Source organism: Gossypium arboreum, chromosome 5, assembly GCF_025698485.1.
Source record: "Gossypium arboreum isolate Shixiya-1 chromosome 5, ASM2569848v2, whole genome shotgun sequence".
In the NCBI taxonomy this organism is placed as follows: domain Eukaryota; kingdom Viridiplantae; phylum Streptophyta; class Magnoliopsida; order Malvales; family Malvaceae; genus Gossypium; species Gossypium arboreum.
The window spans coordinates 12375670-12436617 of record NC_069074.1 but is presented as its reverse complement, the minus strand read 5'-3'; the positions used below and the strand labels follow the sequence as shown (position 1 = coordinate 12436617).

Below are 60948 nucleotides of genomic sequence, written 5' to 3'. Positions count from 1 at the left end.
AAAATAATATATTTTTAATTAAATTAGTACTGTTTAATTCACGCATGATATCAATTTAATTAAAATTTTTAAATAATTGTGTAAGTTCTAAAAGATTAAAATGTAATAATGTTTATGATGATATATGTAGTTAATAAATTTAAAGTTAGAATTCTGATAAGTCGTGAATATATGATTGCAAAGCCAGGAGCTGCTTCTGAATATCAGAATTTGATAATGATATAAAGGAAATGGTGATAAAAATCAAAATATGTTATGACAGAGACTACGCACATACTTTGGTTTTGCCAGTTATAAGAGCACCCACTGCCCACTACCACTACTTTCACATCACCATTTCTAATCGCAACATGAATTCAAGGATTCACCTTCCCCCCCGTGCAGAGAAAGTAAATGAAACTTAAAAACTCCTCTTTGCTATTTCTGGAGACTTGTGTTGTTTTCCCCTTTGCTATCTGAAGAAAGGCCTACAAATAGGGCAATGGACGTGTTTTAAAGAGCGATATATATAGATGATGTGACCAGTTAATTTGATGATAAGCTGAAATATATATATATATATATATATATATATATATATGAGATAATGTTGAAAGGAGAGCACTATGGAAGGTTGTGCCGTGCTCTCATTTCTTGTTTGCATTTGAGATATGAAAATCTTTACATTTCTTCTTGTGCATCCATTATGCATATATATATAGCTCGTAACTCTCAACATATATAGTTCTACCCATTGCCATATTATTATATATATATATATATATATATATATATTAAAATCAGCTCGTTTTTAAGTTAACAAGAATAATTAAAATATTTAAAAAGTTAAATAGGGATAATTGAAGTATTTTAAAAAATAATTAAATTTGTACAATTTTTAAAAGATGTAATTATACAGTTTAAATTTATGTCAAATGGTGTTTAACAGAAACTTCAATCACTACTCTATTCAAACTAAGGTAACATATTATAAATTAAAACCAAAACAAAAGCATATCACAATAAAGAGGTAAGGTATAAATAGATTAATTGAATTCAAACATTATATACATAAAATAATTGAAGTATTAAGGATTTTATGTCAATTAAAGTATTAAGTACGGGATGTATCCTTAAACATATCATTTTTATTGACATATATTGGTTTTTCAGTAAACTATTTTGAATTTATCACAAAAATATTTACAAATATTAAAGCTTGAGATTCAATAAATCTCAAATATAAATTAATTGCCATCAACTAAATTATATAAAATATTCTTTAATAAATTTCACAAATGTAGTCTATAATTAAATAAATTCAAATAAAAAATAATTTTATGCGTTGAAAACAACAAAATCATCTCATACTAATACTAACCATAAAACAACCTATCATTCAAAAAAGAAAAAAGAAAAAAGAAAAATAAATTTTTTTATAGCGGTGAATACAATACAGGGCGGAAAAAACCAGGGTGAGGCAATTGGCCTCAGTGGTTGAGAATAGAAAAAGAAAAAGAATGATGGCGGCATTGTAGGATCTCATTTCAGAATTTTTCATCAAGTGTTTTGTTGAAGGGGACCAACTTACAAATTCTCCTTAATTTGTCTTATATAAAGAAGGGAATGTGTGTGGCAACCATGATCGCCACATTTACTCATTTATTGTCGTAGAATTAATTTAATGTGTAATGTTATATATAAATTTTGATTTTTGTACGATTTTACATATAAAATTTTGATTTGATTCAATTAATTTTCACAAATCATTAACAACATTTTGAATTAGTACCATTTTATGTTAATATATTACATACACAAATAATTATATTGATTCAATACGAAGAAAATGTACGTATTCATTTATTTAAATATATACAATTGAATCAAAATCAAAGTTTCATATATGCATATGAATCACAATTCAAATTTCATGTCTATAATTACATAAAATCAAAATTCATGTATCAAATTATACATTAAACCAAAATTCACGTATAAATTTAATTATTATTTTCTTCATTCAATAAAATTATTAAATGTAACTAAAAAATAAATTACTCAATTAATAGTTTTAAGATCAAAATTTACGTTAACTTGATGAAATATCTTGTGGGTTAGTTTTTAAATGATGTGAAATCAACTAATTTCTAATTAGAAAAGAGATTTTTTTTAGGTTTCGTATTCCATTTTCAATTGCAAAAACACATTTCTGGTAATGTACATATAGATTTGATTGATTTGAATTACTACTACAATCAACAATGAATAATCGAACAAAGAAGAAAAAACATGTTACAACACCTAACTTCAGTTATTACTTTCATTTCCTTGATGTCCCAATTTAATGTACATATGAAGGTAATAACCATATATTTTTCAAAATTAGTTAATAACCACATATAGTTATATAGGTTTAATTAAAAAAATACTCCTAAATATTCTCCTAAAAAATTATTATAATTAAAGTGGAAGAAGGAAGGACTAAATGGCTAAAGTTTGTAAATCCTAAGGATGGCAAGGGTAAATATCCCAGAATTGGTCGAATTTAAAAGGAAATGGAAAAGGGAATGAACAGCTTGAACTTAGGTCACTTGAGGGGTATATTTGCACTTTAACCATTAGGTTTGAGGCTTATTTCTTACTTAATTTATACCCCTAACCGTATATATTAGTGACACTTAACTATCAAACCTATTTAATATATTGTCTATCCATTACAATTAACCTCCCTATATTATGGGGCGTGACATGTATTTTCTTGGATATTTTGAAAAAATGCATGCTGGTGTCGCCTGATACAGTAGTAGCACCAAAATAATTTCTTTTAAAGAAAAAACTAAATATGATGCATGATTAGGGGGGAAAGTAGAGTGGTGTCATCAGTGTGTCAGGCGGCATCAACGATAATTGTTCAATTTATCTATTTTGTAATTAATTTTTACTTGTCTCATTTTCGTAATTATTTATTTTTATATTACTTGTGTTAAAAAATCGGGGAGAGTTTAGGGAATATGGGCAAAGTCGAATTTTGAATTAAATTGTATATTTTAATGATAGTAAAATATAATTTTATCATTTTAATATTCTATATCTTTATACTTTTTAAATTTTTATTATTTTATAGAATTAAAGTATAATTTTATAATTACTAATATGTAATTTTATAATTATTAATTTAAAATTTTATAAACTATAAAGAGGTGGGAATGGAGGCGAGAGTGGTGATGTTGGTGGAAGGGAGCCGGAAGGGAACGGTGAGGGAAATTTCGTCTTTTTTATTTTATTTTTTTATTATTAACATTTAACATGTTTTCCCTTTCAAATTTCAGAAAAAAAGGTAAAGTCAAATACTATTGATGTGGCAGTTTCTGATTAAGTAATTTTTTTTCCTAACTGTCGTAACTTTTGAGGCAAAGTGAATAACAAAAAATAAATTTGAATATCATATTTGATCAAGGAGAATTTTAAGAACAAGGATATAATTTAGGGGTAGTTTTTAAACAAGCCTGTTACATAATTTAGGGATATAATTGGTGTATGTTCAAAGGGTGAAATCCTATTTAGAACTTAACTAGAGCAAGCTTTAGTTATTCATTTCATTATAAAAAGGAAACAAAACTTGGGGCATAGGGTGTGTTGGAGGAGTCGGGGTGGGAATTGGCCTACTAAATTTCGAATGGTACGGCGGATAATTTTGGTTAACTGAAATCACTGAAGTTGGAAAGAGGAAAAAGTAAAATAGGTGAATCAACTTTCCCTACCCCACAACGAATTCATTACTCTCCAATCTCCACCCATTCCCTAGATTTTCCTTTACACAAATCTTTCCGACCTCCCAAACTGTTTTCATTTTTGTCAAAATTTCCATATAAATAATAGTATCTAAATTTAATGTATAGGCTAAACAAAGTGCGAGGAGTTATTCTTGAAAAAATGGTTTCACATGTTATTATAAATTGACAAAAAGATATCAATAAAAATACTGGAAAATATTTTCCCACCTATATAAGCATCACTTTTCCATCTAACATACATATATAGGCTACTTTATTTATTTCTCAATACAAACATCAAAGTGAAATTTTAAGTACGACAGACTTATACTATACATTTATCACCTGGAAACCACATGAATTTCCAATTTTAATTATTTGTTCTTTCTTCTGTCCAATCTACAAGATGCTACTAAACTTTTCCTAAAATCCTGCCAAGCAACCATAATAATTTGACCAAGGGGACAAAGGAAATGAAGTGTTCTATGAATGCGGCAACCATACTTGTCCAGTGAGATGATCTCTTTTTAGGTCATGAGTTGATCCAACTCCTCGTAATAAATTTAGTTGGCTTGAATGGCACAATATCATATAGTATATACAATATTGGGAAAAATTAGTAAGGAAAAAATTATTCAATACAAATATCTTAAAATGTTTAGACATAAAATAAAAAATAATTAAGCTAACCACGATATTAGATTGGGTTCCTTCGTTCTTCGTTTTGCACTCCGAATTTCTTTTATAATCAAAACAAATATATCTCAATCGGTAACCACATCTTTCGTGAAATAGTATAACAAATCCTTATATTAATTTTCTTACGAAGAATGAAGGACCATTGGCCAAGTTGTTAGAAGGTTTTGGAAATTTATTACTTGTACCATTATTTTCAAGGACCACTGCTTTCCCGACTTGATATATTTTCATGTGGCCTTCCTTTAATCACAAGAGTTTTCCTTCTTTGAACCCCCCTTTTCTGTTTCAAATTAATTTCAAAACTAAATTTGATTATAAAATAAATAATAATTTCGGGTCATAATATATATTGTTATAATTCTAAAGTTATATAAGGTATTTGATAGTACAATGGGAGCAATTCATATAATGGGAGCAATTCATATAATGTTTAGAATGAAAAGTGGCTTATATGATGATGAAATGGAGAGTTATTAAAGTTGGGGGTTCGAGTTTGAGGTTGAATCTTGGTAATGTGTTAGCTGAATATTCGACTTCTTAGTGTTGAGGGGTATTTATAAATGGAGGATGATTGAGCGTGGATCTCAACCACTAAGTTCTCTACTCCTTGAGCTAGGAACAAAGTCAAAATTATTTTTAGAGAAAAGGTAGAAATGAATTGTAAATTTTGAGACGTTAAAATATAATTTTATCATATATTAATATTTCAAAATTTTTAATGAAGATAAGTAGAATATAATAAAATGAAATAATAATGTTTAAATTAGTTAAGACATGTTATTCTCTTAATGAGGGTGAAGCTTCGCGGAGAACAAATTTTTATAGTAATGAAATAATTTGGGTAAGAAATTTAAGACTAGAATATACAATGTATATACGTATAGAAATGGAGCTACGTATGAGAAAAGTTGTGATAAGCAGCTGAAAGGGTAATTTAGAGGTGACATGAAGTTTGGCTTTAGTATTTGTCAACAAAAATAGAAAAAACAAGTTTGGTGTTATGTTTATGGAAGGACATTTTCTTTATGATTATAATATTGAAAAATGAAAAAAAGTTAAAACTCATATCTTTTAACTTTAATCATGCCTCAAACACAAATTTCGAATAAATAAATGATTCTCAACCATTTGGCTGTTATTCACTCAAGAATTCATTATATATTTGTTGAAAAATAGACTTGATTGAAGGAAGATCAATACAAGTGAAGATATTGAAGAGGCGACAAAGCAGGGCACCAGCTAAAATAATATAATTCATATTTGAATTTGATGATTAGAAACCATTTTTTTCTACTAAGTGGCTAAAAGTAACCCAAATTAATAGGATGAGGGCTGATCATGGGGTTGACCTTGAATCTGCCCAACTTGATTAAGTATTTCGAGCAGCGCAGACGCAAATACCCCCAAACAACGCAAAATCAATGGCTGACCACAGCTCCACCTAAACATCCTTTAAAGCGAAAGAAACTGTTTAACTAATACCAAGGACGTTGGGTGTCTTTAATTTTGACCCAGAATTGTAATTAACATATATATATATATATATATATATATCAATCATAATAAATATATTTTTATTTAAATATGCATTAGTGTCACAAATTAATTTGAAATTAATTTAGTAAAAAATATTAAATTACTTTTACATATTTTACATAAGTCATATTATTATAAGAGTACTTTTGTCTTTTTCTTTTTCAAAAATAATAAGAAATTTATAAATATTGATATTTGAATTCATGCGCTAACATCTACAAAAATAAATTTTTGGTTTAACCATAGATGTCCTTGTTTGTTTTATGGTCTGTAAATAGTTCTGTTTGAATAAGAGGTGGTATTCAAGTAAAACCCTTCCAACAATGTTGATTTTCAAATTTAGTCTAAATGCTTGAGGGATAAGTCCACTTCTACTTCTTCCAACTATTTGTTGGTTGTAAAATCTTTTCTTTACTACTTCAATCGAAGATTTATTAACATTTTCATACATTTCACTTTTTATTATACAAATTGTTTCACCACATTGTATATCTATACTTACTATATTTAAAAATTTTGATTGAGATGGTGTCACTTATAACCGAGTCCAACTCAATTGTTAAATTATCAAAACTCCTTATTTTAACAAAAAATATATATTAATTTAAAGATATTTTTGTTTTATTATATAAAATGCAAGAAAAAATAAGCTAGACATCACAAACATTGCTCGTCTTATTTGTATAATTTTACACATATATTGATATATTAGCAATTTATATTATAAAATTCTACTATATTTATTTCTATAAATATAAAAGATGGTGAGAGAATAAAAAATATTTTTATATGATTTTCGTGTGGACAAATGAAATTTAGTTCTTATTTATAAGAGTTCTAATGTCTCTCTAGAGGAACACAACTATCTAAATAAATAATCACATCTTTTAATAATAAACATATAATAGATATATTCTTAAATAATCATATTCAAACGCAAATTCTACTTACCTATACACTCATTATTTGTTAGCATGTTAAATGTGTATCACATTTCCCTTGAGAAGTTTGCAGGACATGCATGGTGGGCATTGGTGGCCTTATATATAAATTGTGGAAGGTGGGATGAGTAACCATCGTTAGAAGCATTTAAAAGAATATTTCTATTTTCTCTTAGAGTGTAACCATATCAACGTGGTATGGCGTATTTTAAAGCGCATGCTCAAAATGAGCCCTTCTTAAGCAAAGTTGTCTCAAGTAACCAACGTTTAGATAGGCGGAACCTTGTGTTCGTATGGCTAAAGGTTGGAGAGTTTGAATTTCCTATTTAGTGGGTCTTGCCAGCTACTAAGTTGTGCTAAAGAGTTCCCATCTTAGAGAGCAATGCTGCAAAGAAGCAATATAGGAGGCATCCGTGGGGTTGTCTCTTAACTATTGAAGGAATAATGATGATGAGAAATGTTTTTCTTTACTACTTAGAAGGAAGAAGCCTAAATAGCATAAGAGTGATGGAGATGGTGTGGATTTTTTTGGTGATAGACAATGGTTGACAGATCCTATTGCCTAGCCATTCTCATGGGTTAACAAGATATACACACTAGTACATGTGTTAGCAACATTGCATGAAGCATCTCATGGACTTTACACGGTGTGAACCTATGCCATTCTCCAAGCATTCTCCTTCGTAGTTTCCCTCCTTTACTTCCTCAACTAACATCAGCAATAAATATTTTTCTCACGTGCCTAAGAAAATGTCAATTTCTGATAAACATCTCAAAAACACAAATAAAGTTTTAGGTGTCAATCCACCTTTTAGGTATTAAAATAAACGGCTTAAAAAAAATCTGAAGGCACTGATTGAACAAAAACCCATCAAACACTATTTGCCCAATTCATGCTTCACACATTTCTTATTTCTGCAAATGTTGAAAGATTGAAGAAAGAGAGAGGGTCAACATCACTGCACTACCCTACATCTGGAAACCCCAAAAGAAGAGGAAGGGCACAACTGAGGTGGGCTCAGGTTCCTCTCAAAAGTCAGTGGCAAGTGGCCAGTGCGTTTTTAATTGGATGGTTGGATCTGCCAAATTCATTTACTATACATATCAGACACAATGAGGGGGGGGCCTCTTTGGGTCCCAAACCTCCTTAACATCTTCAATCTTACATAAATGTCAACTTTTTTCCAGCTTTATACTATCCATGTTCAATCATTCGACCCCTCTACAATGCTTAGTTTTCCACTAGTATTATAAAAAATTTTAGGGTCTTTTTCCATGCATACTCAGTGATAGTCTTAAATAACTGGTCCTCTGCTGGTCTTTCTCCCCCCCCCCCCCCACAATTTTGACACTAGATACGCATTAACGTGAAGAACAAGAATGGAAGTGACGTCGAATGCAATCATTTAAGGGCGAGCCATGGGTATATACATATAACTATGGCTCTTAGTAGGCCAAAAGGTTCTTTTTAATCTGATGAATATATATGTCAGATTTAGAAGGGAATAAGCAAAGATGCAAATTATAATCAAAATGATCAAAGACACAGACCAAATATAAAAATAAAAAGAAAAAAAAGTGGTAAGGCAACGTAATAATAATGCGTACGCTGAACATGAAAGAGAAGGGTCAAAACTCAAAAGCATTGAGACTGAGAGACAACCGGTGGAGGGTGAGGAGCCAGTTGAATTATATGCATTTTTAAAGCTTAAGGTCCTCACTGATTGCGTGGCTAAATCAAACAACTTCAGCTATTACTAGGAAGGAGATGAGGATGGAATGGTATTGAAATAGAATTTTCTTTGGAGGAAAAGGTGGCATACCTATAACAAATGATCTGATTGGACTACGTGGCATCCATAAATAAGGACATCCTTCCCATTCTACTACGACTGTCTGCGTCTGGACCATCTCTGGATTCTGGAGTGTAAACACCAAATTTTTTTCACTCAAATCCGTCCTATATATCATACACGCCTGCACATGGTTTGATGGTGGAAATCCCACAATCACTAGCCGCACCATTTCAACCCCCCAATCACCATTCCTTTCAAACATCCAATTCAAGCCTCTCTTTATCTTGTCTCGTTTCCATTCCCTCTGAAAATATCTTTGCTGCAACCCCCATGTCTGCCACTTTCACTGCTTTCCATTTACCTTCACTTTCTCCTTCATCTTGTCATGCTTTTCTTGTTTACCCTTCATCATTCTTGTACCAAAAATATGCAATATTTGCCCTTGTTTTTTTTCTGCTTTTTCTTCCTTTCTTAGTGACCTATTAGCTGCTTAAGCTCGCACGTCCACTTTAATCATGTCCGGGGCAAATTGAGATAACCTACAAGGTTATAAAAAGGGAAATCAGTCCAGCGTCCTCCGTCACAAGTTTGCTATATATATAACCATTCCTTTCAGAGTTAACCCTGTCCGGAGGCTTATTAGAGAAACTTCATTGTAGGTGTAGCTTTGAGAAATTCAAACAAATAAACATGTCATTTTCTTGTACGAAAAACTTCTTCCAACGGTTCTGCATGGATGAATTTCGTATGGACAGTGATATTCATGGCAGTTGCTTCTCAAGTGACCTCATTCCCTCACTTGGGGCTAGAATTAACCATGCGACCAAGCTACGTACATACATAATATCCCCTTTCAACCCTCATTATAGGTGATTACCATTTACACATGGCTTTCTCAAAATATTTCTTTGAATATATTTAAAAGCTGCTCCTTATGGTCCTATTCCTTATTACAGGGCTTGGGAGATATGGCTGGTTGTTCTAGTTATTTACTCTGCCTGGATCTGTCCATTCGAGTTTGCATTCCTAACTGACAAGAATGATGCACTTTTCATTTTTGATAACATTGTCAATGGCTTCTTTGCTGCTGACATTATTCTCACCTTCTTTGTTGCATATCTAGATGGCCAATCTTATCTCCTTGTTGATGATCCCAAGAAAATTGCCATCAGGTAAATAAGATTTTTGCGGCATTCAATCACATACAAAGGCTTCTTTTATATGTGTATATCAACTAAGAATAACAAAATGCTCATCAACTATTTGAACAAGTAATGAGCTTTTAAATGATCCATCCAACATCTAGGTACATATCTACCTGGCTTGCTTTCGATGTCTGTTCCACTGCCCCATTTCAGTCTCTCAGCCTCATGTTCACAGATCATGACAGTGAACTTGGGCTCAGGCTACTCAACATGCTCAGACTCTGGCGTCTGAGACGTGTCAGCTCCCTGTTTGCAAGGTCTATAACCAGTTTCATTCAACCCATGCCTTTCCCTTTCTTCAAATGCTTAAATATTTACTCACTGATTTCCTTTCCCTTTCCTTCAGACTTGAGAAAGACATTCGGTTCAACTACTTCTGGACTCGGTGCACCAAGCTCATTTCTGTAAGCCATTGAAACTTCCTCTAGTCTCCCCTCTATCACAAATATTGCCTTCAGTCATTTGAAAAAAAGGGTTATTTTCCTTGGGTTGATTTCAGGTGACCATGTTTGCGGTACATTGTGCTGGATGCTTTAACTATCTGATTGCAGATAGATATCCTGATCCTTCCAGGACCTGGATTGGTACAGTGTACCCAAATTTCAAACAGCACAGTCTCTGGGATAGATATGTGACTTCGATTTACTGGTCAATTACAACTCTCACCACCACTGGTTATGGAGACTTGCATGCTGAGAATCCAAGAGAGATGCTGTTTTATATCTTTTACATGTTCTTTAATTTGGGATTAACAGCTTACCTCATCGGGAACATGACTAACCTGGTAGTTCACTGGACAAGCCGGACCCGTAATTTTGTAAGTTGCCCCTTTCAACTTTCAGGCTGTTAGAAATCCATTATTAACCTGCCAGGGGAACTGAACATATAAAATAAGTTCTACAAGGACCAAATGAAATTAAGCGTCACAATCAACAAAACTACCATACCTACAGAAAATGTTGGTTATTTGTAAGACAATGTATCTACTATCTATAGTTCTATACCCCACAATTTGACAATTTTGTATGAAAAAAATTCAAGGTTAAAAACTAGCTTAAAGGTGATGTCAAGATTCTTAGGCACTAAATGACAAGCTTCCATCCCTTTATATTCAGATTCAACAGTGTTTTCTTTTTGACAAGGATGCCATGTCTAGCCTTGGAAGTGCTAATAATAAGAAACCCTTCCTTTTACATTTTTGGGTGCTACAGAGGGATACAGTTAGAGCTGCTTCGGAATTTGTGACACGAAATCAATTGTCCCCTCGCATACAAGATCAAATAATGTCACACATATGCTTAAGGTTCAAAGCAGAAGGATTGAAGCAACAAGAGACCCTAAATAGTTTACCCAAAGCCATCCGCTCAAGCATTGCACAGCATCTCTTCCTTCACATCCTGCAAAAAGCCTATCTCTTCCAAGGGGTTTCTGATGACTTCCTATTTCAGTTGGTAATAATACTTCTCATGTTATATATCTGTCCATATCTTTCTTATACACATGCATCACTTTGAATTTTATTTCACAAGATGCTAATGCAAATTTATTACCCTGTCAAAGGTTTCAGAAATGGATGCTGAGTATTTTCCACCCAAAGAAGATGTTATTCTGCAGAATGAAGCCCCAACGGATCTGTATATACTTGTCTCAGGAGCAGTTGTAAGTAGGCTTATTCTTATGGGTGTAGAATAATAATATATAAACTAAAAAATGCCGATTTCTGACATTAGTTTGGTGGCTGTTTGATTCCTGATTTGCAGAACTTAATCTCCCATGCTGATGGGCATGATCAGGTATGTGATTTACAGGTTACGGAAAAGGTTGCAGCAGGAGATATGTTTGGAGAGGTTGGAGTTCTATGTTGTAGGCCACAACCATACACAGCTAGGACCACTGAGCTTTGTCAAATACTACGACTGAACGGAACCTCACTGATGAGCATCTTACAAATAAATACAGAAGAAGGACGTGTTATGATGCGTAATCTTTACATGGTAAATATCATACTAGACAATTTTTAGAGTAATGGAAGACAATGTTATCATGAACAAGAACTGATGGTTTGTTCTCGCAGAAAATAAATGGGCTTCACAGCAGCAGCTTTGACCAGTCCAATATAGATCCGGGGTTGATCCAGAATTCAAGGCTTGGGCAAGGAGCAATGGGAGGAAGTTGTTTGAGTGCTGGATATGAAGAGCAATCACAGAGAGAAGCAATAGGCATAAATTTCTCAGGATCAGAGGCTATAGAGACGATTCAAAGAGGTAGATTCCCTATGAAAGGAATTTCAACAGCAGAGGATGGCCAAACAGCTCTCCATGATGCTGTTCCTAAGGGGCATAATGAAATGGTTAAGATTCTGGTGGAGGGAGGAGCAGGCGTTAATAAACCAGATGCAAGAGCAAGGACGCCAAAAGCATCGGCAGAGCAGCAGGGAAGCAAGAGCATATATGAGCTCTTACAGACCTACGAAAAGAACAAAAATTTAGATGATGAACATAGGATAGAGATTATCGGGCCAGAAACAACTAGTCCAAATGGAAATAGAAATTGGGCCCAAAATTTCTTCAATTCACCCATTTACAGAGAGGAAATTATACCGACCAAGAAGAGAGTTACTATTCACATGCACTTGCTGAGCAGCAGTACATCAAGTAGGCAACTTGGAAAGTTGATACTCCTACCTGATTCAATACAAGAGCTTCTCAGAGTGGCTGGTAAGTCTGACTAAAAATAATTAAAAGGGCTTAAAATAAATCTGAAACGTAAGGGGAAAACAATTACAAATCAACTGGAATCCGAATTTATTAAACAAAAGAAGAAGAAAAAAAGTAACAAATAATTGCTCATTTTGTAACATTGTGAAACTGCAGGTGAAAATTTTGGAGGCTACACATTTACGAAAGTCGTTAATGCCGAGAATGCAGAAATAGATGATGTACACGTCGTTCGAGACGGTGATAATCTGTTTCTCCATCAAAATGAATGTGAGAATGTACATTTCAATGTGACCTGATGACAATAAAAAGAGAATCATGGATCATTACAGATGGTATGTAACCTTGAGGCAATGATAATGATTGTGAAATATTAACAAAAATATGACGGGATCAGTTGATTTGGGACCACAAATTAATCAGAGAAGTCAATTACATATGGCCATATTTCACTCGAATTCTGGTGGGCAAAACCCCATCCTTACATAACCTGAAAAAAGTTGTCTATCGTAACAAATATTACAAGCCCGTGATGATTAGGTGGACCAAGTAAATGGCAACGTAACTTTTGTTTTTGTAGGCGTCTAATTGCAGATCAATTTCGTCGATGTGTTGAAGGCATGTAAAGTCAAGCCACCGCTTAGATAAAGTGGGGATCCCGGCCAACTAGGGATAGGCAGCCTTCATAACAATATAAATAACTAAACCATGTCAAAAACCAGTAGAAACTGTGCCCACGCCAACAGGTGTTAAGCGTTCACACGCTACCCTTCACAATATTGCCTTTCTCTTAAGAGCTTTTGATTGGTAAAGGATGAGCCTCCGTGTTAAAAACAAATTTATCAAGTGGCATAACAGAGCTATCTCCGAAGAGCAAGTACAAATATTTCAATGTTTCACCCAGGAAAAATGTCTCCATCTTGTCTCTTTTTGGAGGAGGAACTGTGGTGACATCATCTAAAGAAGAGTATCCGCCGGATTCTACCTTTGTGTATTTCTCAAATGACTCAAAGATCTGCCAACCCCATTCTCGATATCTGCAATGCATGATATTAGAGGGGGAAAAAACAAGTTGCACCCATGCAAGATCTATAGGTATAGAAATTAAATAAAAGGAAAGAGAGTAGAAACTAAAGAACTAAAAGAGCATACTTTGGATCCTGAGTGATTCGATATAACACGAACAAGGATTCAACAGTTTCTGGACGCAATAGATTGTGACGGTCTGCATGTTTGATTATTATGTCATTTACATATTCTGAACTCTTATTTCCGCCATCAAGACCACTCTCAAAATAATCCTGTTTAAATCAGATCAAGTCAGCAGATCATTACTATAAGCAAAAAGAAGTGTGTCCATACATAGATGAATAAGCAAACATGAACCTTTTTGGTGCATATGAAAACTAAGTCAGTGCTTTCGAGAAACAAGTTAAACTGAAACCAACCTTAGTATGGAAGTATGCAATTTCAGGAGCCAGACCGGTGGAAGTTACTGAATACATCTCAAAACATGTCTTGGTTAAATCTTCTGCAAGTTTCAGGTTATCCAGGTCTTCAAATGTAAGAAGGTTGTCTTTCATTGCTTTCTCTTTTGTGAGGCCTTTCGTGGCACCAAGCGCAAGAGTACCAGGCAAAAAACATACCTGGTATATACAGTAAAAATACTCACACATTAATAAATTATACTCTGTTGAATCCACGAATAGAGAAAATTATTTCATGACAGCCGAGGATTAATACAGAAATATAGCTTCTGCATTCGTCTAAATGAGATCTAAAGCTATAATAGATTAGAGACACTGGTGAAACTCTTCTGCTATCTAACTGCTTCCTTGCACTATTCAGCGTGATAGTTTTGAAAAGAAAAACTGGATGTGCAGAATACTGCTTTGAAGGTGCTAGGTAATAGCCTCATTCTGCTGAACAACTGCAGCTCTAATATATTGGAAACACTGGTGGAACTCCTAACCTCGGTAGCTGATTCCTTGCATTATTCAGCATCATAGTTTTGAAATGAAACAACCAATGCTCTAAAGAGTACTACTTCTTTAAGGTGTCAACTAATAGCCTACTTTTTCTGGTAAAGCCAACACGTTTTGGTGCCAAGAAAAACAGAATTAAAATCTGAGGTTATTTCCTCCGATATATGTTAAAGGACAGTGGACTGTTCTCGTAAGTGATAGTAGTGGTTGGGGGGGCAGGGAAGGAGGGGTACATTCAGTATGAATTTCAAATTGTGGATATGTAGGAGACTAGAATCCTGATTTGCTTAATACAAAATACCCACTCCTTTCTTTTTATATTTTGGATAATCATATACTCTTTTTATTAAAAGCAGGAACAGAAGAAAAAAAAAAGTGTCCTCATATTCTCAAGTGTAGGAACCTAGACATTATGATCTCCTATAAACATATTATGTGGCTACTTATCCTCAAAAAGAATCTAACGTTTTAGATAGGATGGAAGGATGAGCGGAAAGTTAACATCTACAGTCTAAACAGAGGAGTACTAAAAGTCTCCACTTGTCCAGGTATTGCTTAAAATTCAAGGATTGAGAAAGCACTACATACCAGGTGATCCATTTTTGGACTCAAGTAACCCTTCGGTCCAACAGGTAATTCCCCCACAAAAAACAATTCACTTGGTGTTGATTTTTGAACAAGCATGTGTTTAACTCCCCTCATTGCTTCCTCATACATGTCATGAAGATAAGTGAAGTTACCATCCTGAGTATCCCGTAGCTGAAGCCACACTTTGATTAGGTACTCATAATAACTATCACCTCGAGATCCAAGTCTAATATTTTCTCCACTAAATTCACCAGAATGAGGGCTGCATTCCGCAGCAAGATGATCAAGATGATGATAATAATAATAATAATAAATAATTTCATACTAACATGATCAATGATTTCAGAACCTGATAACCATAAACAAATAATTATGACCATGACCATGACCATGACAATGATAATAAGTTTAATAAACGAAATATATGACAAATAAAGAATATTGACATCAGCCAATCATTTTGTCCAAAGAAATTGACAATCTGTACATAAAAAGAATATGTAAGATTTATGATTGAACAATCTTAAAAGGTTCTTGTTCGAATTTATGGAAGTCATAAAAGAGATAAGCAAACCAATTTGAGCACAAACTCAAGTATTCCCCCCAAAAATCCTGATGGTGTGTATTATCTTTAAGTAATTGTCTTCTACTTGACATTTTTTTCCCAGTCTATTAAATCACATCTCATTTCATAAACTAAGGAATTTTGTTAGGGCATAGTAACTGGTGGGTATATTAAAGAAAGAAAGAAAGAAAGAAAGAAAGGTGTGTGACAGCCAACAGTCAAAAACAATCCAGTATGTTTTAACCATCCAAAGAAAGATAATAAATGAAATAAAACTCCAATGATATAGATGAAACACCTAGTTATGACATTATTTTCTACTCTCTTTGATGGCTGACATCACTTTACCCAAGCAAACGGAAAATTTCATTGACCTAAATCGACAGGCTAGAAAACCTTAGAAAGACATAACAAAGGATATAGCTGTTTAAAGTAGCCGTAACTTAGGAGTGATGGCATGATTGGAGAGAATAAAAATACCTGATGTAGATAGGAACTAGTCCTTCTGTCTTGGGAAGAGTTTTCAAATGCGCCAAAACCTTCATCCCTTCTGTGCTATACTTTGGATCACCAGAAATTGCACTGAGGTAATTGAATTCAAGCTGTAAAGTGGAAACTTCAGAAGTACTACTCAGTCCATCAGGAGCTGAATGAGCTGAGGAATCACGTAGCACAACATCACTGAAAGGGATGGTGGTTGGACTGGAAGTAAAAGCAGATAGCAGACGATCAGCCAAGTTTTTTGCAATGTCTAGATAAATAGTAGGTTTTGGCCCCTTCTGTGCTAAGGTCATGCCTTGATCCCCCCCACTCAAATGATATGCACTCAATAGACCACCCAAAACCCGTATTGTGGTTTCAAATAAATTAACTTGCCCTTTCTGTCTAATCCTATCTAAAAGGTGCGACTCAATCCATGAGCTCGCTTCAGAAACAACATCATCTAGACCCATGATCATGGCAGTATCAAGAGCATCTACAACTGTAGCACCTAGACCTCCAAGCCCATCAACTCCAAGCCGGCTCACTGGCATCAGCTCATCATAACCCATTGCAAACTTCTTATAGCCAGACCATGCATGGGTGAAAGCATCCTTTACATTTTGTTGTCTAGCTTTCCATTGTTCTTCAACATTAGGCTCATTTAATTTACCGGTAAAATTATGATGAATGATTTTTTCATCTGGCGATAATCGAGGAGGAAGGCGGGGTGCTCTTCGGAAAAGTTTTTTAAACCTGATGCCAATATCAGTAACTTCCTTATGTTCTTCATTTGTCGCAATACCTTTTGCTAGTCCATCAGAAACAGAATGTGCTTTATTTGTATGAGTCAACATAAGACATGCTAAGCCAAAGATCATTAATAAACCTAAAAACTTCCCTGTACTACAACTTCCGCATTCACGCCTCATATTACTAGTAAGTAAGGTTTGAGTGATCACCTGGAATAGAACATAGAAGAATAGAGAATATATTCAAATCAAACATTTACTATACCATAAAATGTTTAGTCTTGGAAATAAGAGTTCTAAATAAAGGAGAATACTTAAAAAATGAAAGAAATAAGCCACGACTGCCAAATCTTTTGCAATCTTGTAGGAAATTTAGCCAATTTTTTCCATCAGGCACTTCAGCAAATGGACTCTCGGTAGTCAAAGCATACTAAGAGTAACAATTAGTACGGTCCAGACACCAAACTAAAATCAAATATCATACATCAAGCAACTAATTAGTGATGTAAAAAAACGAATTTGTAGAACTTAATACATGGCATGCTCCATAGACAAAAGTTCAAAATCACATTACTCAAACCAAAAGGCTAGTTTTTAAAGGCCGACAAGTTATGTGTATTTATCGATACTAATAGGACTTCAAATTAGATTCCATAAGATTTAACAAATTATTTGGATTTCTTTGATCTTCTGTACTCTAATTGCGTTATTAATCTTTTCCATTTCTCACCTTTCACATTGATTGCTTACCACGTATATTTGTGTTCATGTTAAAATTACACCAACATACAGATCCGCGAAGAAAACCTAATACTTTGTCATAAACTTCAGCTAGAGCAACTTCAACTTAAAAGGAGAAAATTCCAATCCATCTCCGTAAGAAAAAAAGAAAGAAATCGAAAATTACAATTCGAGAAAATCAAAAGCTAAAGAAACAAATGCGATAAAGAGTAGAAATGAATTAAGAGTCAAAATGCAGGGAAATATAAAGCGAGGGAGATCCAATACCTTGAAAAGAGATCGGTGACGAAACTTGGCGTTATCGTAGTGAACATCTTTCATAGAATAAGGAAGCGATTTCGACATGCTGGAAGATTTAGATCTAAATATTTCTTTTCCAAAATTCACCGGTTCAGGCAGTTATTCTTCTTTTTCCTGACAAAGTAGATCGGGAACTTAGCGGGCAAAATAAGAAGGAAGAGCAAGTGCGAGAAAGCGAGGCAAAATTACTTTGGGCGGCGAAACCATGCGAGCTCCTGAGGTAGGAGATTCAAATTAGTGGCTTTAGTTTGTTTTCGTTGCTTTAAAAGTCAATGGAAGATCGTCGTCAACAGCGGAGGAGACGGGGAGCGAGTAAGGGACAGAGAGAGGATTTTGTTACTCCACCTCTCGGCACGTTTCAATTGTCTGTTTAGTAAAGGGTGTCCGCAGTTTCAAAGTCTTCTAAAAAGAATTGTCGTAAATTAAATTAGATTTTGTAATGCGCCGTCTATACTATATTTTTTTATTTCCATTTCTTAGAAATAATTTTATTTTCTATTTTGAAAATTGAAGATCACATTTAATAAAAATAGATATTTTTCAATAATAAAAACATGTTTTGTGAATATAAAATATGATACATAAAAATTCTCATGTTTTGTGAATATAAAATATGATACATAAAAATTCTTACTAATTTGCACCAACATAACATATTTGATATTTAAAATTGTTGAAAAATAAATATTTTATGTTCATATTAGTTTGAATCAGAGATAATTTGAATTTTGAAATATTTGTTTAATTTTTTAATTTTAAATAATTATTTTAATGAAAATATTTTTTATTATTTTCTATTTTTACATATTTTCATTTTATTTTTTAAATTTATTTTAGACTATTTCTATTTTAAGAAGTCAAACCTCTCATAGCCTCAACTTTATTATTTATACTATAGCTTCATTAGTGTCCTACATAATGTAAAATGTAATTTTACCAAAAATATTACATTTTGAATCCGCATTAGACGAAAGCTTTAATCTTTACTCCTAGTAAAGAATAAATTATTTTAACATATAAATAACAAAATTATATTAAAAATAAAATTTTACTTTTTAAATTTATTAATTCAGTGTCATTTAATTTATAATACAAGTTACAATAAATGTTTTATTAAAAAATATATTAAAAATAAATTAGTTTTAATAGTTAATCAATTTTCATTGTGTAACTTCCTTGGCCAAATCAAAATGGAAATTATCTATAAAAATTAAAAATAAATTGTTTAAAAGTTAAGTGTTACATTTCTATAATTAATTTCATAAGACTTGATTTTAAGTTGATTGCATCGACATTTCAAATTATAACTCTTATTTTAAATTATCTCTAAACTTCAAAATGTTTTAACTATATCCTTAAATTACATTGATATAATAACCATATTCTTACATTATTGGAACCGTTAATTTAGCCTTAAATGACATGTAAAATTTTATGTAACATAATTTAAAATAAAAAAATCTAAAAGAAAGTAAAATATTATCACATAGCTTTTAAAATTAAAAGCTAAAAATGAAGTAAAACCGAAAAAAAAGTGTGAGTGATAGTTTTTGTAAAAGTTTTGAAAACCTCAAAATTAATATTTTTACAATATACATTTTACAATATTCATTTTGTTTAAAACTTTCATTTTAAATTATGTTACATAAGATCTATCATATCATTTAATGGTTAAATTAACAATTTTAATAATACAAAGACCTTATTGACCTAACATTGATAGTTTGAGGATGTAATTAAAATGTTTTAAAGTTTAAAGATCAATTTAGAATGAAGATTATAGTTTGGGGATATTTGATGCAATTAATTCACTAAATTTACATTATAAAATTGTTTGGTTTAGTAAAAAATTAATATAATTAACATAATATTTTATATTATTTTAGATAGTTTAGAATTTTTTCAAAAATTTTGGATAAAAATTAAAATATAATAATTTAAATATCTTATTTTTAACTAAAAAATTTATTTCAAATATATTTATAAAAATAATTTAATCTTATGGATATAAATATTAAGTAATTATCTATCTATTTATCGTATTCAAATTTTTATTAAAAATTCTGTATTAAGTAAAGACTTAATAATATTATAAACCCATTTTTTTTCTAAATGTAAAAAAAGAAATCCTAATTTTGTTTAAACCGTGTATGTGTTTTTCAGCATATTCGGTTTTAACTATTGTTAAGCCAATGTTGACCAAAGAAAAAACAATTGTTTACCAAATAATCAAATGTTTAATGATTTATTTAGTCCTCTAATTTTATAAAAATTAATTTAATTATTTATTTAATTATTTGTCTTTTTAATATTTGAATTTATATTTTTCTATCAAATCTCTCAAAATATATGAAAAAATTAATATTTTTAACTTTGTTGAGGTAGTAGCATACACATAGATTACCATGTGGATGACACATGAACATTTAATTAATTTTTAAAATTTTAAAATTTTAAAATTCAAAAATTATAAGAACTATTTTTTAAAATTAAAATCATTAAAACTATAAAATTAAAGTACTAATTAATATCGCTATAATGTAGTTATAATGTACCAATGTCTGAGCTTTAGCCTTTAATCAAAGTGAGATAACTAGATGTAATGAATTGTATTTATATAAATTTTGCTATATTATTATTATTAGTTTTACATATTTCCTACCATTATTCAAAAATTGGAAAATAATACTTGTTGAACTGGAATTAAGTTATATTTTTATATAAAATTTTATATTAATAATTTAACTATTATTCACATATAAAATTAAATATTTATGTAAATTTTCTCTAAAAATAATAAATTTTTCTCATTAAATTTATACTTTAAACAATTTTCGTAAAATTACCCAAGTAGCCAGCATTGGCCCTAATTAAAACACAAATATAAAGAGTTGAAAAAGAACACGCATATATAAAGACTTTAGTTACACCTCTATGCCTAATTAAACCACGGCTGGTTTCACGCCTGAACCTTCCTCAAACTCTCTTAAAAAGGCTGCAACAAACCCCTTGGGATTAACGGTTTCCAAATCTCAGAGATTAAACCATTCTCTCTTTTTTATTTTTTAGTCCCGTTTTCCTCATATACAAATGCATCACAACCTAAACTCTCTACTCCGTCATGGGTTTCTTTAATCAAACCTTGAAGCATTTCTTTGCTTTTCTTGTCATCTCCTTGGCCTTCCTCCTCCTCTCCTATTATTCTTCCCCTGCCTCATGCAATGAAACCCTTCCCAAGATCAGCAGCACCGATCCTTCCAACCGCCGACCAGCCGCCGCTTACCAAGTGTTGCGCATCAAGAACGCCACGCCCTTCTTCTTGAAGAGGCCGGGCAGGGGATTGGAGAAGAAGAGGAAGAGGAAGATGATGAAACGGAGGAAGATCAACATGGACAGAAACTTCAAAACCGGGCCTTTCACTGTCATGCTCCCCAAGGGCTTTGTCCCTCCTTCCGGTTCATCTCCATGCCACAATGACAAGCCCGACTCGGCGGTCGCACCGGACCTCATCTGTGGCCTCTCCGGTACTACTGCAAAACCCTAGAGCTCTACGTTTTCATCTGAAAACTAAACAGATAAAAGAAAGACGAATGGTTGGTATCAGTGGATTTTGTTGTGCTTAGCTTTCCACTTTGTTATTCAATCTTTCTTCATCTTCGTCTTCTTTGTTTCCTTTTTCTTGAACTCCTTGATCGATGGAAAAGCAATATTATACCAATCTTGTAATGTGGGATAAATATAATAAAAGCGGAAAGTAAATAGATATTAGAGGATCTGCCAAACTTTTCCTTAGTTTTTGCCTCTCTAGGTATTTCCAGTTTTCCATGCATTCCCATTACACGTGCGATATATAAAAGCCCCTTGTTTTTTTCTTTCAATTTCAGAGAACAGTAGTACTGCAGTAGCCTGCTAGGGTTTTGTTCTTTTATTTGCATTACTTGATTAACAATTTTCTTGATATATTAATATCAGAATATATGCTTATTTTCCTTTTTAATCTTTGCTTTAATATATTCTCATTCTGAGAAAAAAGTATTCGTGAAATGCAAAGATATAAAGCTGCAATAGTTTCTACACGTAAAAAAAGAAAAGCATCATAAATAGTTCAATCTCGATAGCAAGATCGCCAAATCTACTACTTAATTATGTGTCCCATTTTTGGAAGTGATTTAATTGGGTAAGCAATATAGATTTCACCTTAACGACTAAACTCCATATGGCTTGGGAAAAGACTTGCATACTTAACAGTAGTTTTAGAAGAAAAAAAAGCCATATCCTTTTCTCTTTTATTGGTAAATAAAAGCCATAACCTTTTGAAGATTAGAAAATCTTTATAATATCCAACAGTAATGGGTACCAGTTGAGATACCTCAATTCTACGACTAAAATGTTTGTTGCTTTGACATACTCTGCTGGTAAATTATATATGTAAAAATAAGCCGAGAAAATTGGAAGCATGCATGTGAATTGGCATCGGTTGCAGGGCTCTTGTCTCGTGTAATAGGAGCTTTTCCGTAGCGTGTACTCTATGCATGAAATGGGGGGAAAATGTCTCGTTTTCTTTGCTAGAAAACTATTTCTGTGATTTTTTGTTTGATGGTAACAAGCCACATAATTTGATTAGGATGCTAGAATGTTTATATTAGTGATGATTTTAGTGATATATATAGTGAGAGAAATGAGCCTTTTGTTTATTATGGAAATGACCTCATCAAAGAGAGGTTGATAATACGTCTAAAATATAATAGATTTTGTCGGCTTCATTCTTTATTTGTGCATATGTCAACAAAAAGGTACGTTGTCTTGCTAAAACGTTGCCTAACACCGGCAATAAAGCATAGAAATCATCGTTTCCAGGGGGTTTTGTGATCTTCGCCTAATTCGATCTCCACTTCTTGGAAATTTAAACGCACCAATTTTATATACTTCCACCTCTTAAATCTTTAGGAGTGCAAGGGTGGGACTTGGCTAAACATTTTTAATTAAATATTAATATAAAAACATATTTTCTATAATATTCTATTAATATGTGAAGAATGATCAGTCCAATCTTGACATTTTCCGGGCAGTGGTCCGATTCCATCCATGAACAAGTTTAGAAAAGATCTGGTAATATTATTAGTAATTTACATTTATTTTATCAATGTCATTATCATTAAATTGTTTTTAAGTTTTAAATTTCTATCTGAATTATTATGCGTTAATATTTAACTGTTTTATTATGTTATTTAATATATATTTTTATCTAACTATACATAATATTTTCAAATAATAATGCAGCACTCGAAAACAAGAAATTAAGTATCAAGTGTCGAAGAAATTTTAATTAATTTCAAACATACAATAAAATCCACAAACATTCGTTATCTTTGATTATTATTTTCATAACATATAATTAAAAGCATTATGACATTTTAATTTAATTTTTTTTAAATAGAAAAAAAACATTGATTTTCAACATTTTAGTCGTCGAAAAAGAAAACTCATTTCAGTTTCCCCTCTTCTGGTTCGTAATCAGAAAACTTTTTGACAATCCCATGAGATGGGAGTAGTAAAAATGATATTGGTGGCATCACTTGAAATATCGGAAAGAATATGATTTCCTTGTTTCGCATTCCACGATCTTCAAGGAACGCCTTTATCTCATATCCATATGAAGAGACCTTGAGGAAGTACTTGAAGGTCTTCTGCTGTTTGAGCCAAACAAAACCCGACCTCAATGACATTGTTCAAAGGCATCTGAGTTTTCGGTTAACTAAACTCGTCGAGGAGCTCCTTTGCTTTTTGCTTGCAAAGGGCTGTGCAATGGTGGATCTCGGCCCCATCACTGTGAGCTGCTATTTGCTTTGATGTCATCTAATTTCGATCCTTTGAATTTGCAGCTTGAGAGGATGCAAATTCCATCTATCCATATACGCGTGTATATATATATATATATATATATATGATTTGGCAGTTTCCCAATAGGTTAAATCCTTACAAGTTATCTGTTAGTTATATTTACTAACTTCATAATAATAACTAGCTAAAGTTTTTATTTGAACTGAAGTTCCAGTAATACAACTTGTTAGAATAAATGAAAGTGATGCATAAAGCATAGAAATCTCTTGGTTCCAATAATGAAAACTATTATAAAAGAAAAAATAAATCTAGATGATCTTATAGTGAAAGAAGTGTTATAGAAGAGAACCAAGACATAATTAATTATTAAAACTCCGAAGAGATTCAAGTACTTAAAAATAAAAACAATGAAAAATAAAGAAATCTCAATAAGTTATATAAATATAAGAAAATATGGAACCATGAAATATTAAAAGTTGTCAACAATGATTTTGGCATGCAATGATATTATTGAGAGAATAAAAGAAAATGAGAATTTTGAATAAATCTATTGAGAAATATAGACATGAAAAAGCTTGGCCAAAATAAAAACAAGCAATTTAAGTAGTATTAAATCCATGAAGTTTGTGGACCAGTAGTCCAAACATCTAAGGTATAACGCCAGTGAGGTACTAATGATGAAAATATATAATATTCTTTTGTGGGAATGCAATAATCTTTAGATATATTATTAAGTCGACCATTTATGAAATATTTAACATGCGTCTTATAATTGTTGTTATAATGTTTTATATAAATCATTATATAATGAAGTTTATATTAAAATCCTTGAATGATTTAAAATGCTAGAAACATATAGAATTTTTGAGAAATTGTTCAATATGTTTGTGTAAATATTTATATGAATTGAAATTATTTAAACTTATGTGGTAAATTTGACTTAGTGAATAATAGTTTAAGGAAGATTTTAAAATGATCCAACATAAAAAGATCATGATCAAAGTTTGTTATGATTATTGTTGGAACTCTTAAAGAGACCAAAATATATTTTCCTAAAGTCGTTCTCATTCATAACTTCCAGAATAATAATAATATAAATGTTTAACAAATTTGTTCAAATACTCATTTGTAAAGTTGATATTCAAGATGAAATACATAAAATATGAGATATTATGTGATGTAGTCATGAGTGGAGTAAATACGTATTGTACTCTTTTTTTTTAAATTGAGGTTTTGTCCCATTAAAATTTTTTTTATAAGGTTTTTAATGAAGCAGCATATATTATGCATATTATAGATAAGTGTACTCTTTTTCCTTCATTAAGAAATTTTTTTCCCATAAAATTTTTGTCTTATTAAGGTTTCAGGAGGCACGTTATCTATCTACCAATAAACATACAAGGGTAGTGTTATAAATTTTTCATTATTAAGTGGATGTATATTAAGATCAAGATAAATTTAATGTCCTTTAAGTATATAATGTTTATAAATATAGATTTTGGAGAAGCATCTTAAACAAACTATTTTTTTGTTCTTTCTCTCTTCATTATTTTTATTTAATATATGGGATTTCATTGAAAGTGAAGGTTTTTTTCATATAAAGAAATGGAAATGAAGACCGCGTGACGGCATTGATTAATAAAACAAATCAATAAAAATAATAAATGAATCGATTAAAATCCCTCGGTTGCCATATAATGGTTCTTCAACGCCTAAGCATGATCTCCCAAGACAATACTGCTATCCATGGTTTGCCTAACGGCTATTCTAGCTGATGGCCTAGCTACACTTGCGTTAAATCGACCCTTAGACTACAGTTTTTGCATTTCCTCCTGATGAAGTATTCAGATTTCCCATGATGGTTGGCACGGAGACAAAGAAGTTCAGTGGAAGAGGGCGGGCCGGCAGCACTAACACTGACCGGCCAGAGCCACGGCTGAAGTTAAGGGGTCAAGCTGCACTAGGGTTTGATGAAGCAAAAACGAGAGTACCTTGATATTTGAGCCAACATTATGATTTGAGTTAAAAAGAACAAATAGAAAAAGAATGCATAACTTTCTGTCGCATAAAAATTTCCTCCAAATAAAAAACCTATACTTTATATTTTCTTATTTCCTTACTGACTGCATGTTTTAGTACGCTTAAAATTTGTTATATTAATATAATGAAGAACTGGAAAAGTAGTTTTTAGTTTGCAGAGTTTCCCAAGGTTGGGACACTGAAGGAACTGCTTTGTATAACGCAGGACCATCAGATTATCTTCATGCTCATCGCTACGAGGAGTTCAATGCAGACTACGGCACTCAAACTACTCCAATGACTGCACACTGCTGCCAAAATGGTTAGATGCAACTTCTCCAGATTTCCCATCTTCCGATTCTCATAAAATTTTACTGACAGTGAGTTCATTATTTACGGGAAACTCACATGCAAGTGTTATCAGCATGTCCATTAACAATGTCAATAAGTCCTATGACCATGAAACATTGGATGACATATTTGCAACGACACTTCATAGCACGAACAAAATGTCCGGACAGAACCCTCCTACAACATGAAAACAGAGAAACACAAGCTCTAAAAAAAAGGCCATTGCACTAAAATATCCGTAAAGATTCAATATTGGATTCATCGATAACTCTTCAGAGCATCTTCTGCTTTGCCTGATCTGGCATCAGTCCACGCTTTCGCAATCGTTCTCTTCATTTCATCATCCCCTTCCTCATACATATTCTGTAATTTTCATATTCCAACATCAAGGTAAATAGTGGAAATTATTAAACTAATTCCGCCTCTATATATAATCCTTCAAGTAAACTTACCTTCATTAAGTCCATGATTCCAGCCATGGGATCTTGCTCTTTATCCAAATTAGGTTTCAGCTGTGCAAAAGAAACAAAAAACCATTTTAATTCAATTACATAGCAAGAAAGTTATTAACCTTTGTTCATCTAATAAGGATTGCAGTCAAATACCTTATCTTCCTTGGAGTACAGATCGGGCCAATCCCCTTTAGAAGCTTTAAACAGTGTGATGATGACTCTTGTAGGCTTAACTACCACTTTGCACTTCTCTGGTACAATTTCCTTATTCAATTTTGGAACAGCACATCGATAGTTCTTTCCTTTGACATCATGGAATTTAACATCAAATGACAAAGGCTTGACGTCTGTCTGAATTTTTTCCTGCTCAACTCCTTCTAGGAAGACATATATCTGTCCAACAAACACATACATTAGGCATAACTTTTAGATAACACTAATTTTCTGATGTAATGTCGGGAACTTATATGATAATAGTAATGGGGAATTCTTAAATCTTTACCAATACCAATTTTATTACCTTGACTTTATCCATATCCTGATCCCAGCTGAACGATGAGACTGAAACATAATTCAATGCTGGGTTAATTGGAGCTTTAACTGAGGTTGATATCGGAGTAGGAATTTGTGAAGCAGTGGGAGGAGGAGCCGCCGCATTGCCATCTTCTTTCAATGCCCGCAACTGAAGAATCATTGAATGACTCGGTTCAGAATCAAGTCAATCTGAACTTGGAAAATACTAAACATGGCAGGGAAATAATATTTTTCAACAATAAAACAAGAATCAAAACAACGGCACGGCATTTCATTTAAGACAGGAAAAATCTAGCAACACCCAAAAAAGACTAATGGTAATTAGGAAATGAAAAATAAGAGGGGGCAAAAACACAGAAAACCTTTTCCAAGCTGCGAATCTCAGAGGAAATAAGAGATAGAATGCGTGGCCTTTTTGCAATGCTATGAAGTTTCCTTAGCTCCTCCAAATCCAGCGCCAATTCTTCTGCCATTGTGCATCTGAACTATTTTACTTTGCCTCTCCTATAATATTTGCTTTTTTGTTTTTAATTAGAGAGTAAGGATAACTAAACGATTCTGCTATTCAGTGGAAATTGCTAGAAACTTGTAAAGGGTGCTTACCACTTCAGGATATTTCAAGAGAATAATACAATTTTTTTCCAACGGAATAGATGGAAAATATATATATGATGATTTGGATTTCTGGAAAATGAAAAAGAAAATTCTAGACTCTTTTTGATTGCTTGATTTAAACTAGACATAGATTAGAAAATGACAAGTGTCGATGGGTGTTAATCCTTTGGACTGAGTCGAATGAGTTATGCTTTGAAACTTTAGGCTTCAAGCACCACTTATTGCAACTGAATCAGGTCTCATTTTCTATCTTAAGCCCATTGGATTACACCTCACCTCAACACTACGAGACTGAACACGAAAACTTACTTGAAGCTCAAATTTAAATACTATTTAAATATTACCATCTTTTGATCAAGAAACAAGCATCTTCCTAATATGGAAAACTGAGATCCTTGTTTCTTGGCATCTTCATAATAGTTTTGTGGATGGACGAGAGAAGACACAAGACAATGACTTTCTGGCTTTTACTTTCTCGGGAAACAAACCGACACTTTTACTATGGGTTCCTACATAAAAAGCCGGTTAAAAAAAGTTTTTTTTGAAGGTTTAGTTTTAAAAATTTTGGTAAAATATTAAATATTTCGGTAAATTGTTATATATATTGATAAAAATGTTAGATATTTTGATAAATTTATATAAATATTTCTGTAAATTATTAGATATTGGTAAATCAATAAAAATATTGATAAAGTCTTAAATATTTTGATAAGTCCAAAATGTTAATCTTTTAGTAAAATGTTAGATATTTTAGTAAGTTCATATAAATACGGGTAAATTAATAAAAATATTGGTAAAATCTTAGATATTTTGGCAAATCTAAAAAGTGTTGATAAATCCATAAAAATAGGTAAATTGTAAATCAATATAAATATTGGTAAATGGTTTGAAATTTTGGTAAAATATTTGGTAAAGTTTTGGTAAATTCTTATAAATAAATGTAAATGTCATTAGAAATATTGAGGAAGTATTAGAAATATTGGCAAATCATCAAAAGTTTTGATAAATCAGTAGGTATTTTAGTAATTTATTAAAAATTCAAGTAAAATCTTACACCATGTCTGGTTAAGGGAATAGAATAGCACTCCTCCATTATTTATTGAATAGTGGAATATTCAATATTTCCTAATTTATTGTCTTTCCATAATAGTAATTTTTTTATCACTATAGAAGGACTATTCCATGCAATTTTGAATAACAAAACAAAATTAATTTTCAGCTTAGTCTTTTAGAACTTAGACTCGAAAATATAAAAATAAAATATTTTAATATAATTTAATATAAAATAATTATATTAAAAATATCATTAAATTATTTATTAAATTATATTTAATAATAGTCTTATTAAAATAACAATACAAAAATTTTGCTAAGGGTACTCTGGTCATTTGGCTTTTTTCTTTATGCTATTACAACCTCTACTCCTTTCAACCAAACACAAGAATACTATTACACTTCTATTTCATTTCATTCGACTAAACAATCAAATTATTGATCACAACTCTATTCTATGACAACATTATTCTATTCCAGTGAACCAAAAGTGTCGTTAGAGATTTAGTTAAAAGGATAGAAATTTTAGTAAATCATTACATATGGTAAAGTCATGTAAATTTTAATTATTGTGAAGACTTGGTAGAAATTTTGGAAATATCGGTAAAATCTTATAAATTTTGGTGAATCATTAGAAATATTGACAAAATGTTAAAAATTTTGGTAAATCATTAGAAATATAGGTGAAGTGACTAAACTTTTGGAAAATTCATTGAATTTTTGTTAAAGTCTTATAAATATTAATAAATCATTAAATTTTTTGTAAAATCTCATAAGTTTTGATAAATCAATAGAAATTTTGGTAAATTGTTAGATATATTGGTAAATCATTAGATATTTTGACAAATTCATAGAAATTTTGGTAATTGTTAAGAGTTAGTATAAGGTTAGAAATTTTGGAAATATTGATAAAATCATAGAAAATTTGATAAAGTCTCATAAATATTGGTAAATCATTAGATATTTTGATAAATTATTAGAAATTTTGGTAAATCGTACAATATATTGGTAAATCTTTAGAAATTTTGGTAAATCGTTAGATATTTTGGTAAATCTTTAAAATTATTGGTCAATCGTTAGATATTTTGGTAAATTGTTAAAATTATTGATAAATCGTTAAATTTTTTTGCAAATTGTTAGATATATTGATATATCCTTAGAAATATTGATAAATCGTTAAATATATTGATAAATCCTTAGAATTATTGGTAACCATTAAAAATTTTGATAAAGTCATAGAAATTTTGATAATTACTAAGATTTAGTATAAGGTTAAATAACATTCAAGTTTCAAAATGATAGATAAAAGATAAATGTTACTACATCAAGATGTTTGGTTTTTGAAAATTATGATAGGTATTATTTGTGTTTGCTATGAGTTAAAACATAAGTGTTATTTGTTTATTTATTGTTTTAACCCTAACATCTTAATTTTTATATAATTTTAAAAATGGTAAAAAAATTTATAATATTCAATTTTATATTAATATTAATATTTACAAATAATATATTAATATTATTAATTTTAAATATATATAAAATTCTATTAAAATAATAAAAATATTTTTATATTTATAAAAATCATAGATATATAGTTTTATATTAATGTTTAAATATTTTATAATTAAATTTGAATAAAATTATTTTAAAATCATTTAATTTAAATTTGAGTCGGATCAACTTGAAAATAAAAAACCATTGATCAAGTCCAACCCAAGACCAGTTGAGCAGACTTGGTCAAGCGGACTACTTGGCCCATGAATATCTTGTAAAATATGATTGTTGAGTGAGGATAAAATTAAAACAAAAATAATTGAAATTGAATATAAAATGAATGATATTTAAAACATACATTGACATAGGTGAAAGCTATCACCCACTTAAATAAAAAGTCCCTTGATCTTATTATTTATCAAAGCTACCAAATGCGTTGTTATTTGAAACTCATGTGATTGTGATGTAATAAATGAGCTATTATGTCGAATTCAAGCAAACCAAACATACTATTGATGGGTTAGGTTTGAATCTCATTTTATATATATTATGTGTGAGTTTTGCTTTAGTTTAAATTTCTATCATTATACTATGTGATATTTATTTTTGTTATAATTATTCAAATTGATATTGTATGTATTTGTAGAATTCTACTTGTAGCCTAAAATAATATTATTTCTTTTTAATTTAAAGATTATTTTAATTACTCGCTAATAAGGGATTGACTTTGTTGCAAGGTTAAGGGTTTTGGACTTTTATGGCTTAAGTTTGAGTCTATATTGTAGGAACTATGTTTGAGCTATCTATAGATTTATTTTAATTTAAATCTTATTATTTGTATTTTGAAATACTTTATTTCAATTATAGTTATTTAAACATGTAACTTTTAAAGGTAAATTTATTATTTCATTCAATAAAGGGAACTGTACAATTCAGGAGAAAAAATAACAAACATTCGTCATAAATGAGAAAGGATAAACTCCATCAACGTAGCAAATGTTTTAGCCTTAGCATCAATAAAACATTATGACATGTTGACAATTGACTTTGTCAGAACTGAAGTACGACATATCTGAAGTGATTGCAAACACTTAATGTAACGGCCTAATTTTCAGTGGTGTCGGAAATGGTGATTTGAGATCACTAAATTCGACAAATAAGATTGAACAAGATAGTAATTTAATATTTATGAGTCAAGTAAGAATTTAGAAGAATTTGTGAAATGGTGAAATTAATGAATTAAAAGAATTTATTAGGTCAAACGGGTCAAAAATGAGGTATCGAGACCTCAAAGTTGAAAATCATGCTATAAATATTTTTATAAATATTTATGGAGTGTCATTGAGTTAGTATTAAAGTTTAGTTAGAAAATTTTAACGTTTGGATGGCTAATTAATTAAAAGGACTAAATTGAAAATAGCGCAAAATTTGTTAAATTGTGAGTAAATAGCTTAAGTATTTAAAAGATGGATTTAAAGAGCAATTAGACCCAAAGGTTAATGGCTGGACGGTTTGGGTATGAAATAAGCAAGAAAACAATGTGAACAAGGGGCAAAATTGGAAATAGCATAAAAGTTAATAGTTAAATAATGATGTAATTGAAAAATCTAGACATTTCTTCATATTTTCTCAGCTAAAACGCCATAGAAGGTCTGGAGAAAGCTGGTTTTCATATTTTACATCATGTGAGTTTAATTCTTACTTTTCTTGATAATTTTATGTTTTTATGACTTTTACAATTAGGTCCACTTGTAGAATTCATTAGTTTTGATTTTATGGGTGAAATTGGAAGTTACCCTGGATGGATAAGGGAATTTTATGATGAATTATTATGAAATTTAAGTTCTAATTTTATATTAAGGTGGTTTTATTAAGTGATTTTGATAGGAAATGATATTTAGGACCTAATTGTGAAAAAGTTGTGAATTGAAGGTTTCTGTTGAAATTAAGAATATAAAAGGTTTTGAAATAGTTTATAATGATAAAATAAAGTGTTAATTGAGAAAAATTAGTTCAATTGATGGGTGAATTGAGAAGGACTAAATTGTGAAAATTGTAAATTTTGGGGTAAAAGTGCAATTTCGAAATTTGAACAGCATAAATTGTGAAGTGAAATAGAATTGAAATGGATGCTAATGAAGGAATGATTTTATAATTATAGATCAAGAAAACGAACTGAATCGTGGAAAGGAGAAAATTCAAGAATAGTCCCTGAATTTCTATGACTTTTACAAATTAGTCCAGGTAAGTTCATATGGCAAAGTTCAATGTTTTGATATGAAAATATTATGATTGTTAAAGTATTTTATTGTTGATGAATACTATCAATTTGCATTAACTAATGAATAATGTGTAACTAAAAGTACAAATTAGTAGGAACAATGGATTTGAGTGCTTCTATTCGTGACCACGATGAGTTGATGAAACATATGTGACAAGTGTGCCCGTTTAAGACCATAGCTGGGCTATGGCATCGGTGCAATGTGATAATGTGACTCAGATAAGACCATAGTGGGCTATGGCAGCAGTATAATGTGATAATGTGATTCCGTATAAGACCATGTCTGGGATATGGCTTCGGTATGATATGTGAACCGTGTAAGACCATGGCAAGGCTATGGCTTCGGTGTGTGATGCGTATCAATGTGAAAGTCCATGGTTTACTATGGCAATGTGATAATGAAGCACTCAATTCCTTATTGTTCCCTAATTTGACAATGAAGTAAATGAGAAATGGGCCTAAGGGAGTTAAATTGTGAGTTGCCTTATGGAAATTATTCCAATGAGTTATTAATGAAATTGTGATTTGGAGGATGAAATAGTTAAACTAATAGATATATGATTGTGTACGATATTTGATATGATTTGTGTTTATATGCCTATGAGCTTACTAAGCTTCAATAAGCTTACTTGTGTGTGTTTAATATTTTTATGTAGATTGACTTGAAGTGAAGTGGGTAGATCGGATCAACACAACAGGGCACACTATTCAGATCAATTCCGGTAGTTTTTGTTTTATGTTTAAAGATTTATATGGCATGTATAGAGTTTGAATGAATTGAAGTAAAGATGTTATAAACTAGTTAACAATATTTGTACTAAAACAGTTTTCGGTAAGTAGCAGTAGTTTGACTTTGAAAAATCACTAAAAATAGTAGAAATGGAATTAAATAATGAATAAATTATGAAATCGAATCTTGATGAGTCTATTTTCATATGGAAGAAGCAAAACAGGTATATGAGCTATATTTTATGAGATGTTTAAATTTTTGTGAAACAAGGCCAGAGCGATTTCTGGATCCCCTGTTCTGACTTTGGAAATTCACCATAAATTTTACAAAGATAATTAGAAGTCATACTTTATATGTACAGATTCCTTATTGAGTCTAGTTTTATTAGAGACAAACGGCATAGTCATTGAAGCTCTGTACAGAGAGATATCTAATTCATAATACACAAAGGTCAGAGTAGTCAAACCCTGAAACAGGGGAGATTTTAAATAATAAAATGTACTAATTGGCTTGACCAAAAATTCTAGAAAAAAATTGGTAAGTAGATATATGAGTATAAATTCAGAGAAAATTTACGGATTTGGATTTCGAGTTTTATAACTCGAGATATGAATTATTTAGCAACTATGACACAGTTGGACAGCTTGTCTGAAAAGTATTATATAAATTATCTAAATTTGGTTAAGTGCTCAAATAAGTTTAGTAGTGCCTTGTGCTCGACTCCGGCAACGGTCTCGGGTAAGGGGCGTTACACTTAACACGATACGAAAATCAACCTTGGATGGTCCAAATCGGCGAGAAAAAATCAACAAAAGAATTGAGCATTCACCAAATTATAGAGGACGACAATAAAACCATCCCTAAAATCACTTGTAAAAATAAGATTACATGCACAAGCAATACTAAAAACCATACTACAAGAGTAGACAAAAACTTCTAAAACTAGAGACTTATTAAACAATGGTAAAAAAAAAACAAAAAAAAATATAAAACTTAAGCCAACACGGGTCCAAATCAACTCGTGAAATCATTTATTATTCTGAAATATTCTCAAAATAGAAACATATTAAGAAGCTGATGAAGAACCACCCACTTTACAAGAAAAACTACTGGTGGTCGGTGGAGTTTTAGCGAACAATAGACATCGTCATCTATCCATCATGACTGTGGAGTGAAAAAAAGAGAAAAAAATAGATCTGCAAACTGAAAAAGAGAGAAGACATGTGGAGTGAATGAGAAAAAGAAAGAAAAAAATAGTTGGTGGAAGGGGAAAAAAAAAGGGCGATAACCAACCCAGAAGCTAACACTGCTGCTAAACAAAACAAAAGATAAAAATAGTTCAAATGTTATTTTTGTTATTGCTATAATATATTATTTTGATGAGATGATAGGTGGCGTAGGAGATTGGAGGTAATTTACACGGGTGTCTAGAGTTGTTAATGGTGATTTAAGAGTATTTAGGGAGTAGTGGTGAGTAGACCTGCTCATGGGCCAATCACCTGACCCGAAAAGTGATAGGGTTTGGGCAAAAATATAAGCTTGAAAAATGAGCTTGGGCAAAAAAATAGGGCCCATTTTAAAAACAGGTCGAGCCTCGGTTAAAACATTTTGGCCCTAGCCCGACCCGAATTCATTAAATGAAAAAAAAAACTGCTATTTTTTTGTTATTTCAATGATATTTTCTTATTGTTTTCTCTCTATTTTGCTACCATTTCACTATTTTGTTTCTACTATTTTGTTATTATTGTTTGGATATTGTATAACACTTGTTTTATTGTTAATTTTGTTATTATTTTAAAGATATTTTCTTGTTAAGTTGCATCTATTTTAGTATTATTTAAGTATACATATTTTTTTAAAATTTATTTTCAATTTGTTTGGAAATATTTATTTTAATGTTTTTAGTTTTTTGATGTATAATATATATTTAAAAATTATGTAACGAATAATATAATATAAAAAATTAATATGGGTGAGCTAGGTCGGGCCCGGATTTTAATATTTTTATCCGAGCCGAGCTTGAATAAATTTTTAAGCCCATTTTTCGAGTCCCTAACAAACGAGTCTAAATTTTTGCTTCAGCCTTACCCATAATCACCTTTGGTGGTGAAATTTGGCTAGAGCATTGATATCAGGGTATAAGCTTGGAGTCTTTTTAATGATACAGACATGAAAAATACGATGTAACTTAGAATATATCTTAGAGACTATATATGGGAGATTTTATAATATATATATATATATATATATATATATATATATATATATATATTAGATAGTTAGTAGTTGACTAGTTGAGTTATGAGATGCCAATAAGCGTCAAGTCACATGGCAAGCACACAAGTAGGGATGAAGTAAGAAATTAAAAGTTTCTGTTAAAATAACTTAAATTTAATTTTAAAATTTTTGAAATGAAATTTATCGTTTAACAAAAGCATTAAAAGGATTTAATTGAAAATTTAAATTAAAAAAATAAAAGTATAATTAAATCATTTAATTTAGGAAAGTTCGAGCAATTGAAGTCTTCTATCAACTTGCGACTCTTTCATTAAAGTGATTAACTTGACAAAATAGTGCAAGCCAACATATTCAATCTCAAAAGAGATAAAAGCATGTTGTTGATCCCTCTATAAAAATAGTGGATATGATGATGTTCAAAACAAGTGTAATGATGATGGAATCGATTCCCATCTTTTATATCCATATATATTGTTAATGCAATGTTAATCACTGTTAATAAATATTACTTTCATAAATTGTTTTTGATGATAATAAAATGATAAACATAATAAAAGTAAATACGAAACTAAATCCATTTAGAAGTTCTCCTTAGCATGTGAAGTCGAAGCAATTGAAGAGGAAAATTAATTCATCACTTTGGTTCGACTTATAGATACCAACTACCAAATACCGATGTGGCAAACCATGATGAATTCAATGGTTTCCATACCAATAGTTTTAGGATAATATAAATGTAAAGCAATGGGAAGAAGGGGCTATTGATTCCTTTTGTAAAATGTAAACTTCGTCAGTGCGCCGACACAAGCATAAAATAAGCACAAGTGATCTACAAATGGATTTTTGCTTTTGCCCTTTTTGACTTTGGCTGCCCTAATGCTACATATTAACTTATGGTTCCCAAATACTGCTGTCAACATCACAAAGTTTAGCCACTGATTTAGAATAACTATGATTTCTAAGCATGGCAAATTGATAACTAAGATATCTTAAATACATTTCAAACATAATTTATCTTGAAGATAGGAGACATAGACAAATGGACCTATAATTTGAAGGGTTCATGAAAGCTCGATGGAATTGTGTGGAAAAGAATAATTAGATAATGATAATACCCCAATGATAGGGGATACAAATATAGAAGACCAGCTATTTTGCCAACATGCCCTCATATCATAGAAGCAAAGGCACATGCTAAATTCCATGAATATGGGGCCTCAAACAAAAATGATGCGTCACTCCCACTAGAGTCTAGAAAACATGTCATCAGCTAAAACCCCAAAAACAAACAAAAACATAAAATAGACTTGTTTTTGTTTACGAAGCTTTCAAAGATCACATAATTCCACCCACAAAATCTCCTACTTCTTGACGGGGATCCGTTGAACTTTCTTTTGCACATCTGAAACAGAATATTATTTTAAAATAAAAGAAGAAGAAAAGGGGAAATTTTGATAGTGGGAGGCCTTTAAAACTTGTTGTGGGGTGCATGTGCAACAAGTTGGGTGATGTAGGAGATGAGAAGACCATCTCCATCGAGGATTTTTAACTAAGGCTGAGCTTAGATTGTCTCCTTATCTCTATAGAAAAAGAAAAGATAGCCAATATTGAAAAGCTTCTTTGCGAAAGAAAAGGGATGGCATATGACCGATGCTGACGGTCATTTGGTCACAGGGAATAAAGCACGGCCGCCCAAATTTCAGGTTCGGGATAGATAAAGATCCAAACAGCAGCTTAAACTATTCATTATCCCATACATTCTTTTACAAACTTTTGATATTTTATAGTCTTTTTTATTATTAATTTATGGTATATGCATGAGAAACGAGGGCAGGGAAAAGCAAACTCTTCAACAGTCTTTGTGATTACTTATTTTTGACTATTTGAGAAGAACAGTTATGGATTCCACGTCCAAAAGTGAAAGTAAAAGCTTTTTCTTCGCAGACCAAATAGAATTATATTTATTGATTTCTCTCTAACAATGATAATATATAATTTTTTACATGAATGGAGAAAATAATTCTTCTAAAACATATTTGAACTGCTGCTAGAATATTGAAAAGAAATACAATGGCTTTCTTGCTTTTTACTTCATTAAGCTTCAACATGATCAACAAAAGAAAATCAACACAATTCACAAAAGGGTATGTTTTGAAATTATACCCATTTGATCATAATGGTTAATTTGATCCTTTTTTGTTGAACATGTATGCTGAAAGGATACTCATGAAATCCATCATCAGCTGTGGAGAAAGTTCAATTTTGATGGGTTAACTTGGTGTTAAAAATTGGGGTACCTTTAGCGTTAAGTGGTCCTCTTTTTTCTTTTCTTTTTTCCTTCAGAAATGATCAAATGACCTAAAAAAGGAAAGCCCCAATTTTTTTTTCCTTACCAAAATGTAATATTTACATGCAGCTGAAGTCACCATTTTTGCCTAATGTTGTCTTCTCATCAAAACTTGGAAAGTCAGCAAATACAAAAACATGCAGTACACCAAGCTTTGATATTCCACCTTTGACGCCTGTTTCACAATATATACCATTTAAAAAGAGAGAGAGAGAGAGGGCGAAACTAAAGAAAAAAAAGAAAGAAAGAAAAGATTAATCCTTTTTATTAAGAAAACGATAATATAATTTGCTCCTATAAATATTTTACCACAATTTGCAGTTTGCTTACTCTTTTTTTTCTTTCGTGGCTACCGGTATACAATTTGTTGATATATTTCCGCTTTTTCTTATTAGTATTGATAAAATTTGCTTAAAGTAGGTCAATGGGATTAGAAGAAAACAAAACTTATGGTATGATTACCTTGGTGGCAGAGGAAGTAAGAGAAATGGAAGCCGATGAAGTTGATGAAGAAGTGGCCAAGGCAGAGAGGCCCACATTGTAAGCCATGGTTCCATCAGGCTGAAAGAGACCGTAGTTCCTTTCAGAGGTCGGTCCGGGCTTCATATCTTCATTGAACAAAGCAAACAAATACACTTCCAACCTCATGTTTGGTCGCAGAGGTGTCCCCTCATTACTCATCTGCCTTCTCAACAAATTCCTGTTGTAAACAGCTGCATTCTGGACGGTAGCTCCGACTTCATTAGAGTCCCCTTTAGACGGCCACCCCGTCTCGGAAACCCTCACCTCGATCCCACCGTAACCCAACCTAGACATGGCATAAACAACAGCGTCAACCTGCGCGTATAACATGTTGTCGTAGTGTAGCTTGGTGTAAGGGTCGACCATCCCTGGGTTCTTGTTGAAAAGAGCATAGTCCAAGGAAATCTTGTTGGGGGAATCCTTGTAAGCAAAATATGGGTAGGCATTGATCCAAAATGGGGAACCGGTGCTTGATAAAAATTGCAAAAATTGTGACATGACACCCGAGACCTCCCCCTTGAAACTACCAGCGGAAGGAGGGTAAGATACCTCCAGAACCGCTAATGAATTGGGGGTCGAAACCTGAATGTACTTATCCAGTCCTAATTGAACTAAAGCACCATGGATACTGACAATGGCGGGGACAAGATACCCTAGCAGTGATGTGTCGTCGTCGGTGAAGATCTCATTTCCTACGGCGACCCCGGTGATCTTGGTGGCAGGAAAATAAGGCTTGATATGGGTACTAACCCATTGAAGTGCTTGTTGGGGATCCATTACGACAGGTAACATTTGGTTTTCAACTGTGACGATAAGCTCAATGTTGGAGTTGGCAAATGTGGTTAAAACCTGAGGATTGGTGTCGTAGATTCTTGCTTTTGTGAGCTTAAGGGCGGTCAAGAGATCAAGAACCTTGTCGGGTGGAGGCAAATTGTCGCCAACTTGACCGTAATTGATACCTAGAGATGTAACTCCTTGTATAAACCCATAATCTGTAAAGTAACAAGATATAGAATAGATTAAGTATATATTTTTTTAAAAAAAGCACATTCAACAAAGAAATAGAAGGAACATTGAAAAAAAAAATAAGAACCTGAAAAACAGAGAGAAAATAGAAGGAAAACATGAATCATGATGCCAAGTAATGTTTTGTTTTAGAATGAAGAGAGCAAGAAGAGAGACTTAAGATATAGGGGAATAAATAGAGAAAGTGAATTCTTTGCTTTGCTTGTTGGAGGTTAATTAGGAGGGGTGAGGGGAGAGGGTTTTAGGCTGCCTTCACCATGTTATCTTACCACCCCTTCAACTGGGTTTTTAAACCACTTGGGTTTTCCATTTTCATACAGTACTCCATGTCTTTCTTTTCAGACATGGCTTGTCTGTTTCCAACACACGTCAACTTCTACCAATTCCTTAAAGGGAGGATTATGACACTATTGCCCCCGCCCGCTTTCTTCGGACAAAAGGAAAGATGCAAAATCCCTCTAGTGCTTAAAAGTACTACTACTGCTACTTTCCCATTTTTAAATTTTTCTTAAACAAATTATAGCATCTTAATATTATTGTATGTAATCATATTTTCATTTATTATGTTAAATAATATGAATAAAATTACCAAAACTTTTACTTGTTGGGTTAAGACATTGGAGGATCTCAACAACATAACTTTTCTTTTATATTTTAGAACCTTTTAAACTTCTCCACTTTATTTAATCAATTTTTAAATTACTTTTTAAGTTAAATAAGATTTATTCTATTATTTTTATTCCTTAAAGTTATTGATTTTAATATTAAAGTAAAATTATTTTAAATTTTAATGAAGCAATAAAAATTCTATACAATTTCAAAATTAACATAAAATCTTAAATGGTCATTAAAATTTTTAAAAGATTAATTAAGTGTATTATAAATATATAAGCATTCACAAGAAATTTTAAATTATTATTTCGTTTTATTTTATAAAATATTAATTTATTATTATTATTATTAAATTATTGTAATCTTAAAATATAAATTAATTTAAAATTTTAAAATGTTTTACTTTAATATTAAAATAAATGATTTTCAAACCTCATCTTGAAACCTATTTTTCAAAATTTTTAAGATAACTTGAGTTTGAATCACAATTTTATGAAAAAAATTAATAATTTTCATAAATAAAATTATAGATTAGAAATTTATTTAATTAAAAAAAAGCATAAGTTTTAAGGTTTTCTAGTATATTATCCTTAATGAAATGGTGATGACAGATATTCTAGCTTTGATCTATAAAAAGTAAAAACTCTAGCCCTCAAGATTCCAAAACCTTTTAGGGCTTAGGTTTATCCAATGAGGGTCAATCACTTTTTCTGTAAAAGGACAACAAAGGCTGATTTTATGACTCATTTTAACCAACAAAACTGCAACCCTCCATTTGAGTTAAATTTACACATATGTTTTTTCCCCTTTGCATTGCATGTGCCAAATGGGGAATCAATGGTTTAATTTAATCTCTTCACTTCATTATTTGCATTATCCAGCAAAAATAAAATTTATCAACTTTCTTTTGTTTTCTTCCCAAAATTACCATCCAATTTCTGATCTATTCACTTTTATTTAACTCTCTATATTTTTATTATATCAAAAAAAAATTTCAATTCTTAGTAAGAGTTTATTTAGATATTATAAAGAGTACTGTATTTAGTCGCAAATTTAAAATAAATTTATTTGAGTGTAATAAAATATAACAGATTAATTAAATTGATAATAGCTAGCAAAGTTTAGACTTTAGGAATTTTGATATCCTACCAAGAATTTTTTTGAAAGAGTTAGAAATTAAATTAAAATTTTCTATGAGGGTCAAAATGTAACCTTTTTCATTGTATGCTTAAAATTTTATAATTTTAGAAAAATTAAATCACAATATTATTAATTTAGGGGTTAAATCATGTATTGATTTATATTTTTTGAATTTTAAAGAGTTAAAACACAAAATTTTCCATTATAAGGAGACATGGTGTAAATAAATATGTTCCCCATATTTTATTAACTTGATAACTCTATTTCATTTTCAACCAATTAAATAAATAAATAAGAGATAGTATTTGATATATTAGCATCACCGTAGGCGAGTTAATAAATTATCATATGTCTATATATATATATATATATATATATATAGATAGATATTAATATTTTACTATATTTATTGAACACTTGTCATTACTCTAAGCTTATATTTTTATTTTGAAATACATAATAATCCTATGCATATATCAATTTATTTTATCACCATAAAGTTAATATTTTCAGACTCAAATTCTTTATGGATGGATGAAACCAAGTTTGGATTGCACAAAGATGAGGCCGACTCATAAAGTCTCTTTTTAATTTTCTAATATCAACATTAAAATTAAAATTTTAAAACATTTGGTGAGTCTTTTGTAATAAATCTTTGCTTAGTTTGTGTATAGTCCTACTCCCCTTAAATCATCTTTCTGGCTTTACTGATTTGAGTTGAGTTAGTTAGGTAATTAAATTATTATTTTAATTGAAGAAAAAAGGGAGGACAAATTTCAAAGTTGTTTTAGTTATTAATTTAGTCTAATCGTGATTCATCAAAATTAATCTTTTCCGTTGATTAACCAATGCGCAAATGTATAACATTGAATTGGAATTCTCATAGGAGAATTTAAATTTAACTGCTGCACCACTTTAATGATAAGGTAATTGACAGGTGCGGTTCTCCTTCAAAGCAGGAAAAAAAAATTCAAATCCAACTCAACTATTTATTTTGGTTTTGAATTTTATAACTTGAACCAAGTAAAAATAAAGTTGGGAAATAGGAGAGACAGCCAAGTTGAATAAAGTTGTGACATTGCTTTTTGAGAAGGAGACAAACAAGGTGTGTGGATGCATGACAACAGTGTTTTTTTTTTTTTTAAAGAAAAAATTGTTTGGGAAAAATGTTTTTTCAAAAGATCATAAATTAAGAAATTGAGCTAAAAAGAAAACCATTTGAAAAGTAAGGTTTGGCGAGTGGATAAGGAATGTATACGTAGAAATTTCCAAAGATAAGTGTCCTTATCTTCACTTATGGTTCTTTTCAATCTTTTTCTTTCTTTATTTAAATAAAGATCTTGCATTTTGATATAAAACACATTATTTTTTGTTTTTTTAAAAAGTTATTTGTGTTTAATTTGAAAATTTTCAGATATTATAATTTAATTAATAATTTAAGACATTTTAATTTCAGATAATTCAGTTTAAATAAATGGATTTTGAGTCCAGTTAAATTGGATAAAAAAAAGAGAGGGAAAAACACGTTACATTTTTGCTGACAGCAGATTTTAAAAATAGATTTAGAGGCAGGCAGGCAAATTTGATAGTCAAAAGATAACCGTGTAAATGTAGACGTAGAAATAAGTAGCCACCATGAGAGACTGTTGAATTGAAGTCCCCGTCAAATCTTGTCATCATCCATTAAGTTTAGGATTTTGGTTAGATATTAAAATGGAAGTTAGGCGCAGAATCTAAGAAAAGCGGTGTAGAGGTTGAAAGGTATAAATCTATCTTAAGATTGAAACATCAACTGCAACTGCCATACGAAACCTACCTGCTGCTGCCACCACCACTTTTCCTTTTGTGATTTATCTAGTTCACATGTAAACGGGGAGGACGTACATCCATGATGACTTGCTCGCCATTTCATTATTATATTACGTATTCTGTCGTTTAAAACGACGTATAACGAACAACTACAAGTAAACCCTTTCAAGTGAGCTACATTGTTGGAACTTTGACGCTCTCTTTTTTATTCCTCGTGTTCATGTATGTGATGGATTTGATCAACCAAGGCGGCTTAATTAGCCCAAAAAATCAAACTAATCAATTCAGCAGTCAATTTTAAAAGCACGTATTAGTTCTCTAAGTTCATGCATGTATTGTTAAGCTTGCATTAATGCAACACTCAGCTATAGTTAAAGCTTAACTTTGGGATATCTAAGTGACTGAAGGGTGGGTTGAGACCTCATCTTCGCTGGTTTTGTCTCCTCACTAATAACGATAGATGATGTTGGTGCCATGATTCTATTCTCTACGTGATGTCAGCAGCTTATTTAGATTTTGCTTCAAGATCTTAATTACCTAGTTTTGATAATAAAATTAAGCAAAAAGTACATAGATCTCTTGATTATATTTAATGCTTTGATCTTATATAATTCTATAGTAAATTTATTTTTAAAATTTAGATGATGTATTCATTAGTGCATACACCATTTATGAATGATATTAATTATATTTTTGTACTTTTAGATAATGGGGTTGAAATTTGTAGTTAGTGGTTAGTGACGGAGAAGGTTAAAAGGAGGGCTTTATTAACTTTTATACATAAAAAAATCTGCTACTACAACTACTATATTAAACCCAAAATCTATCTAATAGTGGGTTTAGAAAGTTTTCGTATAAATTATACTGTGATCATAAAACATTTAAACAGATGTAATAGTATAAAATTTACTTTTTAATATATTTCAAATAAAACTCCATCATTATATTAACTTATATTTTTATAGTTCTAAAAATTAATAAATTAACTATTTATTAATTTATAATTTATAAAATATAATGGACCAATGTGATATTTTTCTATTTTAGAGAAGCCCTTACCCTTACCCACCTTTTTGGTCCATCTCTAAGTACATACTCTAATATTAGGAGTTTAAAACTTTCATTATACACTGGATCCATCGAATAATAATTACTTACATACAAAAGCACATCCTTTTGTCAATGTCTTATTCTTCCATTCAACAGGGAGCATACGTATAGAAATTAGAAAATACAACATTGATAACTTTTTAAAACTTGTTTAAAACGCATTCAAACTTCACCTCTTTAACAGAGACATTTAGATATGTGTGTGAGAGAAAATGTATGTATGATGTTGAGCAAAGAGAGAGAGAGAGAAGTTGCATGGGCATGTGGTATAACCCCAAGCTTTGCATGTGATCTGACTGGTAAAAGAGAAGGTTGATGTTAAAAAGTGACCTTTGATTAAAAGGACTCCTCATTTTCATCAGTTGTCTATGGATATGTTTGTAGAATCTTCACATATATATATAGATCATTTTCCGTGCTTTAATAAACCATCGATTCCATCCATGAAAAAGTAGAGCGCCAAAAGAAAAGAAAGATATTATTGTTTCATGATCTCTATTTTCCACTGATTTATAGTATAAATCAATAAATTGGAAAAAAAAAAAAGCAGCCCCCTGCCCCCTCTCCCATGTATACTCTTTTAACTTATTAGCTGGTCAATGCCATCTTTTCTTTTCTTAATTGCATATCCAAAGGGGATTTTGTATGTATCATAAAGAAGATTACCAAAGAAACATACTTTTGATAAAGACATTTTGGTATTAGAAAAGGAGCCATCGTTACATGGAAAATGGATATTTAAGGTTCAGTGCACGAAAGGGTTGGATGAACAGTATTTACACATGAATATGTTTGCCCAGAAACAAGCTTATTTCCAATGATACCAAACATCAGGTATTATTTGGTTTACAGAGAGTGTGGGTAGGGGACTGTTAAATCGATTTTACTTTGAGAAAAGAAAGGAGACAGCTAATGTATATCTAATTTCAGATGTGGATGATGGTTATTGTGATAAGATAAGCCACTTGTCAAAAGAAATGAAAAGCAAGAATGGTTATTGGTTAAGTACCAGTTATTTAGGGTCGGAGCTTTTTATACTTGGCATGCAAGTAGAATCAGCCAATACACATACATATTACAAAAAGAAAAATGAAACTGATTTTAAATTTGATTTGGGGAATTAAAAGTTTCAAAATGATGATCAAAGACTCTTTGTCCTTATTTTGCCGTCATGATGTTATTCTTACCCCAGATTGATAAATTTTTAATACAAAATAAATATCCACAACTACCCTATTTCCCAGCTCAATTTAATAGGAAGTCGTGCGTCACGTTATTAATTAGTGGTATCCAGAATTTTATGAATAAAACTGATGATTCTTTCGGAAGCACTATTTTTTTTTTTTTTTGAGGGTTGTAATTGAATAAATGAGCACAATATTTTATAGGATTCTTGACGGTTGACACACATGATAGGAGAAGGAATCCTCAGTTCTGATTCCTCGGATTTCATTATTCTTTATTTGATTTTAATTAAAATTACAGAATTTTTACTCTGTGATAAACTTTTTTTTTTTATAACTTAGAGTAGCCCAAAATTAGTAGGTCCATCTCATATGGTTAGCCTCTTCCTTAACCAAAAATGAATGTTAATGGCCCAAAATGCCTTGAATTTTTGGGCTTATCCCTCTTTAGGAAATATAATTTTTTTGGGTTATCATTTTATAGTTGTACAAATCTTTTATCGGAAGCCCGCACCCTACCTTACCTTCATCGTTTTGAAAAAAGGTATTGTTTATTATATATATATGGCTTTTTATATTTAATTTAAAATTATTATTTATTGAATAAAAATAATTTTGTTTAAATTCATAAAATATATAAATATAAATATTTTTATTTTTTTTTTTTTTGGTTATTTCTTTTACAAGAAAAAAAAAAAAACTCTAGTTTGACAATACAAAAGGGATTGTGGATGCAAGATTGAAATCTCATGCTAAAAGTCTATGACTTGGGCGAATTGATTCATTGGTTCCTTTTTCCGATTAAATTTTGATTTTGTCAATTATTATATTTTTGTTATGGTTTAGTTTTATATATGATCATCATATTTAATATTTTATTTATTTAAATAATTTTTAAACATAAAACTTTTATTAAAGGACAAAAATAACAACCAAAATAAAAATTAAAGACAACGAAGAACAACTAAGAACCCAACTAATAGATTTACCCATTACACCCCTTCTTATATCCTTTAGAATCATTGATATTAGTAGTAAAAATATTATCATCCAAAATAGAAATAAGACCAGAAGGAATGATATTCCAATCATCATAGTTTGCATGTAATAAGGTTATCCTAACCATAAAATGTGTCACTTTTTGACATCTCGACTGTTCAAAAGAACATATAAGTGAAATCAAATTTTAACAATAAACAATCTTGAATTAATAAGTCAAATTCTAAATGTTTGCATTAGGCTTCATAAAAGCATTAATAACCTCCAAACATCGGAATGAATAATAACTTTATCAAAATGCAATGGTTTTAGCTAAGACAAGCTTCTAGAATCGAAAAAATTTTAGCTGTGTGGTGTTCCATAAGAATCAATGAAAAACTTGTCATCCCTTTAACGAAACAACGGTTACCATCCTAAAAAATGGCAACAAAGGTTGTGGCGTTAGAATACTTGCAAATAGAAATATCTATATTACACTTCACGAGAAATAATTGTATGAAACAGTGACGTCACGTTATCTGTATCCCTTTTCCTATAATTTAATAACTATCAAAATTTTCATCCTGAATTTCAAGATTTTTTATCTTGAAAAAATCAAATTCAAATGAAAATCTTGAAATTCAAGATAAAATTACTAATGTGATATTAAATTATTAAAAATGACAATAATTTTATTTCATAAATTCTTTATCTGCACTTCAAATATTCACCCATCGATTGTATCTAATGTACAAGTTAACTCAATGCTATACTACTTGTAATCATTTGTATTTTATAAATTTTAATATATCTTAATTATTTTAATTTTGATATATATTTAGTTTTTTAATGTAATTTATATATTTACATTTTATTCATAGCTATCCAAACCTAAAAGAGTACTTTTCTTTGCCGGGTTATTGTACGAAGGAGATTTGTTGCTTGAAGAAACGAGAACAAAAGCCACCAAGTATTTGCTCATACGAGGCGTGGAGTCTTGAACCGCCACTCATTTCTACAATCTCAGTCGACATAACCTTTAATATAAATTACTTTTATTTAGAAAATAAGATGATTTTTTATTAGATTAATATACTATTTTTGGTTCAATATTTATTTTGATATTCAATTTTTTTAATTTAATATTTAAATTAAACTTTGAAATCAAATTAAAATATAAATGAAACATTTAACTTTTTTTATTTTTTAAAAGAAAAGAATCATTCTTTTAGAAAAATAACGAAGCTTAATAAATTCTGTAAAAAATTCAGAATATATATACACAGAGATAAACATGTATCCGAGCACAAGTTAGTCATCCCACAACCACTTAAACTCGTCCATTGGTGGCGCTTCCATGATCATTCTATCCAAGTCTTTGAAAGAAAAACCCTTGGTTAACAAGGGAACACCACCAGTGCCGACGCCTACAGTAGCGGTGCCACATGGCCTTTCAGCTGCAACCTTCCCATGGACTTTTGTTTCGGTTTTAATACCGGAAAATGAACTCTCCTCGATCCATGAAACGCAACAATCCTTGCCTGTAAGCCTTTGAACTACAGATTTGAAGCTGACGGGGTCTGTTTCAACGTACTGAGTACCAATCAGAACAACTTTAACATTTTCATGAGACATACCCTTTGCCGCCATCGGCAAAAAAACAAAAAGGAAAAAAGCTTAAACGAATCGGAACTAATACTGCTAATAATTCTTCGCTTGAAAATATGCTTACGTACGGTTTTAGATCTAAACTGCAACTTGTAATAATGAGGGTTGCAGGGATTATATAGGGAAAAGGAAAGGGGGAGGAGGACAGATACACGAACCGCAAAAGGTATAGGGTTCGGCAAGTTGAGTTGACTGTATATATGCAGTCAAAGCAGAACGCCTTTAGTTTGTAAGCCAAGATCTGCAGGGAAAGGTGAAATTACCAAGTCTTAGTCAAACCACGCAAAGAAGAAATTGTGCAAAGTCGTCTTCCTTTTTTCCTTGTATAGTTATGGTTGTTTAGGGTCCTATAAATCATATAATATATATGTTGTGCTTATAATCATTGGCATCCAAGCTTAGGCAACATCTATTAACAAAGACCAAGGATTCAATGATTGAATATTTGACCAATGGTCAGTAGAGTATTGAAATAATAAAAAACAGTTCAATTTTTTTCATTTAAACTAAACCATTTTATAAGATCTAGCTCTGTAAATTTTGACATATTTAATAAAGAGAACCATAACCTTCTATTTTTGGTACTTGAAGATTCTTATATCAAATTGCTTCAGAAAAAAAACTCTTACGTCAAATAAACTGAACCCTTGTCCTTTCATTGTCGAACTAATAAACAACTTGGCCAATAGTTCCAGATAGGCTACCCTGGCACCTGGTTTCTAAGAATCTGCAGCGAGAGCGGTTTTCGGCAATGATTTGCTAGTTGTGCTCAGGGCATATCTGGTGGCACCTTAAGCCTTTTTTTTTTTTTCTACAGTTTCATATTAAGAATATTTTAGTTTATCACGCCTAATTTTAGGGTAGAAAAATTTTCGTAATTAATCTAAAAATAGTAAAATTTCCGTAATTATTTATTTTTTGTATTATTTTGGTATAAAACCCGACATTAAGGAAACAGGAACCCTTGGAGATTAACGATGACATAATCCAATTATTACAACTTTGGTTGGTAACCCATGTTTTATTGCCTCCTTAATTAATACGCTGGAAGAAAAAAAAAAGAAGACAAGTTTTTAGTTTTTACCCTATTTAACTGGTTCTAGAAGTGGAAACAAAGGTAAAGAGTTGAATTTAAGCTATATTAAGGTAGCTGTATTGTTTCCCAAAGATTCTAGTTATTCCGATAGGGACGTGATGTTTGTAGGCTCGACAAAGAAAGGTTAATGGGAAATACCAAGATGGCAAGACGTTTCGGGCACAGAAAATATTAAGTCTTTCTTACTGAAAAAGATTGAAGCAAATCCTGGGGGTGCGGGGGGACTATACATGCATTCAAAGCAAAGCCCCAAGAAGTTTCACTCAAAATTATTTTGTTAGCTTCCTATTCACATTCCAGCCTATTGTTTATCCTATAAAGTTTTTAATCTAGATATAAATTGATTCTTCAAATAAAGTGGAAAATTACTTGGGAAGGTAGTTGACATGTTCCTTGTTATTCCCATGAGCAAAATGTGGAGGTTAACATCATATTGGAATTGGATAGATGGTTTGAAATGAAGGAAAATTAGTGACATTGCGAAGTTAAACTGGGGATTTTTTGGTGGATGGAAGAAATGTGTACAGGGTGGCTGCCACAAACTTGCTTGGTTCTCAAGTTCCACAAGTAGCGCACAAGTACGGTACGAAAAGAGGAAAAGGCCGAGAAAGAAAGGGGTTCACAGCTACATGAAACTTTCCTACATAACTTTTAAAAATCTTCTTATCTTAGTCTCCAGATACATGTCAAAATTTTCCTTCTGTTAGTATTACGTCCGGGAAATTTCGCCAAGGCGCAGAGTTCCACTTAGCCTAGCCAGCCAGGCTAAAAGTCAATCATTGGCCAGAACTCAAAAGTCAAGGAAGCAGCTGGAATTACATATGGGCTGCAACTCCCCTTTTAAGGTTTGGACTAAAAAACATTGGATTTTGTAATGGGCCTTTTATCACTATGACATTCCTGGAAATATGTCTATGATTCAGATAACCCCTTTCAATATCACCTTTGGGCCCTCTCTCTCTCTCTGCCCTGCTTGCACATTTACCCAATTCGGATTATGCCTAAATACTTTGATTTTCTTGGTTCATATTCCATGCTTAAATCACTGCAATCGGCTCAAACGGATTCTCCATGCATTTAGACAATATTTGTTTTTGAGAATAAGTTTCTTTAATTGAACACATTTAGTTACCATGCTTATGCTAGGGATGGGCGTGGATCAACTTTAACATTTTCTCAAACCTTCATTGACAAACTACTTCCCCTAAAATTAAACTAATTGATCCATTCATCCTTTCTAATAGCGGAAGTTGTTCTTTATTACACATTAACCAAAATGGCTTCATCACATTGCAAAACGAAAACTAGTCCTGTTTAATGTAATGTATGAACCAACAAAACTATGTTCCTTGATTCAAACTTCAAATTGCCCGCAATTTCTTAACCTAGTTTGTAGGGAGAAAATTTTCCACTTGGTTACTAGGCCACTATAGCCAGGAACAATAATAAACGAACATGTTACCATGCACTCAACTTTCTTAAAGAACAAGGGAAGAAAATAACCGTGGAATGTCATCAAAATCGCTCTAATTGGAGTGGAACATGGGCCATCATCCTCGTCGCCATCGTTTGTTATCATTATTATTCATAAACATAAATAGTCGTATCCTTTTGTGAGAATATTGTTGAATTTTTCATATAATATTTTTCGTGTTTTAATTAAGTATATGATATATATCCATTATATATATGAGTGAAAGAAATAAAAAGAATATAATGATTTTATAAAAATAATTAACTATTGGTAAAGTAATAAGAAATTTAAATAATTTTATTAATTATATTTTGGTTCATTGACAATTATGAGATTTTAAAATCTTGTGCAACTAATTGAGATTCATACTTTATATGAAAAGGCTTTTTTCGTGTTATTTGAGCTTTTAATATATGCTAGAGTTTCAACAATGGCACAATCTCACCAAATCTCAGTAATAGATTTTACTGGCCAAACCCTAATTTAACATACAAAATATTTTCCTTATCCAATTTCTGGCGAATCAACAAACACTTGACAATTAACATGCCATCGCATTTTATTTCTAAAATAAAATATTATTACCTTTCACGAGTCTCTTAAGTGGTTATATCCAAATTTAAGATGCGTTTGTTTCATGGAAAATGATTTACAAAAATTATTTTTTTTACATATTTCTATGTTTGTCTCGTGAAAAACAACTTAATCAACGAAAAATGAGTTGTATGTCAATGGAAAATTAACTCGTTTTCTTGTAAACTGATTCACTTTTTGAAAAGTGTAAGTCATTTATTTTTAGTAATTTTATTTTATATAAAATTAACTTGAATCATATATTATAAATATAATTTTTATTTTAATTTTTAAAATATTAAAATATTGATATCAAATATTATATTGTTCAATATTATTTAACATACATATTTAATTATTTATATGTAAAAATTTAATAAATTATTAATACAATAAATATAAATAATTATTTAATAGTAAAGTTTTATTTTAATAATAAATATTGAAAATAATAATTTTAAATTTTAAAGGGTATTTTTAATATATTATTTAAAATATTTATATTAACATTTTAATAATAAATATATATCACAATTTATAAATATTTAATAATTATTTTAATTATATCAATTTCAACATTTGTTTAATTCATTCTTAGTTTCATTTATCCCTTTCAACTCTAATATATCACCATCTACTCCCATATATGAAATATATGTAATTTAAGTTAAGTTTTAATTATTATTATTTTTTGTTATTAAGTTCATAAATGATATTTATTATAAATTATTTTGTTATAAAATAAATTTGATTTGTTAAAATGAAATGTTACTATAATATTTTGTAACAAATATACTTGTTGTGTTTCTTTTATTAAGAACAATTTATAGAAAATGATTTCAAAAAATTGTCAAACAACGAAAAATATTTTACACAAAATCATCTAAATACCAGAAAACATTAATTTTAAAAAAAATCAATTAAATTTTTCAAAAGTTATTTCCAGTAAAACAAACGCAACTTTATTTATACGAAAGCATTGAAAAGAAAAAACTCTTTTAAAATGCGGTGGTTGAAGGAAAAAAAGAAAAAAGATAGTGGAATATTACCATACAAATTACATTTTCCACAGCATATATAGTTACAACTCAAACATAAATTTGACTTGTTTTCTAATACATTTCCTTTTACTTCACTATGATGATGACCCCTACTTAAATTTTGATGGCTTTTTTCACCAAAATATATATATATATATATATGGCTTTCCAGCTTCAATTAAATCTATTTGCAGACACAATGGTAATAAATTATTTCTATATTTTTATTTAAATTTAACCACAAAGCATGGATACTAACATAAAATAAATATTTTAAAATAATAAAACAATTTCATCCCTAATAATAAATATTTGCTTTGATAATTTTAAAATATAATGAATACAATAATAGAGATATAGAAGGAAAAGAACATTGTGTTAGATACTACAACAATAAGCACCTTTGATATTGGTAGGATCACCAAATTAACCATAACTTTTGACATTTCAACGGAAATAAGAAAATATTTTAAACGGTAGGTTTTTCTTTTTAAGGAAAATGTGCATCAATAGTCAAGCAATTATAAATTTATAACATAAAAAAATGATGAAAATAGGTAGTCGTTGAGATATTTTAAACTCGCATGCATTTTTTTTAAATTTTATATTATTTTAATTTAAAATTTACATTTTTATTGTTTACATTAATAATAGGTTTAATTTTTCTGTAATAAATTGCATAAAATATTACACAATTAGAAAATGACCCAGGCTGAACCTTTCTCATTCCTTAAATGTTTAGATCAAACTTGATTTATATTTTAATCTAGCTTTTTTTACCCAAGTTTATTTTTACCCTAATATTTTAGACAAACCCTTTCAGATTTTAAATTGTTATTATTTTTCTAAAATAAATATTTAGTTTAGCATCCTTCAAATATTACCACGCCAATAAATTTTTAGACACACACATATATATACTAGTTTTCTTTATCCCGTATTGTTGGTTGTATGTATTAATTAAATCACATCTAATTATTTCTTTAATTTTTTATAAAATTTTAACGTTTCATTAATAATATTATTATAAAATTAAAACATGACAATTGATATTAGATTAAATTAAATTTAAATATTGTTACCACTAAATAATTTGTTGTGACATTATATCCATTTCAATTTTAATAGTGTATTTAATTTGTAAAAATAGTGATAAACTTAAAAGACTTTTTAATTAGTTTTAAAATTTACAGTGACTTATTATGTAAAATTGTAAATCAAATTATTGAATATAAACAAATTGAAAAAATTTATTATGAAAATATAATTTATAGAACACATTAAAAAAGTTGTTGTAATTTTTCCTTATACAAATGCTTACTTTCTTTCTTTCCCGTATGTCAAAATTTTTATAATGTAAACGTATTAAAAACATTGTAATATATGAAAGGGATAAATTAACCATAATCCAATATTAAAAATGATTAAAAGGACAAATCTCAAAACTTCCAAATCTCCTTTTTACCAATAAAGTGAAGAAGCAAAAGGTGGATTCAATTTCTAAAATAAAAATAATGCATAATGAATTTGACTGTGGAGTTCATTTTCAGGCATTAAGACCTGCCCTTTGATACTTTCCATTGACCTACTTCTTCCGAGATTTAAGTATCGCTTTCAAATAAAAAGGCAAAATCATTAGACTAAGATGTGTTTCCCACTGCAATTAGAAATAAAATGCTATGGTTCATGCATCTTCCCTCCGCTACTTAACCAAGAAAGCAAATCTAAGGAAGCATAGAATATGGTACACAAGTGTATTTCAAGAAATAACGTGCAAAACTCTTAATTTAGGTTAATTGCGTAACTCTATTAAACTCACTAATTAAATTTCTCATTGCATTCCACCATAAATAACCAAGAAAATAATATCTTACAGCAAAGTAAGGATTATATATATATATATCCTTTTCTTTTGGTAGTGTCCATTTTGTGTGGTCATGGAAGGTGCCTATGCTTTGAGATGAAGAATCTCCCTCTTTAGGAACCTATATTTGTCTAATTCTCATCTTCTGACTATCTTTTGAGTTAACCTGAAAATGTTGGCTTTGATTTTTCATTTGTTAAAACGAAACATTCATACCTAATTCATGGATTCCTTCTACACATTAATTTCCTTTTAATCTTTGATTTTCTAGCTAGAAGAGTTGAAATCTCTTTCATCTGTCATAAATCTCAAGAGTTGCTACCTGGATATCAGGAGAAAATGGAGGACCCCTTTTGACCCTTATCTACTTTTACAATTATGAAAAAAACCTACCTAATATCTCATCATTGTCAAGCCAACCAAGTGTTTGTAGGATTCACAAGTGTTGAACTTTAAATTCGATTCCCATCAGGCAATATCATGTGTGGTTATTTATTTATTTATTTTAAGTTTTTATAATAAAAACTTAAAAGTATATTTCAGTTTTCATTTTATTGTGCTTTATATTAACTTAAGTCCAAATCTAATTGATTGGGTACGTTTTATTTATAGTTATACTTTAATTGAAATTATACTTGTAATATCTTCTGAAATTATATTTGTCATCATACTTGTAATCTCATCCCTGAACATTCATGGATTATACTTGGATAATCCAATAAGAAACATGAAGGCCATATCCAGAGTAGTTTGTGGTCGGCAAATTCGACATTGAAAAGCATCATTGAGTCCCTTGTAGCCGAGCATAAAGTTGGGATTTTTCTTCAAACATTTACAGATCTCTTCCTTCCATGAAAAATTAAGCAATACTGATAAAAACACAACCAGAATTTACTCTTCATTTTGGTGATTAATATTGAATGGAGTGGAGAGCCATTATTGAGTCCAAGCATCACTTCATGAGATGGAACAATTGTCTCCAAATTATGAAGCCACTTGGTGGATGGTCGGTGTCAGAAGCTAATAAAGATAAATCGGTCAGTGTCTCAATGAAATGTCACCCTTCATATCTTCCCTCTATAAGACAGAATAGAATAGGGTCGTCCTTCCCTCCCTTTCTTTTTCTCGTCCTTTAATTTGTTGCTTCACCAAAGTAGATTCTCCAGGACAAAAAGCAATTCCAACTAAATATTAATCAATTATTTTAAGCAGAATTGTTCATATATCAGCTCGAATTACAGAAGGTTTTCTCTATAAATCCAACCAACCAAGTTGAAAGGATAATTAAAGTTTGGAACATGTCATACAAATTGCCAAAATTTTGTAGATGGTTGAGGATGCCACTCAATAGTAAACTGTCATTAAATGCATCCCGTGGGGAAGAAAGTCTTAAATTCAGCAACTTAATTATTACGGATGGACTTTGGGTTGGGAATGACCTTAACATGGTGAACCTGCAGGACAAGTTTAAAGCAACTTGCATGAAATGACATGAAATTAAATGCAAATAGCAAAAACTTTCTATGTTGAGTTATCCTTGTAAATAACCTAGCTACACTCCTCCACTAATATACCATCTTTGGTTTTTCTTTTAAAAGATATAAATCCAGTTTCGCAATTAACAAATTAATTAACAAAAAGAAATTATATAGTAAATTAAGCCTTTTGAAAAAATGAAAGTATATACATGCAATAAAGTTGCTTAAAACATATCAAGACTTGTTTCGAGCTGTGATTAAAATTTTATTCAGTATTTAAATGACATAAATTCAATTTTTTATTTATTTTATCCGGTATTGTAATGATTAAAAAGTTTGATTGAAAATATCTAGGTTTTAAAATGTTTAACTTCTATTTGACATTGGATATCAAACAAGTTAATGATACTGTGTTAGTAAAATACAATGCAATCACTACTACATTTGTAAATATATATTCAAACAACTATAAAATTAAATTAAGTCAAAATATCTAAATTTAAAATATCTTAATCTAAAATAATTCCAAAATATATCTAAAATTTTATCCAAAATAGCCCAACCTGATTTGACATAATCCTAACATCTCCATATGACGGAATCAAGGCTCCTAGCGCTCAATTGCCCCACAACTGAAGATATTTTTATGAAGATGGGAGTATTTTTGCAAGGAGCAGTTGGAAAGAGACAATAAAAAGGAACAAAACTCCCAAACCGAAATTCTTTCAGTTTCTCAATTATTCTTCCGTTCTGTTTACCAGGAATTAAGAAACAACAAAAGCAAAGGGAGAGCGAAAAGGGTATTTAATCCTAATTAAGAAACCAATCTAATTCCCACTTGCTTTTCAATTTTTGGGCATCGTTTTCATCCTTGTTTGTCCCATGTCCTCCGGGAGCGTCTGGAATTGATTTCGGTATACAACCTCATTCGAAAGCTAGAACATGATACACACTAAACTCCAAAGGGATATGGTACCATTACCCACTTTCCATCGCCATCTTTATTTTGGCATTAATGTCATCACCTTTCAGCTTGAATGCTACCGTTGTGCATTGCAAACTTCATGTTTTTTCGCATAGATTGTTATCAGATGGGGGGACCTCTGGACAAACTCATTATTTTGTTCTTGGCCTAAACATCCAAAATTTTATTATCCTAGCGATACTACTTCAAAATATTGGACATAAAATATAATACAATAATCTTCATAATCGATAATGTTCAAGATATGGATGACTTAAAAGTTACTCTAAGATATTTAATCTATTTTTCAAGATCATGATTTATATATTAGGAGTTTAACTAATCAGTTCATATGTTAAAAAAATATATATATTTAGTAAATTTAAAATTCTAATTTCATCGTTAAAATCTCTTTTGTTTATCTAAGAAATGTAGTGTACTGCACGTCCAAGCATCTAATACTTTCTTTGTGTTTAAGAACCGACTTTGAAGGTTAGAATTTTTAGAAACTCAATGTTAAAGAGGATAAATCAGACAATGAAAATGATTGAAAGCTTAATGTCATATTGTAACGCCAACGGGGTATGAAAATGATAACATGCGGTCTCAATATCAAGCCCCCTTTTGGTTGTCCATCACACAACAACGAGTGATTCCTACCATATCGTACGGCCATGTATTTGAAAGATTACTACTTGAAAAGCCAAACAACCAAAAGAAATTTCGGGATAAGCGGTGGACTTCAAAGGATTTAGATGGAACATGTGATAGTTATTTAATCTTATTTGTTGAAGGAATTTTGATTGCATGTAGAGTATTGTCTGTCAAAGGTTGATGGATCTCTTGAATAGGTATCGTATTGAAGTTGAAGTGTTTATGTTCGACTTTATCTTTGGATTTTGTCTTCCGCTTTCATCGAGAGTCGTAAAGTTCACACATGGAAAACACCTTCACTCACCAAAATTAAAAATTGTCTAAATGGGTGAAATTTTAAGTGAAGGCGTTCTCCCTTTGCAAAGTCAAGACCTAGAGGTAAAATTAAATACAAATACGTCGAGTCTAATATCAGACTTGTTGAGAGGGTCCATCAACCCTTGATAGATGATACTCATACTTTTTTCCAAGCAATCAAAATCCCATCAATAATATTTATAAAATTAGATAACTTTTAGTGTCTATCGAAACTTTTAGGTAACCATAAGTATGGTTAAAAGAACGATATAAACTTATCAACAAGTATTGTATGCAGTGATAAGGCACATTGCATTCTGAAGGGGAGACACATGTTTGCACTTTGAAGACGACATTATTGAAAGGGGCAGCCATGTATCCCGAATATATATCGTAAAATAGACATGAATGATACCAAAAGAAAAAAGAATGATAATGATACTTTCCTTAATAAGAATTATAAAAATTAAAAGAATCTAATGTTGGAGTATCAAAAATAATATCTAGAGAAAATATTATATATGCCCTTCTCCCCACTTTAGCTATAGTTGGGGTGAATTCAATTCGGTTTTTAAACAAAAATTGAATTGAATCGTTCCATTCGATTTTTAACTTTTAAAATCGAAACCAAAATTACATGGGATAAAAATCAAAATACCTGAAATCAAATTTAGAGGTTTTTAGAAAATTTAGGCTTTGTCAAAAAAAATTGTCACCTTGTTTTGAGCCAAAAAAATTTAATATTGCGATTCTTGATTTTTTATTATAATAATCATAATAAATACTCTAGATTCATTTATACATTTATCAAATGAATTAAATAATTAAAAAAAATTTTGATAAAAAAGACAAAAAGCAAATTCAACTACATAAACCAACTATGTTTTTATCCTCCTGTAAAAGATCAACAACTTCCTTGGGAGCTTCATCAAAAACTTGTAAGCTTGATTTCCAACTCAGGCTGAGTTTAGCAAGGCGATCTGCCACCAGATTTTGAATTCTTGGGATGTGTTTAATCTCCCATATTCCTTCCTCTCGCATAATGTGCTGAGTTCTTCTAAGAACAGTAATCTCCGCGTCCTCCAAAACAGGTGAAAACAAGACTTGAGCCACTTCAAGATTATCCGTCAAGATAGAGATTTTTTTGTATCTCTTATTAAGCAAAATGAGTATTCCATCCAGGATGGCCCAGACTTCAGTTTCAAAAAGAGAACAAACTCCTAAAAAACGAGAGTAACCTATAATCCAGTTTCCATCATGGTCTCTAGCCACACCTCCTGTAGCAGCATATCTCGAATCTCTGACCACTGCTCCATCCGTGGAGAGAAAAACCCAAGAGGTATCTGAAATATTTGTAGTAGCCAACCTGTGTTGCACCTTTTTGTTTGTTCCCATTCGTGATTCATATTGTCTCGCCCAGCAACTAGAATTCTTAACCACCTCGGATGCTGACCAAAAAATCTTTTAGAAAATGAAAAGTTATTAGAATGAAAGCTAATATATAAATCATTCATATACTTAATGTTTTGTTGCGTCATTTCTTTTAGTTAATTGCTAACTTTAATTAGTTATAATTGAGTCATTGCATATCTAAAATAATTTGAGTCATAAGCCAATATAATTGATTAAATTCAATACTATAAAATATATGTATTTGACAATTTGTGTATAGTTGTTTCATTAAATATAAATGTTTTTCATTTAATTTTATTTGAATAAAACAAGTTTTATATAGAAATCAAATCAAATATTACAAATCTCAAACTGCATCGAGCCAAATACGTACGGATTTCTCGATTTCTTTGCTAATCTTTTACGGGTTAAATAAAATTGAGAATTGGTCCCAGTAATTCGCTTCCCCTATCAGTTTCTTTTTGTCTTCGCTTATACTTTTCGGTCAAGAATGAAAAAATAAAATTGAGATTACTATGAAGCCTTCACTGTCTTGTCTTATTCAATGACAAAATCTTAAAAACCAAGGGCAAGATCAGGCAATTTCGCATTTGAATTAGCTTTCTTGATAATTTTTATTCTTTGAGAACATTAAACTAAAGAAGCTTTGGTGTTTACAAAACTTAGAAAGCAGTAAAATCTTGATTTTATTTTTACTTTTTAAAGCTATGGCCTATCAATTATTTTTCTTTTTGAATATGTTTTCCTCTTTCTCTTCTTCGTCTTCGATTTGAAGAGGCTCCCGTTTGATTGGAATTACAAATAAATGTAGCCACAAGCCAAAATTAATCAATGGGGTATATTTCAGAATAAAAATCCTAACTTTCCAATTATTTTTGTAGATTTATCTTGATTGAGAGATCAAAAGACGAAAGCAAAAAAAAAAAAATGATAGAAGAGGCGAATATGATTGGGATTTTTGTTCATTTTTTTTTTCTACTTTGCTCTGTGCTTTGATCCAAAAATTAGATTATTTTTTCTGCTTACGTATAAGTATCACATGTAAAAATTATGACGTGAAATCATTTACTTGGTTGAGCTCAAAGTTAAGGTAATTAGAAGGACGTATATAATTTCTCCCATATTTATATACTTAAATGGCATATTTCATATATTTAAATTATTTAGTAAAAAATTTCTATGAATATTCATGAAAGCTCCCCCCCAAAATAATTATTCAAAAATGATTTTCTTTCAGGTGGACAGAATTAAATAAGAAAAGTAAAGAAGATACATACTATGACCATTATTTATTAGTGAAGATTATAGGCCATACGACGGCTGGAAAAGTTAGACCAGAAAACATAATTTGTAAACCTTGGAGAAGAGGGAACCGTTACTGTCCAGATATTACTTGGAAAAGGAGAGACAAAAAAATATCAGGGTGTTCAATAATTTGATTTGGGGGGGCGGGGGGTCGGGAATCGGTATTAGTCGGAGACAAAGGGAGGAGAACATGATCGGATGTTGATTAAGGGAGGGGCACTGGCATTAATTCTCATTAACCTTTGCTGGAGATTATGGATGAAATACGCATCTTTCATGAAAAAAAAATAGACATGACGTATTAATGTCTTTACGAAGAGGATGAGGGAGTGCATGAGAAGCTATTATATATATGATGTGACCAAGACTTCGTGTGGTTGAGAAGGGGTGGGAAGAAAGGCCCAGTGGGTGGAGTGATCGTATCAGTCGATGGATTTGCAACAAGAGGGACGCCGATATAGACTTTTACAAAATTATTTACATAACTGTATGTTAATATAGGCTCTATGATAATGAAATGATAGGATTAATAGAAATAATATAACAGCCGCTATATAAAACACCGAGATAATATATGATTTGACTTTTAAATTTATTCATTTGTATTTAATTAATCTTTAAAAGTAAAATATAACTTAATTGGGTTTTGATAGAGGCGAATCCAAGGAGGCTTCTCTAAAATGAAAAATTATTGTTTTAACTTTTAGAAAATTTTAAAATTTGAAA

General features: G+C 30.8%; 6 protein-coding genes and 1 long non-coding RNA gene across 9 annotated transcripts; 3 read left to right on the top strand and 4 right to left on the bottom strand.

The window, feature by feature from the left end:
- The first annotated feature begins 8720 nt into the window (after positions 1-8720).
- On the top strand, positions 8721-13032 carry LOC108453419 (potassium channel KAT1). Its single transcript, XM_017751512.2, has 10 exons — positions 8721-9596; positions 9684-9899; positions 10034-10189; positions 10279-10336; positions 10432-10749; positions 11144-11383; positions 11493-11591; positions 11693-11926; positions 12007-12649; positions 12806-13032. The coding sequence occupies exons 1-10, from the start codon at positions 9418-9420 to the stop codon at positions 12946-12948; spliced, it is 2286 nt and encodes a 761-aa protein (XP_017607001.1). The 5' UTR covers positions 8721-9417; the 3' UTR covers positions 12949-13032.
- LOC108453420 (mannosyl-oligosaccharide 1,2-alpha-mannosidase MNS3-like) lies at positions 12990-18502 on the bottom strand. Of its 3 annotated transcripts, XM_017751513.2 has the most exons (7): positions 18250-18502; positions 18028-18174; positions 16268-17229; positions 15223-15484; positions 14098-14295; positions 13802-13950; positions 12990-13686 (listed from the first exon to the last, which is right to left on the bottom strand). In XM_017751513.2, the coding sequence occupies exons 2-7, from the start codon at positions 18103-18105 to the stop codon at positions 13440-13442; spliced, it is 1896 nt and encodes a 631-aa protein (XP_017607002.1). In that variant the 5' UTR covers positions 18106-18174; positions 18250-18502; the 3' UTR covers positions 12990-13439. The 3 variants fall into 3 exon arrangements, with proteins under 3 accessions (XP_017607002.1, XP_052884204.1, XP_052884205.1); XM_053028244.1 differs by having other exon boundaries at positions 18028-18502; XM_053028245.1 differs by lacking the exons at positions 18028-18174; positions 18250-18502 and adding an exon at positions 17750-17997.
- A 2508-nt stretch (positions 18503-21010) lies between these two features.
- Positions 21011-21938, top strand: LOC108451248 (uncharacterized). Its single transcript, XM_017748962.2, has one exon. The coding sequence runs from the start codon at positions 21182-21184 to the stop codon at positions 21602-21604; it is 423 nt and encodes a 140-aa protein (XP_017604451.1). The 5' UTR covers positions 21011-21181; the 3' UTR covers positions 21605-21938.
- Positions 21939-26278: 4340 nt separating this feature from the next.
- On the bottom strand, positions 26279-28309 carry LOC108452279 (uncharacterized). Its single transcript, XM_017750054.2, has 5 exons — positions 27620-28309; positions 27244-27405; positions 26877-27116; positions 26724-26783; positions 26279-26634 (listed from the first exon to the last, which is right to left on the bottom strand). Exons 1-5 carry the CDS (start codon positions 27728-27730, stop codon positions 26530-26532), a joined length of 678 nt encoding a protein of 225 aa, XP_017605543.1. The 5' UTR covers positions 27731-28309; the 3' UTR covers positions 26279-26529.
- Positions 28310-32571: 4262 nt separating this feature from the next.
- LOC128292630 (uncharacterized) lies at positions 32572-33601 on the top strand. The gene is made up of 2 exons (XR_008282602.1): positions 32572-32663; positions 33357-33601. It is a non-coding gene; the product is annotated as an uncharacterized LOC128292630 (long non-coding RNA).
- Positions 33602-37599: 3998 nt separating this feature from the next.
- Positions 37600-39992, bottom strand: LOC108452511 (glucan endo-1,3-beta-glucosidase 10). The gene is made up of 3 exons (XM_017750307.2): positions 39631-39992; positions 38478-39529; positions 37600-38190 (listed from the first exon to the last, which is right to left on the bottom strand). Exons 1-3 carry the CDS (start codon positions 39668-39670, stop codon positions 38104-38106), a joined length of 1179 nt encoding a protein of 392 aa, XP_017605796.1. The 5' UTR covers positions 39671-39992; the 3' UTR covers positions 37600-38103.
- A 7581-nt stretch (positions 39993-47573) lies between these two features.
- On the bottom strand, positions 47574-48205 carry LOC108452778 (VQ motif-containing protein 1-like). The gene has a single exon (XM_017750570.2). The coding sequence runs from the start codon at positions 48044-48046 to the stop codon at positions 47708-47710; it is 339 nt and encodes a 112-aa protein (XP_017606059.1). The 5' UTR covers positions 48047-48205; the 3' UTR covers positions 47574-47707.
- Between the last annotated feature and the right edge of the window lie 12743 nt (positions 48206-60948).

Coding starts and splice junctions, on each gene's coding strand:
- LOC108452279 (XM_017750054.2), bottom strand. CDS start 27,730: ATGGCAGAAGAATTGGCGCTGGATTTGGAGGAGCTAAGGAAACTTCAT. Junction 26,784..26,876: donor TGTACTCCAAGGAAGATAAG/GTATTTGACTGC, acceptor TCTTTTGCACAG/CTGAAACCTAATTTGGATAA. Junction 26,635..26,723: donor GAATCATGGACTTAATGAAG/GTAAGTTTACTT, acceptor TGAAAATTACAG/AATATGTATGAGGAAGGGGA.
- LOC108452778 (XM_017750570.2), bottom strand. CDS start 48,046: ATGGCGGCAAAGGGTATGTCTCATGAAAATGTTAAAGTTGTTCTGATT.
- LOC108451248 (XM_017748962.2), top strand. CDS start 21,182: ATGGGTTTCTTTAATCAAACCTTGAAGCATTTCTTTGCTTTTCTTGTC.
- LOC108453419 (XM_017751512.2), top strand. CDS start 9,418: ATGTCATTTTCTTGTACGAAAAACTTCTTCCAACGGTTCTGCATGGAT. Junction 9,900..10,033: donor CCCAAGAAAATTGCCATCAG/GTAAATAAGATT, acceptor TCCAACATCTAG/GTACATATCTACCTGGCTTG. Junction 10,190..10,278: donor GTCAGCTCCCTGTTTGCAAG/GTCTATAACCAG, acceptor CCTTTCCTTCAG/ACTTGAGAAAGACATTCGGT.
- LOC108453420 (XM_053028244.1), bottom strand. CDS start 18,105: ATGTCGAAATCGCTTCCTTATTCTATGAAAGATGTTCACTACGATAAC. Junction 14,296..15,222: donor GTCCAAAAATGGATCACCTG/GTATGTAGTGCT, acceptor TGTATATACCAG/GTATGTTTTTTGCCTGGTAC. Junction 13,687..13,801: donor CGAATCACTCAGGATCCAAA/GTATGCTCTTTT, acceptor CATGCATTGCAG/ATATCGAGAATGGGGTTGGC.
- LOC108452511 (XM_017750307.2), bottom strand. CDS start 39,670: ATGATTCATGTTTTCCTTCTATTTTCTCTCTGTTTTTCAG. Junction 39,530..39,630: donor ATTTTCTCTCTGTTTTTCAG/GTTCTTATTTTT, acceptor GTTACTTTACAG/ATTATGGGTTTATACAAGGA. Junction 38,191..38,477: donor TTACTTCCTCTGCCACCAAG/GTAATCATACCA, acceptor ATTGTGAAACAG/GCGTCAAAGGTGGAATATCA.